Genomic DNA, 72089 nt, shown 5'->3' on the forward strand with positions numbered 1-72089 from the left:
ATTTTTTTATAGCTGGTACTGCTTCCCTGTCTCTTACCCCAGTTTATATCAAGGAAATGCATTTATTTAAGTTTATCTTGTGCTGCACTTAGTAAAGCTAGTCAAATGTTTAATTCACAAAAGAAGCATGACCACTATCGTGTGAAATCTATGTTAAGTGAACAATAGAAAAAATAAATAAATAAATAAATAAATAAATAATAATAATAATAACAATAATAAATCCAATAATTATTTAACTTAATCAAATATACCTGATGCACTTGCGTACAGCCTAGAAATGCTGTGAGTAATGTAAAACACACTACGCATAATCCTGATATACAGTATGTTAAATGACACCCTAAGTATTTGTTTTTCTGTATTTTTATATATATGAGGAGAGGAGAAATGTACATTGCTTATACAGTTTTTGTAGACATCTCATAGTCTTCTACACATTTAGACTTTTGCCACAAAATTGACAAGAGGAACTATTTTCAGAGACAAATTTATGTAAAGCCTTGCATCGACTAAAATCCTAAGCAAGCAGCCTTCCAGGTCAATTGTACACTCTGAGCAGTAGAAATAAAAGAAGACAAGAAAATGCACAAGCATTTTTCATACTCGCCACACAATCAGTAAAGGGGCAACTAATTTCCATAATGACCTCATTCATTCTTTTTGCTTTACCTGATTTTGCCCACGCCCAAAGTTTGGCTACAAGCAGACATGTTACCATCTTTTAAATAGATTTTGTTTTGTTAAATTAAGCTATCTATTGTCATGCCTAGCTATTCCAACACCACCAATGGCTACTCACTGTAGTGAATTCCTCATGATTTGTACAGTATAATGAAAACCTGCCTGATTCACAGAAAAGTCTTCAAAGATTACTTTTAGCAAAAAAAAAACAATATTTCAGGCTCACAAATGACATCTGTTACAGTAATGATCAAAAAAGACGTTATAATCAGATATAAAATAATGCCTAGATTGTAAAATGCTCTTCTACCAGTCTATTGGTAACTTTTTAATCATTTAACCTTATTACAGTAATTTACTTAGTCACGAAGATTAATTTGAACTAAAATGAACATTTTTTTTTAAAGCATGTACTACAAGTTCTTTCCTGTTTTCTCATGCTGAAATTAAATCCCAAGCAGATAGAGAGCAGATATTGTAGTCATGCAGGAAATTATAAAAAAAAAAAAAAAACTACATATCTGTACCACAGGGCACTTTAACATCATTTTGTACAGCTTGTTTCTATAAGGTGCACAGCAAGCACAGTCCTTTTTAAAACCAGGCAAGGGTGTGTCTGAGGCAGAGCAGAACATGGCTAAGGCATGACTTGGGCAGAACAGGCCATAACTTTGGGTGAAATGAAAAAAGGTCTCCATTAACAAGGCAGGATTCTGGACAAACACTGCACTACTCAAGACTAACAGAAGACTAACGCGCCATTTCAAATGTTACAAAATGTATCTAACCAGTCATCACTGACTGAATTCTGGTAGCCAAGCATAAAGCAGAAGGTGGAATTTATTGGAAAGGATGTATAAACATCTAATCAGATCAGTGTCCGTGTAATCATATACAGTAAATTGGAATCTCAATTCCAAATGATTTCAAACAGATTGATGAAATATTCTAAGCATATGCTAACTGTAGCTTGTGTTTCCAATACAATACTCAAAGAATTAAGAATTGGTTTTGCAGTTAAACATAAAGAAATTTAAGTGATTATGTTGTTATGACAATGATTTAGATTCAAAAAGTATTTTCTCCTCTCATGAGCATTTAATCAAAAGTTATAATCTGATCTTTTTTTTTTTAGGGTTCATATTTTAAGCTAGTTTTTTTCCTCTTGTTTTTTTAGTCCAGTCCTTGTACCTGACTAGTACAGAGGATTTTTTGTTCGTTTGTTTGTTAAGCCACAAAGTGACCTATGAATCATTCAGGCATAAAAAAAAATCATCTAACTCAAGGCATGAAACAGGTACAGATAATGACAGATGATCAGGCCAGTGATTAGTATACTGAAGATGCTGAATGCTGAGTGGTTGGAACAGCCAAGAGGGGAAATGAGGTTGCTGCTGGGGTACTTACATAAACAACCAAATTTAAAATGTATCTTTAAGCAGCCTGAGACAGTAAGTTGTAAGCTATGTAGTAACACTTTTTGTGCTTATAAGTAGGTTTAAAGACTATCTTCTTATAACATTTTAACTATGTTCAGCAGTTGTCAGAATGTCAACCAAGACACATGAAATAAGAAATAGCAGTTTCCCTGTGTGACATGTGTTAGTGTAGATTTTTTTATTCCCTCTCTATTTGAATGACACACCCGTTTCTTTCGACCTCATTTAATTTACACGTAATTTGCATCTGTAATTTGTCTTTTGATTTGGCATATCTCTTTTACTCTACTAAATGCTTTATTAGCATAGAAGTATGTAAAATAACCTACACTTCCTTTTTTCTTGCCATTTAGTAGTTTTTTTCACCCCTTTCTAGACTGTAGTGGGTGTCAGGAATGCAAATGCAAATAAGCTGTGGCAGAAGGAGCTTTACTCTTCATGAATGATCAAAATATGCACATCAGTACACAGAAAACTAGCATTCATATATCATATATCAATGAATTTGCAGTGCAACATTTAAAATAGCTTAATGACGTTCAGTGAGATTAATCCATTTTTATTTAGTCTTTACAAAAATACAGCACATAAGCAACAAAAAAACATGTTAGATAATGAATTAGATAAGAGCATTATGTAAAAAATATTCAATGTGCTGCTTGTTACTATAGAGTTCAACAATATGTTTGGGAAAAATGTATTTGATACAGTTACCAATGACATATATCCCCCATCAGAATTATAGTTTTAAAAGTATTTGGTATTTATCTGATCCCTTCACTCTGCTCAACAGGATTCTGAGAAAAATTTTAGTGCGCTTAATTTTCTGTCTATGAATCATTTACAAAAACTATTCATGAACTTTCTGCAGACTCATTCCTTTGCCATGTTTCAGTCCAAATGCCAGATTAAATTATATGACAAATATATTGTGTTTAGTCTCTAATGTGACTGGTACTGTGACAATGAGATTCACTTTCCATTATTATAGGTGGATCACTCAGCAGTAAATCATCTTCACCCAGTGTGGAGCTAAGTTCAGAGTTCACAAAGTTTGGGATGTTGAAATGAGCAAGAAAAGCTTCTTCGTTATCTTCCATCATGTCCAGCTGTGCATTCAGACCAACAGGGCCACCAGTTTTCACCCGGCCACTCAGTTCACCGCTGTTTGGTTGGGTTTGAGCTCTGCGGCTTTGGCTGAAGGCCCGTTCTCCTGCCTGCTCTTCTTCATTAATGTAGCAGTTAAAGAGAAAGCGAGACTCCTCCAGTAAGGGTCGAGGTAAACCAGCTCTGGTGTTTTCTGACTCCCTAGGACGCCCTAGTTCTTCAACACAGCTAGTCAGATGAACGCAATCTTCACAAGGTTCAGCACTCCTGTGTAAGCAATGATATTGAGATTAAGTATTTCACATATTGGTATAAAATATATAATATATATACAAAATATGAACACAATTACATAAATTGGCATTATACTATATGTCATAAATCTACATAAAATAGCCCAAAACAATGAATTGAGAAATATAGGCATTCTTAGAAAACCAGTTGGCATGCTGTATATAATTATACTGCATCTAATAAATTAATTTCATTTGGCAGATTATTTTCCCCAAAGGTGACAAAAGTCAAAATATTGTGCCACAAAAGTATTGTCTATTTTAGAAATAGCATTAGATACTAGAAGTAGGTTAAAATACTTTAATCACTTGATTGATTTTGTGTGTAAAAAATCTTTGGATATTAGACGTTTATAAAATCAAACCTGCCCATTTCATACCAACACCCGTGCCACATACAAATTTATTCTGGTGTCTGTTGTGACCATTAACTCTTTGCTGGTAGTTCTTGACCTTTATCTGCATGATTTTTTGCATCGGGCTTATACGGGCTTTGTATCAACTATACAGATGTTCCTAATAAAGTGTATGGTTAGTGTGCGCACATGAATAAATAATATTAACAATAAAAATAAATAAATAAATAAATAATAATAATAATAATAATAATAATAATAATAATAATGAAAGAGTGAAAGTAATTTATATGGCACACAATATAAATTATTTCTTCATACACCCCAGCATTAACAAGATACCAACCTTCACTATAATATGACTTTCGTCAAATTCATACAGTATATCACATTTTCACATGTAATGGCAGACTGCTGTTTCACAAAACACAGACCCAGACATCTAAACTATATCTTACATTTCTTCGATTAAGAAATATTGCTCATCTAACAGTGCTGTTCGACAGTCCTATTAAATTCTTAAATCAGAGGTGTGGACTCATCTTTCATAACAGCTTGACTCATATACAGACAGTAGTAATTAGGTTTTTATTAATATGTTCTTGTTAAACATTACCTTCATATTGTACCTACTGTTCCTAGACAGGGTATGATAACGTAAAGCCAAAAAAGACTTATAGATTTATATATGTGCTGTTATCTAAACAGTCTTTGAGCTTTTAAAAAAAATCAGGACAAAAAAAGAGAAAAATGCTGAATACTGCTACAACAACAGTAATAACAGGAATAAAGTGTTAAAATATGTTTATTAATGTATTAAAATCTTTCCTTTTTCTGATGTCGTAGGCCAGTTTAATCATATGTAAAGGTTTAAACACCTCATGATATATCCACAAAGCTTGAGCAATTTAGGAGAAATGTCTAATTTACAACATTTAAATTTTGTATTTCACGCTTTGCTATAATGTCACATCAGGGTTAAAACACATTATCCTATCAGATAGTGGTGAAAAAAAAATCATTAGTCAATGAATAAGTGCATATATGATTAGCTTCACCTTTATTCTTCATGTAACTGCTAAATTAGTAATTAATTTAATATATTCATTATTGATTATTTCTTAAACTACTTAATGGAAATGTGTATAATCTTGTAAATAAATTTTCTCGGATATAAATAAATCCATTTTTACATTTTAATAAACAATTTATTTTACTGCATGAAGCAGATTTTTGGTTTTAAGTTACCACTGTTTGCCTTACTGGTTTAAAGGTTTAAACTGCATCTGTGCACTCTCATACATTACAGATGTAAAATAAGCACTTCTCTAGAGCAAGTCTGCAAGTGCTTTAAGGTGATTTTAGTTTGTTTTCTCATAAAAGAGCATGTCCTTCCATTTTCAGCATATGAAAAAGGAAGGACATGGTCCTTTATGAGAACTTGCTAGGAATCATTAAAATTAAGTCTTGCTGAAGAGCCATTTCTTCCTGAAATTACCAGCCTATTATTTCTTTAACAAACTCTGTGTAAAGATCTATATGATGATTGATTAATTTCATGTTAATCACACAATGTGATTACATTGAATATTCCCAAATCATTGTATGAGTTGAACATAAATAAATAATGGTAAAAATTGGTTTGCGTATATTAAACTCATTAAACAGAATTTAGTATATTTAATTACAATCAGTAATTAATTATAGTATACAGTATAGTATAGTATATTTAATCAAATACAGCCTTTGGACTATACATTTGTCATTTGGACCATATGGCATTTTGGTTACTCATAGGACTGACATTTTCAATCAGCAATTGATAAAGTCTGGAAATGTTTTTATGTACTCTACAGTAACTGTAATGGTCCAAATACCAGTGCCTTGCACTTATATTCTAATCCAGCTGCAGACCCTGTTTCCTTTCCTTCAGCGCCAATGTCTGCCAACTGAGAAAAAAAAAAAAAAGATGTCTTAATGGAACTATTGATAGTAGACCATAAAAGGTAGTTGGGTTTATTAAGTGAGATATATTTTATCTTTAAGCCACTTTTAATGTGTTTTACTAAATATTCTCAATATTATTCTTAGTGTCTGCCCCAGTGAACTATTAAATGATATGTTTTTGATAGAGTGCACTCTGGTTACAGGAATAAATACGATGAATGCTGTACATAAACACACAAACCTATGATAATAATCATGTAGAAACTATGTAGAAATCTTTTAGCTTGAGAAATCAGGCACAGTATTTCATCAGGATAGTCTGGTTTTGTGACAGGTTAGAACTGTGCCTTAGCCACTTTGAAACTTTTTAATAGTGTTCTGTCTGCTTTGGGAACCAATTAATATTGTGCTCAAATATAATATTTATTGAACAAGCTAAAGCCTAAAGCCCTAAACAGACTGAGAAGTACTGGGGTCAAAGACATCACATTGGCTTGGTTTTCTGATTAAAGTATGTTTCTATCTATTGTGACCTTGGAGAGCAGCATCTTTAACTCAGCCTCAGTGATGATCTTTTTTTTTTTCCCCTTCTCTATAATCTTGGACAAATGTAGTTTGTTCAGTGAAATTGGTATAATGTGTTATTGCTACAAAATTTTAAGAAATTGAAATTCATGAGAGTTAAAAGCATAGCACTAAGCTGGCAGTGTGAGGCTGTGATGGAAGAAGGGTTTATTTCAGATTCCCAGAGAAAAAGAAAACAGCAATTTACTTTTATTTTCTTATTATAGCTTTTTATCTTGAAATGTAATTTGATCTGCTATTTCCTATTTGTATACAGTCCCACAATTTTAACATTTTCTCACACCAACACTAATCCTTTGTAATATTATTTTTTCTTCTTAGAAATTGCAACCTTTTATAAAAATACATCAACTATGCTGTAAACCTGATTTAGGCTGTTTGCTGTATATACAGTACCGCTTTTAGTACCAATGCAAGTTTGGACACAGAAATTTTTATTCAGTGTTTTTTCTTTATTTCTCCTGGGGTTTTTTTACATTGTCTTCAGTATTAATGTATGATGTTAAAAATAATAAAAGCAAAAAAAAGGTGTGTCCAAACTTTTGATTGATGGTGTGTAATATTTTAAGAAAGTTCATGTAAATAAGGGAGATGATATTCTCATTGTGATAAATGAAGGCATGTTGTACAGTATGTCTACGATGTTTAAACAGACGTTTAAATAGACTTGTTCTTGAACGTTTGCTCACACATCAATAAACCATAGCATTAACACCACATAACATTAAAAATGATTACCAATTATAAACCAGGGTCATAGGCACCCAGGGAACATCTATGCCTGTGGGTGCAAAGGCCAACCCATCTATTCCAATCCCACAGAAAAGCCAGTGCAGCACAAATTGCTGAAAAATATTAAAGCTGGCCAGGACAGAATAAAAACAAGGGACATGGCAGACCAAGAGTTCAAGGTTGTTAAATAGGACCAAAAAATTCCCTAGATCTTAATCCAATCGAGCACTTAAAGGAGCTTCTGCTAATGTCCTGATACCAAATGCGCCAGAAGACACATTTAGAGTCCTTGTGGATGCATTAAAGGGGTCAGAGCTGCCCAGATAACACAAGGGGAACCCACACAATATTAGGCATAATGTTTTAAGTTTGTAATGTTATGGCTAATCAGTGTATATGGCCAAAGCATCAACTAACATATTATGTACTACTGTTGAAGCTGTACTGTTTTTTTTTTTTTTTTTTGGTCTTTGCTTAATCTGTACAGTTATAGAATCTTGCGTACCTACAAACAGCCACAAACTGCCAAAATCTAATTCTTTGTGTGTCAACATACTTGGCAAATGAAACCTGATTCTGATTCTGTTTTAGAAAATAAACACATTGTAAACAGTTAGACTCGATACGCAACTTTGTGGTATAAAAATAAATGTATCATACAAACTTTTTTAATTCATATGAAACATATTTTGTGATTCTGTCAACAAAAATCACAGACATGCATTGAATTCATGCATATTTTTAATCATAATTAACATCTTTGCTAGAAGCTTGTAGTGCAGACATCATTAGTTGTTGGATAGGCTTTCTGCATCACCGCAGGGTGATTTCCTGCTTTTCTTGTATCTGGTCTTCATCAGTGTGTGAAGGATAGGTTGCTTTTATTCATTAAAAATAAATAAAATGTCTGAATGCATTCAGTGTTTTTTGCATCATTTTCTACTGCTTGATGCAACACTGAGTGTTAGGGCTGTATAAAGGGAACATCTTATTAGTGTAGATACAGAAGTGAAGAGTCAGTTGTGTGCCAGACCCTGAGATTACACTCCCACATTTCACAATGATGAGTGAAGGGTGCAGAAGACTCAGTCTGTGTGAGTCTTGTTCGACAAAAATAATTACACACTAGAACACTTTGATGTTCAGTGCCACTGGACTTCAGCCTTATAGAAAATGTATAAGATTACTTTGAACAGCAAATGAAACAATAAAATAGGCATCATCAACTCTAGATTAATTGCCCCAGAGTAAGCAAGTTTTTCTTTAATTAGGGATGCACTTATACAATTACTGTATTTTTTTCAGAGCAAAATATGAACAGGGATACTTATACTGAAATGAAATTAAATGTATACTACATATAAGTTATCAATTATAGAGCAACATAGTATATTTTATTTATCTTTTTATATGTTGGTTCCTACTAACAATAAACTCCACATGCTGAGTTGCATGAGTTTTATGTTCAATATAATGAAGTACAATATTGTGTTTGTACCGTATTCTTAATAGCAAGCGCAAGTGCACCTGACCTAAACATGCATGACAGTATATGGAAACCTCATTAATAAAAATAAGCACAAAATGTCCTGAATTGCAAAGTGACTCCTGGTAATGTTTAGAACCCTGGCAACTTTACTGTCCTGTGATTGCACAAATTTAAGGCACACTGGACTCAATTTAGCTAATACAGTACTTTCCCTGTACAAGGTAAAGATACTCAGTCATAAGCATAACACCATGAGCTGTTTTACGATGTTCCTTATAATGTGGAAGGATAATGCAGGTCGTCATTTTGATATTGTCAGGAAGCATCGGTTATAATCTGCTTTGCTTTACTTGTTATCAATAATTATAAATGTTTTTACATGTGCTAATATAAATAAATGGAAATTAACATATGCCTAATTGTCAGACATGCTAGTCTTTGGTTTATTCCTCCAAACACTATTCTAGGCCTTTTAGGTGCTTCTAGCGTAGCTCTATTCTTCAAACATTGCCTACTGTACTTGTTCATTCACTGTGATCATTCTTTGGTTCAAAAGAGTTTCTAGAAACACCAATTAGCCTAATCCGAATGTCACTGGGCTATAAAAAGCATAGGGAGAACACGCAAACTTAACGCATCCCTGACCAACATACCCGCATAAGTATCTAAATGCAGTGTAGTAGTGTATGCTGTAGATTTCCCTCCACTATAGAGCCAAATATGTTGAAGAAGGACAGTGCTCCTGTGTGCAGAGTGAGGTCCATAAAGACATTAGTTGCCATGATGGTGCGTAAAAACACATCTGTGCAGGGTCCTGGCCTCAATCAAACTGAACTCTGTACAATCCCCACTTGCCTAACATTATGGGCTTCTATAACCATATTAATACAATGGAGTGTTGAAGGACAAACAATTTATTACATTTAATGGAATTAATATGTAAAAATAGGTAATATGCAAAGTATGTTTTTTTAAATAAAACTTGAACATATTCAATTAAACTATTTAAAATTATGCACCAGGTGTTTAAAAAGTCCCCATAAATATGTCTTTAAAAACTTTTACTATACATACTTTATATAGAGTTAAAGACTTATAGGTATATAGACTTTTTCCCCAGATATATCATAAGACAAAAGAGCTTTTAATTAAAGGAGAACATATTGAAATATAACTCATAGCTGGATAATAATTTCCCAAGGTATGCAGACTTTTGGAGCACCCTGTTATATAACATGCCCTTGAATTCTATAATCCTGCTTATCCATGTTCTAGTAATACTTCTTTTATGCATTCCAAACGTATTAAAGGATTGCATGCATATTATCCCAAAGAAAAGGATGAGTCATCACTTGAGTCAGCAATTAAATAAAATTAATGAGCAAAAATATATAATTTTAAACACTATTGTCCTCTTATATATGAAAACCTTAATTTGCTTGCTTTGCTTTCTGTCACAAGACTTCACATTTTATGTTGGTTTGATGTAGGTTCTTTGTTTGCATATGTACAGTATCATCAGTTATAAATGTCAAATCTTTAAAGCTCTGCAGCTGGTTGATAAGGCAGGGATAGTGGTTTTACTGCAGATTGACTTCTATTCGGGTGTGATCTGAACATTTAATTCTTTCATTTTCTTTGCTGTACAGCTGAGATTTTTTTAATCGCATTAATGAAAACTAACAGCTAATAGACGGCTAATAAGAAGCTCAAACCCTACGACTACTGTACCAGGTTGCCACTGCTGGGACCTTAAGCAAGGCCCTTAACCATTAACTGCTCAGATGTATAATGAGATTTTTTTTTAAAGTCGCTGTGCCAAATGCCTAAATGTACTGTAAATGTAAGAGGCAGTTCACAAACACATATACAGTGCCGTGAAGTTTATGTCCAGAAGAGATGAGGAAAAAGGTAATTGACTTGTATCAATCTGGGAAGGGTTATAAAGCCATTTCAAAGGCTATGGGGCTCTTTTGGAGTGAACCATGGTGAGAGCCATTACCCACAAACAATGAGCAGAATGACCACTCATCCTGGAGCTCATAAAAAAGACAACTTCCCATAATCGCATGAATTCTGCACTCTACCTCAACTCAAGCAAATTTTGGTTATACAGTACAACACATGTACTGTATAACCAAATATGTACTGTGTACAACACTTTTTCACAACATTATACATGAAGACACATGACCACGAGCAGATAATGAAGCAAGTATAGGGGACACAAAGCAAACAATTATGAATAAGATGGTTATTAACATAAATGGGTAACTACCTCTCTTAACTGTGATTAGTGTTCAATGCATTTTAATGAGGCACGTTCCTGGGATTGAATTGGTTTAAGCATTTACTAGTGCTGGAGGTGCGACTTACTCTGGATGCGGAGCTCCTGTCTTGGTTAGAAGAGTAAGCACGAAGAACATGAAAATGACAAACACTGCAAGACCCACCCAGAAGCCAATTACAATGGAATCTGTAACATAAAACTGAATTTAAGCATCTTTGATGGAAATGTTAAGAAGTGATCAATTTCAGTTTATTGTTATTAGAGCTGTTCAATGTTTACTATGGATGTTGGATCTGATTGCATGAATGTGCAGGTCTATTGTTTTATACAGCTCTGAGATTGTGGCCACACACACAAACACACACACACACATAACACATTGAAACCACGAGAATGCTACTATTTAAATCACGAAACTGTAACAGAAGGTGTCTGATCTTAGATTTGAAAATCAGAATTAAGGCTAAAACTCCGTTCACAGTTAAAAGAAGGCATGACTTACATTTGTGCGCCCTGAGTCCCTCAAAGGAAACCGGCTCCTCTTCATCGTAGTATTCGTATCTCCATTCATAATCAGTGTGCAAAACGCCAGCAGTAGCGTTTGGGTGCTGTAGTACAGGCATCTCTCTAACTGTGTAATAACGGGGCAGGACTGAAGGAATCTAGTTCTAGTACGGGCGCAAATCCGTCATAAAATAGGACGCGTAGTGTTTGGTTTCTGACAGTGTGTTCATCTGCCTTTACAACGGGGATGCGAATAACAAAGAATACACACGCAGTTTTCCAGCATATGATAAACCAAATCTGCTGTGTAAATCCATCCCCTAAAATCCCGAAGCGGATCCGCGCGGGTGAGAGGAATCCCGCGGCTCGGTGCTGTGCTCGCTCTGCCCCGACGCAGCTCTGCTCAACACCGCTACAATCGTCGTGAAGGACTCGCGCGCGAATCGATTCTTTCTGAACGAATCTTTCGAGAAACGAGATTTGGGAAGCGCGAAGGAATCGAATGTTCTGGCTTCATGAAACATCATATGTCCAAAAGTATGCGGACACCAGACCATCATACCTACAGCACTCCTTCTTCCCCAACTGTTGCCACAACAATAGGATTCCTTTGTGTGCTTTAGATTTAACATCCCTTCCCTAAAGGTAAGCATCCCTACCCTTTTCCAGGATTAGCTACAATACCCATGTGCACAAAAGCAAGCTCCATGAAGACATGGGTTTGTTAAGGTCAGTATAAAAGAACTGTACAGAAGTGTCCTGTATGGAGTCTTCACCTCAACCCCACTGGACATCTCCAAGAAATGGGAAACCGAGATTGTACCAGACCTCGGTGCCCAACCTCACTGATGCTATTGTGGCTGAACGGGAAAAGCATCCACATTCACACATTCAGAATTCTAGTGGAAAGTCTGCCCTGAACAGGGAAGGTTTTATACCAGCAAAGGTGGGGCTAAATCTGGATTTGGGTGTTCAGTCAAGCTCATATGAATGTACGGAGTCCCTATGGTGACATTTGGAAATATACATATGAAGCATGGGAATGGGATACTATTTAGTGGCCATGATTTAATAGCATGTGGGAATGAATTCATATACAGTAACATGTGCCAGTGACATACTATGACATGTATGGCCACAACTTAACAGGGCAAGTGGCTTCATAGTGTTATTCTGTGTGCCAGTGATAATAAAGGTAATCGGTCATTTATACTAATGGTTATATGTCAACATGCTAGGTGTTGTGTCCATTAAAATTATTAAAAAGTTGTTTTAGTGTCTTGACATTATATTATATACTGTAAATTTATATGCAAGATTCATTATTTCACTTAAACTGATGTTAGTGGTTTGTCTTCATTAGTGGCGCATTGCAAAAGTGACTTGTTACAGAAACCTGCTCCTTTTGGTTGTTGTCAATGATTACATTTTTTACTTTTCAATATAGTAATACAGTAAGTAGCAAATGTGCATAATGATATCCTCCCACACCTTAGTAAGTCATGGCCACAGAATAATATTTATTGGCCCTGCACGTCACTAATATGATAGTCAGGTTTTTGCATAATTTGGGCCATATAATGGATTCTAAAAAGCTTGCAGATTGCAAAGCATTCAATCAAAATGTTTGTGAATAGGAGATATTTTTGCAACTTCAATGCAACATTTTCGAAACTCTGTAACCATGAAAGTTAGTTAGCGTATTGAATGGCACTGTCTTTGAAGCCTATGGTGTGACAAAAGGGTGCAAAATGCCTTAGAAGTTCATAAAATTATATCACAACACTGCAGAATTCTGGAATCTGACTGATTAGTACAGTAGGTGTTGATTTTTTTTTATTATTTTGTTTTATCACAGTTCTATGTTAAATCAGTAATACTAATAAATTATCATACAACTTATATGCCAAATGATCCACACAATATAATTCTAATAATATATGTATTTTTAAAAGGGATATGTTACAAAGAAGGCAAACAGTTGTTGTTATATAGTGAAATTTTCTGTAAGATTTTTTGAACATTTATAAAAAAAAAATGTCTCCAGTATCAGTATTTTGTCTGTAAGTTAGTGAATAAGTTACTGAAGAGCCTACAAAATTTTGGCTTCCTTGTTTCTCTGTCACATTATGAAACTGACAAACTTTTCGTTTGCCTGTTATTTGTCTTATGAACTTCAGTCCATTCATCTAGTAATCTCTGTAATCCAACTAGGGACTTTGAAGGCCAATAGTTATTACCATTATATTTATTCACAATTTACGACCCTTCTTGGACAACCGGTCACAATTCACATGTGTGTTCACACAACCTTGTCCAGTTTTGTAATGCCAATAAATTTAATCTGCATGTCTTTGGATAGGGGAGGAAACCGGAGGAAACTGGAGGTGCAAATCTATCATCAACCATCACGCCACCACCGAACTTCACTAGAAAGAAAAATATATAGACTGTTAAGGGAATGACTATAGCCTCTCCACTTTCACTTTGTATAAGAGCATTGAATATCTTCCTATAACAGCACACGCCATTTTATTTCTTTTACATTTAAAAAAGTCATTGTTTTCATTGTCCATTTCACATGTCCAATATCACTAGTTCATCTTTTGCCAGTCATGAAATTTACGAATATAATAGAAAAATTTTAAGACAAAAAAAATAAGTCAGCTATGAAAGGTCAATTACTCCTTTGAAATTTATACCTCAATGAATCCTTTGATTATTGTCAAACTAGAATAAATAATACACCATCAATAAAATCTGCATAGTCATGTGCATGGCTAGGTGGTGTCACCCTCATTTTGCTATTGCCACATCCCTCCTTCCACCTCCTGCTGGAAAAGACTAATCAGAGTCAGTGTGCTAAAGCTTGGTGTGTGACACAGTATCTCATGAGTTATGTGTGAGATTGCCTCGTGACTTAGTCAGATCTGTATTCATTACTAAAGAACAAACAGCAGGCTAAACAGATCACCCTAATTGGCAATTCACAACACAGATCAGCAACATGATTTATTAAGCCAGAAGGGAGGACAAATCTTGTAAGTTATAATTAGTATTTCAAATCTTATGCTTATGCTATTTTAAAATAAATGCTTTTCTTATCCAGAAAAAAAAAATATTAGCTATCTCTGTAGGCATAATTGAACTGCCCTCACAGTGCTCACTTTCAAGTATAATATTGTCTCTTAGGCTTTAAATGTATAGCCAGGGAGGGTGAACATGCACACCTTTATGGCTTCTTTATGCAGCTACTTGAAAGCGGATAACAGGAAGCTATTTCCTGATATGATGTCTTGGCTCTCTGGTTAAGCAGGAGTGTTTCTGAGAAAGTGGCAAAAGCAATTTTTATTCTATTGGACTCACTTGTCCATATTAAAATGCAAGCATGGATTTATTTGGGGCATTTTTATTCATCAGTGTTTTCAGTTTCAAAAAGCCAAAGTGCAAATTGTATAATTTTAATATTTGGACATACTTTTGTTGTGACAAATCATAGAAGGACTTTTATAAAGAAAAAGTAGTTAAAAAGTACAACTACGTAGGTCAGCTTTGATGATGATGGATAGAACAAGCAATTAGAATAATCTGGTAGTTCTAAGTTATATTTTGTACTTTACACCACCAAAAATACATTACAGACCCATTAAGACGCCACAAGATATTTGAAGGTGTTTTGTAGTATATAGCATCAAGACGTTAGCAGCAGAACCATTAAGTCCTGTAAGTTGTGAGTTAGGATCAAAATTGTTTGTCAAGCACATCTCTCAGGTCTTCATCTCTCATGGTACTCAAACTATTCCTGAACAAATTTTACAATGTGACAGGATGCGTTATCCCGCTGAAGGGAGCTACTGGAGTTCTTGATCTGCAACAATGTACTGTACTGAAGATAGATAATACATGTTAAAGTAACATCTACTGTATATGATTACTATGGCAAAAGGTTCCCAGCAGAGCATTTGTTTGGATTTAAAAATGCAAATTATGATGTTTCACAAAAGAAATTGTGGGTGTAAAATGTATTTTTCTCCCTGTCCTGAGATTATCATGGACAATACAAAAGTTGACAAACTTAGTACCACATTTATGAGGCAAGATATCTAAAGTAAGTACATAAAGTTAAAGAAAACATAAAAAAAAAATTAAAAAGGTATTAATAATGTTGCCCCGACGTTTGTCCAAATTTGCACCTTTTGTCGTCCATTTGTCATTGAATAGGTTAGATCTCTTGAGAAAGGTGTTCTGCCGAATTCTGAGTTTTGTTCTCACCTGAATGTGTTCTAGCTACAGCAGAGAAGATTAAAAAGAAGCACCTCAGGGAGAGGATTAACAGACAACTAGGGAACATCACTATGATTTTTTTTCTCATATTGTGATGGATATAAATATTATTGATAAACAGGAAGACAGAGACTTTGTCCTTGAGGTCAAATAAAGGTTTGGTATCAGTGCTATTTTACTTAATTATCACTGATAAAGCATCCAAATGCCAGAAATATGAAATTTTTGTGCTATACATGCATGGTTGTCTCAATGCAAAATGCAGTGTATTGTAAAATGAAACCAGTCATGAATGCAAATTGAAGGTTTCTTTGACCTAATTAGAGCTGTTAGTTCTCGCTCTTTTTTTTCTTCCTTTTTTTACATTGAAAGGCTATTGTGTGTCCAAAAGAAATTCATACCATAAAAAAGATTTGAAAAAAAATGTCACTGCAGGATTAATATTGATTTATTGAAACATGTTAAAATAATTGATTTTTATTAATTTGTTCTATATTGATGTGTAATAATTGTATTTTACATGAGTGTACTCTATATTTGCTTAATGCTGTTAGTTCATTTCCTTTCCAATTTACAAGCTTGGTGAAGAAAATGCCAAGAAATGATAAAATAAAGTATAGGCATTAATATATTCTACCAAATATAAATAAATTATAGTAAATCTATAATTTCTATCTCTGCAGGATTTCTATAATTTGTATTCAAATTTTTGGATTGATATTTGGATATTTAATTTATTGTATACCCTATATGTCTAAAAGGACACCTTTGATCATCACATTCATAAGGCCTTTTGCTGAGCATCCCATCTCAAACCAGTGTTGGTAATATAGAGTTGGTCTCTTATTGGTTACTGTAAAAGCTTGTAGTTGAGATCTTCTGCAACTAATTTCAACTATATTTTAGGGTTGCTCTAAGAATTTGTGCCCAAGAGCCAAGAGGGGTCTACTATAGGTCTATATGGTGGCTTAAGAATGTTACAATTCAACATTTCAGTAAATTAGTGTAGGTTTATTTACTCTGTATCGTCTGTGGGAAAATATTCTTCTCTGCATCTCCAGGATCAGGGCTTGTTTTGACTGCTTGCATAGTGCGCTGTGTTCACCTGTGTACCTCTTCCACACTGTTCTGTATACCTCCACAAATTTGCCTACTGCTGCATGCATTTTTTTTATCTAGACTAAAGAGTAAATCAAACATCGCACAGAGACTAAATTGGGCTGTAAATAATGACTATCCCCAAAAGCAAATAGGTTGATGAAAGTTTTTTTTCATCTTATAACTTGAAGGGATGAATGCTTCTAAATCTAAAATGTCCATGTACTGAAGGTAAGAATATGTTGTTTTCCTTTACCAAAGTCAACATAATATTATTTGAACGATACATACAAGTTTTAGTGTCTGCAATCTGTGACAGTAATAATATGTCTTTCAAAAGAAAGTCTTTTAGGAGTTGTTGTTTTTTTTTTGGTTGCTTTTAATAGATACAGGCAGTGATGTTACGTTGTACTCTTGCTGTTTCTCTCTACTGTAATTAAATCAATATGCTTCCATGGAAACCACTTTTCATCATCTGAGCTGTTGGTTAGCATGAACAGTGAGACACGTGTTTGACACTTAACTGTGTGTGTGTGTGTGTGTGTGTGTGTGTGTGTGTGTGTGTGTGTGTGTGCACGTATATGTGTGTATGCGCGTATGTGTGTGAAAAGCCATCGGCAATTAGGATATATGAAAATTCTTCAAATGAACATCTGCAAATGAACATAGGCACAGCAGGCACAATCACAATATAGTAATTGCAAATATTTGGCATTGCACATTTATATGCTATTTCATTAAATAGAAGGTAAAGTACAATTTTATAAAACTATGTTTTTATCTTTTTAATTCATCCTGGGTTTGATCTGGAAGGAAACTTTGGGTTACCAGAAAGGTGCCTATATAAATAAAATGCATTATTATTATTATTATTATTATTATTATTATTATTATTATTATTATTATTATTATTGTTGTTGTTGTTGTTATTTTCTTTTTTAATTGTTGATAGAAAACTCCTAAAATAGTTAGAATATTAAAGGCCTGAAAGTTTCAGACAAAACCAAGTCTTTCAGCTAAAGTGTGCTGCTATTTTTGTGACAAATTGGACAAAAGTACAGAGGTTGTTTTTAAACGTGTCTAGAATTTCATATAAAATCAGAAAGAATGGTTGCTGTGCTCAAGTCACCAGTTCAAAACAAGATAAAACATGACTTTCTTACTCACTCACTCATCTTCTATACCGCTTTATCCTGTATTCAGGGTCGTGGTGACCTGGAGCCTATCCCAGAAGGCTTAGGGCACAGGACAGAGAGCCAATCCATCGCAGGACACACACACATGCACACTCTCACACACTCATTCACACACTACGGGCAATTTGGGAATGCCAATTAGCCTAATCTATATGTCTTTGGACTGTGGGAGGAAACCGGAGTACCCAGTGGAAACCCACCAAGCACAGGGGGAACATGCAGACTCCATGCACACAGAGACAGGAATTGAGCCTGGCCAGGAATCGAACCCAGTCCATAAAGTTACTTAATCCTAGAATACATACAGTATTCTAATAAATCCTTTGAGGTGAATTAATTAAAACTCACCAATGTGCGAAGGCAAGAGTGGTAAATCTATCCTGGGGGCAGGATGTGAAATATTTAAAATCAAAAGAAATTAAAAAAAATTATTTTTACCACAACCTTGTAATTTAAGTTTCCTAGTCTGGATATTTTGTTTTTTACTCTTAGGGGACATTAACATAACACATGAACCAACACTTTTTGTAAGAAAATAAGAACCCCACAAATTGTGGGGTTGAGGCAGGGTACCCCCTGGACAGAGGGCCAAGCCATCACAGAGCATGCAAGTACACATTCACTCACACACTCACTCACATAGTACAGGCAATTTGGAAATGCTAATTAGCCAAATCTTCATGTCTGAAAGAAAACCGGCGTACTTAGAGGAAACCCATGAAGTACAGGAAGAACATGCAAACTCCACACACACCTGAGGGGCGAGACCACAATTGTAAATCAAATCATTCCTTCATCAATGTAAATCAATCTCTCTATACCCAACTGTATTTCATTTACATAGAAAAACAAAATGAGAGTCTGGTGTTTACGAAATTAAACATTTGATGCTCCAATGTTCTGTAACCATTTTTATTTTAGAAAATATATTACTATTAGTTGCAGTTAATTTCAGAATTGGAAAAAACGACAAATAGAAGTAAAATTGCTAAATTCTTTTTTTATTATATGTACCCTATATTTTATTTCATGGAGTTTCAACAACTGGAACTCTACTTTAAGTTGTATCTCTGGTATTTGGTTAAAAAACAAGGCTCATGAGGATACATAATGATGCCTATGTGGCCTGCGTACAATATCGGTGAATTATGCATGAGTAACAGTAAGTGTTCAGCACATTTCTATGGCCGTTGTAGCCAATGTACTGTATATTTCACTAATGCACCACATGCTACAGTCTATATGTCATGAAGGTTACACAGATCAAAATGAACAGCAAAAGGAAAAAAGGAAAAGAGAAACCAGTGCGTTATTGGAAGAAAATGTCAATCTGCTTGCACATCTGAAATGGCATCCTGCAGTGCTTTAAAATCCAGCCCTATAAAGAATAAAAAAAAAAAAAGATATATTTTTTTCACACTGTAGCAATGGTCCATTGTTTCCTTGTGTTTCCCTTTTTTATGTCAGCATACATACAAAAATGTCATAGTTTAACCCACCTTTGTTTAGCCGGTGTGTGTAACAATCCCAGTTATGTTTGTTGGCAGAATCGTTGTACTATAAGTGCCAGTCCTACTGCATAGTATCTACACACTGTTGATACCTGATAGTCAAGAAAAGTATGTTAATTCTAGCATTAGGCATTAAGCATTAAGGTGGTTAAATCTCAAACTGCCCGTTAAAAAATTAAAAGTATGTATCCTTTCCTATATAAAACCAGTTTGACAAATATGTTTATATAGTGGATGCATAAGCATTACTCTCCTGAAAATGATGCGGGTTAGTTGGAATTACTGTTACATAGAGCTAGGCAAAACATCTCATAATACCGAAGTAGAAGCAAACCAATATACTGTAGGTAGCAAATTATTTTACAAATATAAAATTAAAGGTAAAAGAACGGTCGCTGTTAATCCCCTAAACTAGTTCTCGTTCAACATCGTTCAACTAAAAATGTGCAAATAAATGTATGTTCTCAGTATGAAATAGGATCCTGGAATGCCCCAAAGAGAACATGCCTAAACACATAGCATCATGCAGCCAAAGAGCAGGGTTAGTTACCAATACAAACATGGAAAATTTCAGCTGAAACTGTTACCGTCTGTTAACATTGTTTGACATTTTTTATAATTATTATACATTTTCTACAGAGTTTACAGTACAAATTACAAGCATATTTTTAAATCACTATGTACTATCATAGTCAGTGTACTATAATTTCATCTATATATGCATCTATTTAATTACCTCATCATTTATTTGGCTCATTCCACTAGAGACTCCTTCTTCTTTTACCACAGGTTTAATGCCTCTATTGGGAGTTTCATACATATCATAATCTATAGTGGATGTATAATCTGTAAAGTAAAACCTTAGTAATGTTAACAGGAAAGAAATTATTTATAAAATCCATTAAATTTTATTTAATTATTAGATTGATTATATCTTGGCATACCAACAGATTCATAGAGAAAGGTGTAATCTGCATAGTCATCAGTTGGCGTCACAGAGTCATATTCATAAGCACTACTATCTGTAGAACCTGTAAAAATGGGAGAAACAAACACTTAGAAGGAAATCATGTAGAAATGTACAGTATGTAGAGATGGTGGCACAGTGCCTTAGTGGTTAGGGGCTGTCGCACTTGATGTGTGCATGGAGTTTGCATGTTCTCTCCACGCTTTGTTTTCCTGCCACAGTCCTAAGACATGCAGATTAGGCTAATTGGTGTCCCAATACGCTCATAGTGTGTGAATGAGTGTGTATGTGTGTCCACCCTGTGATGGATTGGTACCCTGTCTCATGGCCTCCTGAGATCGGCATGGGTATGAAGGAAGAGTGAGTTTGTAGAGAACGGAGAGGAGAGCAGAATGTGTGTGTGTGTGTGTGTGTGTGTGTGTGTGTGTGTGTGTGTGTGTGTGTGTGTAATAGTTTGGAGTAATGACATTATTTCATTAAAAAGTCAAATCTTTAATTTTCTGAGCAGACTGCTTAAGGATAAACGAAGCTTGGTTATTTTATGTTGTCCTGATGTGAACTGATTTGGGGGGAAAATTTATAAAAAAGTCATGGCATAAATGGAGAAAAAAAAAAAAAAACCCTGGCAGAAGACACTTAATAAAATTGCAGTATTTATCCAAATCCAACCAACTGAAACACTGTGATGAACCCGTATAATATCTTGTAATATCAGTCATTGGATTTTCCGTTACTGAACCTGACAACTCACTGTTTTGCTCAACTACAGAATGGGTATCAACATGATCTTGATACATTCTACAGTCTTACCTTAATGCAGCTCATATTTACAGCCCATATCTAGAGAAAGTGCTTTTTTTCCTGGCAGCTATGAATGAGTGAAAAGAGCCATTTTGCACGCCCGCCACGCTGCTTTTTTAGTAATTTCCCTAGTTCTGATATAATCAGTGTGAAATAACTCACTTGTGCAATTTGATGAGTTGCTACATTCATTGTTCTTGGACTGGTTTTGAGACAGTGGGTAAATACCTGCACACAGCCCCCTTTTTTTGCACACATATTTGGTTAGCAGCTAAAACACATTTAGACAGCAAGATGAGCAGTGTAAATTTGTTAGATGATTGTCTGTACTTGTTCTGGTGTGAATGTGTGTGCAGGTTTGTGTGCATGTAGGTGTGCTTGCACATGCTTAGACAAGATTTTGTTATGGTAGCTATTCATTTCGGCATGACAAGGGAATAGATCTTTTACGAAGAGCAATTAAAGCAAAATGAGATATGTAAAAATAGTATGTACCTCGATGGCAATGTGTTTAACATGCATAGCAAATATGAGACTTTTTTTTATTATTATTATTATTTCTTTTTTTTTTTTTTTGAGGCAAGCAGACTCTGTTAGAATGTAATATTTGGAATGAACACAAAAAAATATAAACTGTCAACCTGAATTCCCCTCATATTTATTTGAGCATATTAGTAGCTGTATAAAAAAAAACAGCGGATCTCATTGTGGCTGAATTCTGAGTAATCAGCAAAGTAAAAACCACACAAAAGTAGTTTCAGATATTTTTGACATTAATATAGAAACAATTCTAGTTTCTTATGTCTTTATTGGTAAACAGAATACTAAACTGAACATAAACAAATGGTTATTAAAAAAGTTTATTTTATTAATTATAATATTTATTTTAATTAAGGTTATTAAAGTCAATTTTTTCAGCTTTCATCAGTCGCAGATTTATTCCCTTACAGTCTTTGACCACCTGCTTAATTACATAATTTAATTTAAGTTATTTGAATTTTAATTTCCATTTTAATTTTAAACTTAAATAACTCTCTTCTAGAACAATTTTTGCTGTAATGCATTTTTAAAGGAACTTTTTAGCCTGAAGGAACAAGAGTGTTAATTGTTATGTCAGCAACTTCCCTTAATTTATTATATAAATTTAGGAAGTCAACCATTGAAGCTAAAAAAAATTAATAAAAAACGGACAGAATTTTTTTTTTAAGAGGAATAATACTTACCCAAACATTGAGGCAGCAACAAAGCCCCTGTCACCCACAGACAAATCAGTCCTGTGTGCATGCTGAAGACGTATTTGAATGCAAAGGTCTGTGTGTGTGTGTGTGTGTGTGTGTGTGTGTGTGTGTGTGTGTGTGTGTGTGTGTGTGTGTGTGTGTGTGTGTGTGTGTGTGTGTGTGTGCGCAGTGAGAAACATGAACAGACACTATGAGATGTGTTTATGTACCGTGTTAAAGGGTGGAGAGGACGGGGTTGGACTAATACAGACTGACTAGTTCTCTTATTGGTTCTTTGGCCTTTATAAACCTACAGGAAGTTGACAAATTTAAGGGGAAAAAACATGATCTTAAGTGATCAGTCAGAAGAATTGTATTGATTTGCAGGGACTTTTTTCTCCAAGTGAATTTAAATCATGCCAGCTTGTATTAATTTTTTTTTTTTTTTTGATTGTTGGTTGATTAACTTGGTTAGTTCAAATAGCTCTTTGCTTGGAATGTTAGTTCCCTTATCTGCATGACAATCCTAGAGACAGATCCAAATATGCACTGGCTTCGTTCATGTTGAAAGGTTCTTAACCAAGTTCCAGTAATTTAAAATCCTTTTAATTGTTTTCTTTGCTTGATGCAGCCCAATAATTTGATGCATTGAATTGCAATGATGTTTCAGAATATGCTGCTTTGTACTTCTTCAGGAAGCAGGTCTCCAAATAAATAAGAAGGCAATGTTATTATAAGATCAATAATAAATACAGTGGGGGAAAATAAGTACAGATTTTCTAAGTTTGCTCACTTACAAAAAAATGAAGGGTCTATAATTTTTATCATAGGTTTATGGTAAAGGATTGAGACAGAATATCAACCAAAATCCAGAAAAAGCACATAATACAAATGTTATGAATTAAGTTGCATTTCAATGAGAAAAATAAGTATTTGATTCTCTACCAACCAACAATAATTCTGCCTCTTACAGACGGCAGAAGGTGCTTCTAACAACAATGTGGTACGTGTATAAAAGCACAAAAATCTCTACCTTCCATTCAAACCTCACCACCATCGGCAAGACCAAAGAGCTTTCTGAAACAAGTCAGAAACAAGATTTTAGACCTGCACAAGGCTGGAATGGGCTACAAGACCATCAGCTAGAAGCTTGGTGAGAAGGAGACAACTACTGGTGCGATTATTTACAAATGGAAGAAATACAAAGTAACCATTAATGGCCCTATATGTAAGATTTCACCTTATGGACTAAAAATACTCATGAGAAAAATGAGGGACCAGCCCAGGACTACACAGGAGCAGCTTGTGAATGATCTCAAGGCAGTTGGGAGCACAGTCACCAAACAAACCATTGGTAACACAATACGCCTGCATAGATTGAAATCCTTCAGCGCAGCAAGACTTCCCCTCCTCAAGAAGACACATGTACAGACCCGTCTGAGGTTTGCTGATAAACAGAGAAAGATTGGGATAAACTGCTGTGGTCAGATGAAACTAAAATTGAGCTCTTAGTCACTAACTCGACTCGCTGTTTTCAGAGAAAGAAAAATGCTGACTATGACAGTAATAACACCACAGTCCCTACAGTCAAGCACGGAGGTGGAAACATTATGCTTTGGGGCTGTTTCTCTGCTAAAGGTACAGATTGACTTTGCTGCACTGAGGGGCCAATGGATGAGGCCATGTGTTGTAAAATTTTGGATGAGAACCTCCTGAAGATGGGTTGTGGATGGGTCTTTCAGCATGAAAATGACCCCAAACATACTGCCAAAGCAACTAAGGAGTGGCTCAAGAATAAGCACTTTAAGGTCATGGAGTGGTCTAGCCAGTCTTCAGAACATAATCCAATAGAAAATTCAAAAGAGAGAGCTGTAACTTCGAGTTGCCAAGCAACAGGCAAGAAACCTTAAACATTTAGAGAAACTCCGTAAAGAATAGTGGATCAAAATGCATCCCAAGATGTGTGCAAATCTGGTAAACGACTACAAGAAACATCTTCCCACTGTGCTTTCCAGCAAGGGTTTCTCTACCAAGTACTTAGTCATGTTTTGCTTGGGGATTAAATACTTATTTCCCTCGTGGAAATACAATTTAATTCATAACATTTGTATCATGTGTCTTTTCTGGATTTTTGGTTGATATTCTGTCTCAATCCTTTACCATAAACCTATGATAAAATTATAGACCCTTCATTTCTTTGTAAGTGGGCAAACTTGAAAAATCTGTAGGGGATCAAATACTTATTTTCCCCACTGTATAAGGTGTTTGTTTTGTAGTTGTACAAGAAAAATTTCCTTAGAGTCTTTTATTATTGCTTAGCTAAGAGGGAAAAACCATGAATATCAGAATCAAATTTTCAGATTTTGATCTTTGGTTTTATTAGTAGCTATTGTCTATCTATAATTTTTTTTTAACCAAACAAAACTATGTATTAAAAGCTAGCCACATTCATTAAATAAAATGCTTTTATATATGAAACATTATTTGTATAATTCACTATGATTGATATAAATGTACAGGAAAAAAATCTCACAGCATGCCTTTTAATGTACATTGTTTGGGATCAATGGAATTAGCTCTAGAATATACTATTTACAAATTAATTACAAATTAAATAACAAAATATCCATTTAATGTTTAGTAACAGTTCCCCCTACAATAATTTATTAATTGTCATGTTATGTGTTAACAGGCATTAATATTAGACATGGTATTTACAAAACACAAAGTGAAATTTTAAGGTATGGCAATAGAGATTTGTAAAGGGGGAATTGCTTCATGTTTCGTTCTTAGAGAATAAAACTTAGAAAATCTGAATCTTAGCTCATTTTCCCAAAGACATGTAAAGAAAACAAGTAGAACAAATTGAAGTTTTGTGTTCAACAATAATGCAGGCTGACAAAAGGAACTAAAGCGGTGTGATTTGGTGGTTTGTCAGAGGAAGTAAAATTCATTGTTAGGCAAGGCAAGGCAAGTTTATTTGTATAGCACATTTCATACACAATGGTAATTTAAAGAGCTTTACATATTGTTGTTACAACAAAGATTTTATCTTCTTCTGTTTTATCTTTATTATTCATATTACCTATTCATGATTATTCTATCAGAAGAGAAAAACAAAAAGTGCCCCACTGTCTTGAACCACACAGTCTGACCTTTTGTTTCAGTCACTAATCTTAATGCATTTTAAAGATTTTTTAATAGAAACTTTCTTTAATTTGTGCCAATCATTAATAAGAACAGTGAGCTATTCATCTGCTTTAATTTGGTGAGTTGCAAAGCCAAAATGCACTGAGGTACTGCTGTGCCACAGACACAGTGTAGTCCATGAACATTAATGAGCCATAATACCCAAAGCAAATACAATATCTCAGCAGTTTCATAAAAACAAGTTCAAAGTCACAGAAAGCTTTAGGTCCTACGAAGTTCTTCTAGGGAATAAGCTCTATTCCTATGCAAGTAAGGACATATTTATAAAATGGTGGAACAGGGATTTTTTGCCAAATAATGCATCGTATTTACAATACACTTACATTTACAATTACATTTACGATATTGGCTCTAAAATACAGAAAAAAAAAATTAAATCCATGCATTTACATATCATAGCACGCCTACAAAATGTTTGTTAACCTTAAAAAAATCATTACATATTTTTTTATGAAAAAACGTCTACAGTTCAGAAATTTCCTTCCTCCTACAGGGATAATGTTTATATAAATGATTATTTTTGTTCAGTATGTTTGTTAATTTTTATAAAGGATTTTAACAGTGTTGTATTGCACTGGTCTCTGAATTAAAAAAATAAAATAAAATAAAAAACAGCTGGCACCATCACTAGTCTTCACTGAAAGGGCAAAAATAAATCCAACCTGACATGAAGCCTTTGAAGAACCTTTATGGTCTAGCAAGTTCATTAAGTGCAATTATTCATGCAAATGTTATGTTACTCAGTAGCATGTGCTGTAAACAGGGAATATTTCTGAATACAGGGTAGTTTATGTCAAAAGAAAAGAATTTATTTGATTGGGTCCAGTTTTGGTTTCATACTTCATACATTTCAATATCAGGGTTTGTTTTTGTGTATGGGATTTGAATATGCCCTTCGTGTTAATGGAAACAAAATGAGTCATGTTATTATCTATAGTAGTGTACAAAAGTCTGGAGCTATTTCTTCATATTAAATTTAATTAAATGATGCAGATTAAATGAAAGAAAAAAAAAACAAATGTTTTACTGTGACAAACTCTGAAAATTGCATAAGGACATGCAGCAGACAACCTTTGTCTGTTCTCACCACTCCGCATTCAGGATCACCAGTATATAAATCAAGTATTTTCGCACAATCCTATATCAGTGGCTTTATGACAAGGCGTGGAAGAAATGATGCACCCGTGATGTCTAGTGCCTACACATCTATAAGGGCAGTGTTATAATCGATGATGATGATGGTTCACCATTAGACTTTCAGGCTTTAATAAGGTGTCTTACAGTTCCTAACCCAGTTTTAGTACTTTCAATAATTCCTTCAGAGCCTCACGTGGAGGCCCCAGCTGCAGCACCCTTCGGAGCCTCACGTGGAGGCCCCAGCTGCAGCACCCTTCGGAGCCTCACGTGGAGGCCCCAGCTGCAGCACCCTTCGGAGCCTCACGTGGAGGCCCCAGCTGCAGCACCCTTCGGAGCCTCACGTGGAGGCCCCCACCTTTGTCCAGTAGCCCTTATTCAAGGCTCGCCGCCTTCGGAGCGACACCCCAGCACAGCGTCCAGCACCCGGCTTCGATGTCGGGCACCCACCGCTGCACAGCGGAGGAAAAGCCAGTACTGCATCGGCCGCCCGGATTGGGGGACAACACAGCACTGTCTTCAGGGGCTCTACTTCTCAGAGCAATACAGTGCTGCCCCCTCCGCCCGGCCTACAACAGCGATCCGGTGCTGCCTCCGCCACACAGTCGACTACGGGAGCTAGCCCGTCGGGGTCGGGTGAAAGGACACGGGACACCAGGGCAGTGCCATGGGACCACCAATAGGTGCGGTTTAAGGGGGGGGGGGGGTACTGTAAGGGCCCTCCACTAGAGGTCACTGTTTTTATTTTGTGTGGGAAACTGGGTCGAGCATTTTTGGTACCACCACTGTCATTTATGTGGGCATTTTGGTTTGTTCTGTTTTGTTATCTGTTTAGTTTGTACTTTGATTTTAGTTGTGTTGACTTGAGCTCTCTTATTGGCAATGTTTCTGTGTATGTTTTGTGTGTCTGTGTTAGTGGAGCTGATTCAGTCCTGTCCTCCTGTGTTCTTGTGTTTAGCTAGAGCAGGTAAGTAGTTAGGTGTGTGTGTGGCTAGGAGCATGATTAGCTAAATTCTATGTTGAGTTACAGTAACTAGCATGCTTCTAGCCATAGCCCCTCTGTGTCTCTAGCTGTCCTGTGTTGCCTACCTCCCTAGTTGCCCAGTGTGGCTAGCCTTTGAGTGTCCCCGTGCCTAGCCTTTGAGTGTCCCCGTGCCTAGCCTTTGAGTGTCCCCGTGCCACTGGGTGTCCCTTGTCTGTGTTTCTGTGCCCCTATTCCCTAGTGTGTTTAAGCTATTAGGTAAGTGTAGCTTAGTGCATGTTGGGGCTAAAGACATGCTTAGCTAGGTGTATGTGTAGCTGACTGCCATGGTTAAGCTTAGCTTAACCATGTTTAGCTAAAAGCCATGCCTAGCTGATTGCCAGGTCTTTAGCCCTCGTCCCGTCCCTCTCTTGGTCTCTCGTCTTTAGTCTTTACGTGTCTCCCGTTCTCTCTAGTGTCTCCCGTTCTCTCTAGTGTCTCCCGTTCTCTCTAGTGTCCGGTTTCAGCTCCACGCCTCGTTTGTGTCCTGTTATGTGTTTGTCCCCCTGCCTGTGTCTCGCCACAGGACGTGTTTGGTGTCTCCCCCTGCCTGTGTCTCGCCACAGGGCGTGTTTGGTGTCTCCCCCTGCCTGTGTCTCGCCACAGGACGTGTTTGGTGTCTCGCCACAGGACGTGTTTGGTGTCTCGCCACAGGACGTGTTTGGTGTCTCGCCACAGGACGTGTTTGGTGTCTCGCCACAGGACGTGTTTGGTGTCTCGCCACAGGACGTGTTTGGTGTCTCGCCACAGGGCGTGTTTTGTGTCTCGCCACAGGGCGTGTTTTGTGTCTCGCCACAGGGCGTGTTTTGTGTCTCCCCCTGCCTGTGTCTCGCCACAGGGCGTGTTTTGTGTCTCGCCACAGGGCGTGTTTTGTGTCTCGCCACAGGGCGGGTGTTTTGTTCCCCTGTCTGTGTCTTGCCAGAGAGCCCCTGTTAGCACAAAGTTAAGTATGGTTTAAGTTTGTTTGTTCCTTTGTTTGTATCTTTATACTTTGTGTTTACCCTTTATTAAAAGACTCTTTTTGGTTACACCACCCCTCTGCCTCTATGCCTGCTCCTTCCGCCCACGGCGTTCAACACCTGCCACAACACCCCGTTCATGACACTGTTAAAAATTGACTTATAACAAATTCTTTTTCAACATTTCAATTTGCAATGATGGCACTTTACAACATAAAAATACAAAACATAAATTAAGGTAAATTATTACCACATTTTTATAATTAAATCCCAATTATAAAGAGAAAAAAACACAAAATATTTTATCTAATACTACTTATTCTGAACAATACCAGCATCAAATTATGGGGCCTTGTAGTCATATCCTGTACATATCTTTGCAAAAGACAAAATAACCTCCTGAGGGAGATTCCTGCTTCGGGTCTGTGTGTGTATGGAGTTTGCATGTTCTCCCTGTGCTTGGTGGGTTTCCTCTCACAGTCCAAAGACTGTTGTAGATTAGGCTAATTGCCATTGCCAAATGGCCCATAGTGTGAGAGTATGTGTGCATGTGTCCTGCAATGGACTGGCACCCCGTCCAGGATGTATGTACCCTGACTCATGCCCCAAGTCCCCTGGAATAGGCTTCAGGCCTCCCGTGACCTTGTACAGAATGAGTGATTAAAGCAGCGGACCAAAAAAGTTCCCAGCAGGAATGCTAATGTTGTCATATAGTTGTAATTAGGCTGCAATGTTGTCCCACCAAAACAGAAAATCAGACCAACACTGTTGTAAGAGTTACTATAAATAAGAAAAACTTGGGATACCAATGAAATGATGACCCAAATGCAATTTTGCAAATACAACCTATAACAACTAAATTTAAACATTCACTTACAGCTGGTACACAAAGCCATAAATGTTTAAGTGTTCTAGCAGTAACTTATTGTTTGATTCTCTTTATGAAGTGCATCATGGCTTCAAAACCCACCAAACTATGAATAGCAGCAGCAAGTATCAATGAGCAAGACACACTGCAGCTACACTGGAATAGGATCCCTTATAGCTTTACTAGCTACAGTACTGCATGGTAATAAGGTGTTCCCACAACCTCCAAACTCAACATCTGGTTTTACAGAACTGATCACAGTCTTTATGCAGCTCAGACTTGTACATCTTAAAAATGCTCATTGGTTGATTGTAGCTGTCTAGCAGTCAGTGGTATAAATTTCATTAAAAGATAAAACATATATACAGTCCCTGACAAAAGTCTTGTCGCTTATCCATTTTGTAGAAACACCTGCTATTAACCTGACTTTGAACTAATCAATTGGTTTCAGAAATAGCTTATATGAAAGCTAAAACCCTACCAAATTATGTTTCATGCACTAAAATAAATTTGTTTCAATGAAAAAAGATTTATCATTAAAGGAATACAGAAAGGTCAAATTTTGGCAAGACAAAAGTTTTGTCGCCTACATAAAGTAATGTGAAAGTTTAACAAATAATTTACTTTAAATACAAAAATGTGTTACATATCATCAGCGAATTTAATTTAATATCTTGTATGATGTCCATGAGCTTGAAGGAGTGCATCCATGCAGTTCGGCAAAGATTCATATAATTTATTGATGAAGTCATCAGGAATAGCTAAGAAAGCAGTCTTGCATGCCTCTCAGAGTTCATCAACATTCTTTGGTTTTGTCTTCCATGCTTCCTCTTTCATCCTCCTCCAGACATGCTCAATGATGTTCATGTCTGGTGACTGGGCTGGCTAATCCTGGAGCGTCTTGATCTTCTTCGCCTTGAGGAACTCTGATATGGAAATGGAAGTATGTGATGGAGCACCATCCTGCTGCAGAATTTGGACTGTTTTATGGTTGGGAATATAGCAGGTAGCTAAGATTTCTTGATATTTTAGTCTATGGATGTTGCCTTAGACCCTGCAAATCTCTCACACACCCACATACTGGATGTAACCCCAGACCATGATTTTTCCACCACCAAACATCACTGTTTTCTGGGTGAATATCGGATCCTTCCGGGGTCCAGTAGGTCTCCTGCAATATTCTGCAACTGTGAAGTAATTCAACAGAAGATGTATCTGAAACAAATCCACATACTTCCACTTTTCCACCGTCCATCCTTTTGGCAGGCTGTGGGCCTTGGCAAATGCCACAGGTTTTTTTATTGTCTTTTGTTTATTGCTGGCTTCTGGGAACTGATTGGACCATGGAGGACGTTTCGAGACAGAATTCTACAAACAGTTCTGGTTGACAGGGGGACTTCAGGTGACCAGGTCATGTGGAGCTTTGCTGCAGTGGAAAATGGGCTGGCCTTGGATTTTCAAGCCAAGAAATGGTCCCTGAAGCAGTTGTCTTGCGGGGTCTGCATGATCTGGACTTGTCAAAAACGTCTCCAGTCTCTTCATATATTTTTCTTATTGTCTGTACTTGATCCTGAGACACATTGAAGGTGTCTGCCACATCAGCAGTGGATCTGGTCTTCAGCCTCCTGATACTCAACATTTTATCGTTGAGAAATGATGTTGATATTATATTTATAGTCTCAGGGTGACTCTTAGGCATGTTCTCAGAGGTCTAGTTGCAGTTGATGTGAAGGTCTAGTGTACTGGGCTCTTTTTATACACACCTGAAACTTAACTGATCCATTATTAGTCACAGGTGACAAGACTTATGTCTTAATTTGAACCCAAGCAACAAGACTTTTGTCAGGGACTATATATATATATATATATATATATATATATATATATATATATATATATATATATATATATATATATAATTATTATTATTATTATTTTTTTTTATCCCAACGGCTTTTGTAATAATGTTTCGCTGTAAAACTAAACTGTTGAAAAGTATTATAATATTCACAGCTTGGGACTTATACTTATGTCATCATTTGCAAGGTAAATATTTGGTAAATCATTTCCCATGCCAACATAAGAATTTACCCATTGTTCACAGAAATGTAATCATATTTGTTAATAATTTGTTATTTCAGTACTATGTTATAACACTACACAACGTTTAAGATGGTTAATTTTAGGCATTTTGATAACAAAAAAAGGTTCGTTTTTAAATTGTTCATCTGTATTGTAAGTTTTATCTACATTTCGGATAAATGCAGGAAGGATTTGCTGAAAATGTTTTTCCCGCGTCGAACGGGGCTAGTGGGTGCAATAAGTAAGATTATCGCGCCCTCTGGTGGACAGACCTAGCAATAAGTTGCCTACCGGATGCCAATGCTCTTAAGCATTTGGTATCCAGAGCTCCCTTAAACTATGAAACCTTTTTAGCAGCTTCCTGTTCCTGAAGTTTCCACTAACAGGCCACATCAGTCCAAACACAATTCGACGAAATGTATTGGTCCGATTGTTGTATTTTGTAGATTAAATCAAATTAATTTAAAGAGACAAAGCAGTTAACTGTACTATAAGAAGTTAATATTTCATATTAAAGGCCAGCACGGTGGCTTAGTGGTAAGGACTGCCATGTTGCACCTCCATGGTCTGTGTGCATGGAGTTTGCATGTTTGGTGGGTTTCCCCATGCTTGGTGGATTTCCTCTGGGTACTCTGGTTTCTTCCCATAGTCCAAAGGCGTGGAGATTAGGCATTCCCAAATTGCCCATAGTGTATGAATGCATGTGTGAATGTTGACTGGATAATAATAATAATAATAATAATAATAATAATTATAATAATAAATACAATAGTAATCACCACTGGTCTCCACATTCCTTAGTTGGACTACAGAGATTCCAATATGGATGAATGAATTTCTTATTAAACATTTGGTAATGGTAAAAAGTAACCCCACACGTCATTTAAACTGGTCTGTTGTATAAATAAAACACACACACACACACACACACACACACACACACACACACACACACACACACACACACACACACACACACAATACTGGCCTGCATGTTACACGTACACGATCATAATGAATACTCTTACTTGATGTTATGTGTCTAGTAAGTAACGTACAAAATGCATTTTCTAAATTTGGTAAAAAAAATAAATAATAAATTTAAAAAGCATATACTGTATTACTAAAAATACTTATGATTCAATGTATAAATGTTTTAAAAGGTACTTATTTATGTACACTGACTGAACACTTAGTATTCAGTACTATTAGTTCACCTGTAATAATTTATGCAGTCATCTAATCTGCTGTGTGGCAGCAGTGCAATACATAATATTATGTGGATAACAGACTGCAGCTTCAGATAATGTTGACATTTACCATCAGTTCATGGGGTAAATGAGCTCCACGATTGTAATGGTAGCATGATTGTTGGTTTAAGTATTTCTTTAATTGCCGATCTCCTGAGATTTTAACACAAAACATTCTCTGTTCACAGATAATGGTGCAATGTAGAAAAATATATTGTAATTGGCAGTTCTGCAGATAGAAATGCTTCGTTGATGAAAGAGGTCAACAGAGAATAGGCAAAAGTTACAGAAAGCTTACTATAATTAAGGTTAACCACTATGTATAACTGTGGTTAGGCAAAAAGCATCGAATGCACAGCACATCAAATAGGTAGATGGCTACAACTACAAAAGGCCATGTCACTTGTCACACTTCTGTCAGCCAAGAATAAAAAGCTGAGGCTGCAGTGTGTACAATCGTGCATTAAACAAATGCTACACAGTTCAGCTATATATATATATATATATATATATATATATATAAGACCTGCATAATATCATACACATCACACATAATGTCAAGTAATAACCTCCCCAAGATCTTTGAAGGTTTGCTGTGGTGTCTGGCAGCAAAAAGTTACCAGCAGAGTCCTGTAATATGTAAAGTGTGGCCTTCATGGATAAGATTTCTTTTTTCAACACGCCCCACAAATGTTGAATCAGATCAAAAACTGTGGAATTTTTAAGGCAACACCTTGAAATCTTTGTGTTTTCATCAAACCATTCCTAAGGTGCGGCATGCCACTGAAAAACCAAAAATTTGTCACATACACAGTCATACACAGTACGATATGCAGTGAAATGATCTTAAAAAGGAAAAGATTATCAATAAATAAATTATGGAAAAAAATAAGAAATCAAATATAGAAAAACTTTAGCTACAAAACATATAGCTATAGAAAATAAGATCGAAATATAAAATGTAAAAAAAAAAAAACGTATCTATACAAATACAGAAAACTTAAGTTGTTTTATGCACTTTAATGAAGTTTCTTAATTATTGTTCAGCAACAGTGTTTAGGTAGGTTGTACATGTCAAAGTAACATTAGCATGAACACCAGGACCCAAGGTTTCCCAGCAAAACATTGACCTAGAGCATTGCACTGCCTCTGACAGCTTGTCTTCTTTCCATAATGCATCCTGGTGCCATCTCCACCCCAGGCCCTTTAACAAGAACTCCTTTGGTCATCCACCGAATGAAGAAGAAAATGTAGTTCCTCTTTGTTCAATGTAGTGCATAGACCAGGCCACCTCAAGGTAATTAATTAAAATTTCACTGTATTTACTTTTTTTTAACGTTTAATTAATTCATTTATTAATTAAATAATATTCTGAAGGTTATGAGTTCATTTTGTTTCAATTAGAAGTGAATCTTAAGTTCCCAAATTGTGACTCAGTAATTATGTGTTATTAATTGCATAGAATGTACAGTGTGAAGTAACATTATATGTAGATGTTTGTCCATTTTATAAAACAGAGCCAGAGTTGAACTAGAATGTGTTTAGGTGAAGAAAATATGAAGGAATTGTATGTATGTAGATGTTTGTCAATTTTATATATTGTTCTTGTTCTTTCACTCCTGTCTACTTTGCTAGGCCTTATTCAGACAATGACACCATTGGCCAGCTGTATTCAAAACCACACTTTATGCAGCTCTAATTAGCAGCTTAAGTTTCTCTAGACATTTTTTTACCATGTGCCTGAGTTTATACCATGTAATTTCAGACTGACACCACACACTGCTGTTAACCTTTAAAACCGTTCCGTGCTGTTTTATTAAATTATAGTCTTGTGCAAAGACATTTTAGTTAATCTGTTCAGTGAATATTTTACACGTACAAGCTAGATCTGTTAAAATACTTAAGCTATATTTACATTTCATACGTTTAGTTGATTCAATTTTTTTTTACCAATCTGCAAATAAAGATTCATTTGTCATGATGGAATCTTATTCAATGGCATCGATGTTTTTTTTATTTACTTTGAAACATTAACATGCAACAGGATATTTTTTAACACAAAAAAGGATATTTATAAGAAATGTTATATTATGAATGTAAAATAGTAAAATTTCTAATAAAGAAATTTATAAAAGAGATGACCCAGTCCAGTGACCAGAATTGGCTGGTTTTCAGTTTAACAGCTAAAGGTAAAAGTTATAAATTATATAAATGCCTACCTTGCTAAATTGACATTTAATAATAAACATTATGATCTGTACTATGTCTTTGACATAGATCTATGTTATTAGAAAAAACATATCTTTAAAGATTCCCTAACTTGTTCCTTGGGGTTTTTTTTAAAATGTGTCCAGTCCATGGACCTCTTAAACTGACACTTTAGGAATCTAAGAAAGCCTATAAGAAGTCTTTTTTAGTACAGCTAGCAAAGAATGCTAAAGAATCTTCTTTACTGTGAATGCAGAACATTGTTTCTATTGCTAACAATGGGGGAAAAAAGCAGACATTTACTCAGTATAAAAAGGTGCTTATGGAGTTAGAATGGTTTTTAATTGCACAAGTGGTCTGTCTCAAGTATATCAGAGATTCACCAATCCTGAGCATAAAAATATAAGTGCAAGACCTACAATTATGTATTCACACATAACCACATGTATCCAGCTTTGCTATACCTGAAGCACATAGCTAAGGAGACTTAAGGGGACACACCATCAATTTTATAAAACGTTATAAAAGCAAGCAGATAAACTGAAATGATAACGTTGTCTGAGGTACATAGCTGCATTTCCGAGGTATTTCCAGCAATCTATATCTGCTTGGCATCTCAGCAACAGTGTGACATCAACCAAAATAATCAGAGAATCAGTCCTAATTATAAGAATGACTATTATACCCCTACACCAATACTTACTATCATAGTAAAAACAATCTATAGGCGTAACCCTCTTAGGATTTATTCTAGTATATTTAACTGGAAAAATAAAACAGGGCCGGAGTTGAACTAGAATGTGTTTGGGTGAAAGAAATATGAAGGAATTGTATGCATCTCCTGAGACCACAGGTCTGATAAATCAATCGTTCATTCAGTAATTAAATTAAATTCAATTTAGCCTTTTCAGAAATCAAGATAAATTGTTACAACTTGTAGATTATCTGGCGGAAATATTACAGAAAGGATTTTAAATATAAGAAAACATTAAGCACTATATCATAATGTCCAAAAAAGTGATTAGCCAATTTATGTAATATTTCTTATTATAAAAGTATTGCAAATCAAATACAGGATTATTTAACCACTTTTAGATACTTTAGATGTGTATGTTAATAAAGCAAGACTGTCAAGCCTAAAATTCATAAAGCATATCTATAAATAGGTTAAATAATCATATATAGTATTTGGTTTACAACTTAGTAATAATAAGAAATATAAAATAAACCTGTGTTTAAGATACAGTACTTTAACAAAAAAAATGTTGTTGTTTAGTTTAAACAGGAAACAATAATAAACTCATCATTATAAAGGTACTCATTACATATATAGAAATAACGTCCTCATCCTGTCTGCAGCCCGTGTAATTTTAAATAAGTTAAATCTTCTCATCTGTGGTACAGTTTGTTTACAACCAAATTGAATAATGTGTCTTAATGTCTGGCAGATGTGTGGGAAATTAGCTTCTTTCCATAACTGAGTGGATACATTGTGGTGATTCTCCAGATGTTACATAATCAAACATGTTAGACACAGAAATTACTGGCATCTTTGCAGCATTACCATTGCATATAGAATGGAAATTTGATTAGTTCTGGATCTATTACAGAGACATAAATGCAGGACAAGCCTTAAAAACATACTGTGCTTTGTTACATTTTTAAATGCTAAATACGCCATAGTGCATCAGATTCAAATAATGTAATTTGAGCTTTTTGTCCAGGTAAGCATTATACAAATCAATCACTTTCTGGGAAAAAAAAACCTTTCTAGAATGTTTTACTGAGAAAAATGTGTTTTACATAAAAACGTACAAAAAAAATAACACTGTCATCAGGCCTAAATGACAGAACAGATTTAAATCATACCTACAGAATTGTGCAAACATGTTAATAAGCTACGAACTGTAAAACATACCCTTTGGTCTGTTACAGTATCACACTTTACATCCCCACGAAGTCTTGACGCCTGTTTATTTCAGGCTTGTATGCAATATTGCATAGTTTTGTTTTCCTTTTTAAGCAAATTAGGCCTAATGTAAAGGCCTCTGTGCCAATGCACATCTCTCCTATTATCGGTTCAGGCAACTTGAAGGTGAAATTTTATTAATGGAAAACACGAATGTCTGACATGCAAATAGCATGTGCCCTTGGAAATAGCATGTGCCCTTGGAAAGTACACTAAGGCATCATTTTCATATTTTTTATCTTCGTACCAACATTTTAGGTAACTGACGGTAAGCTAGCTCCTGTTAGATTGTCTGCTCCTTGCCTTAGGGGATGAAAAAGACAGCTTTGACAGTTTCACTTCCGTTTTACAGCATTCAATAGTGCAAATTTGAGATTGAGATTGTTATCCATTTCCTTTGAGCTTTCAAGCCTCCACAAACTCTAAATCTCAAATATCGTGGCAGTTCTGTCTCTTCCTTCTTCCAAAACTTCTTCCAGCAGCTGGCACCAGATTTTATCCATATTCCTGATTAGAGATCTATACATGGCTTTTATAAGTATGAGTCCATCTACTGAGAAAAAAAGTTCAATTAGCATGTACGTAGAAATGCCTAGCAAACCACATAAAATTCAAGTTCAGCTTTCCGCTGCACATATTCAAAAAGCCTCTTCACCATGTCCGCCACTGCTTTTGGCTGCATCTGCTTTATTCTGCATACCTACTCACGTCCTTTATGGATATAATCGACCATGTGTGCTGGGGATTATTGGGAAAACATTAGAGAAGCAGCAAAGACTCACGCAGCCACAGCTTTGAAGACTTCCATCCTCAATGAACCAGAGCTGTTCCAGTGTATTAAGCAGAAAAATATAATATTCACATTGTGGCAGGTTGGTGATGCCTGTGTTTTTTTTCAGTAGCTCCACTGTCTTGAAAGTTTTGCTCTTCCATATTAAAATCCTTTATAAAGAGCTCCATGGCAGCAGTGTTAGAGCTGACACCCCAAAATACCCTGACATACTATATTGGTTTTCAGTGCAGAAAAAACATTACTGAACACCAGTGAATTTCTGTCTGCCTGATCCTTGCATTATGGACTGATACACTCACCAGCCACTTCAATAGAAACACTTCCACCCCTACTAATTTTTGGAATCGTGTGATCTCAGTGACGTTACCAGGGTTCTTGCCAGACTAGCTGGTTTGTCTATTTCAGAAACTTTTGATTTTTCATCGACAACAGTTCTTGCAATTAACAGGAATTTGAGCCCAGTTTAAGCGCATGTTTTTGAAAAGCATGGTCTGGTCTTCAACTATCCATTATTGGTCTTGTGTGTATTAGCTCATATACCTTAAAGTTTATTAATCTGTGCATTTTTAAATGGTTTTCTGCTCACCACAGTTGTAAACATGACATGCAGACCATTCTTCTTAGACCAACCTCATTAACAATGTATTTACGCCCAACAACCTGTGCTTACTAGATGTTGCAAAATTCCAAAACATTAGAAGTTTATGATATACTCAAACCAGCCCTTTGGCACTAAAAACTATGCCACAAGTCACTGAGATCTTCTTTTTTCCCTATTCTAAAATGCGATTTTACTCAATTTTAATACATTTTATGCGTTGCACTGTTGTCACATGATAGGCTAAGCATGTCTTCACGTATCCCTAAGAAAGTGGCCGAAGACTGCAGACAGAATTTCACAACAGCTACAACATGCACTTTCTGTAAAATAAGCAGTGACTGAATTATGGCAAATTTCTTGTTTCTGGCTTTGGACAACCTTCTACATAGTATCAGTTGTATAAAACAAGACCCAAGTCTGCATGTGCAATTTAAACATTTACACGCATGCTAACTGTCATGTAATGTTATTTAGTAAGAAATCAGTTGTGAAAATCATTTGAGGAAATTCATAAAATGCAGGCACAGTTTGGCATCAAACCAAACCATTTCTGTTAAATAAATAAGGTCTCTCAGTTATTTCGGTTTATGTGCCATGAGTATTACGTCTTTAGATCGTCCAGGTGATATCGCCAAAGATTTTGTCACTTAAAACCCATTGTAGAAGGTAGCAGAAAACAGGGTGAATGTGTCTTTAAACATTCTTTACCATTTAGACCACAAAGCTTTTGATAATGTTGAAATTGTATAGAGGGACAAATTAGAGGCATTTCTGTCCAAATGAAATATTAGTCAGTCTCATAGTCCAATATTTGTTCATCCATTAAGTCCATTAACTGCATCAATAGCATCATTGCATCGCCTTATCCACATCTTTACATCATGCTCTTCCTGAATTGATTTTGTTGTGGGCTCTTCAGCTTGTCACTGGGGCAGGAGGACTCCTCCAGCTGCCTGCACAGCACTTTGATGTCCTTCACCTCTTCCAGCACATCTCTGGCTTGCCCCCAAGCACTTGCCGCCTCCTCCAGCAGGCGTTCTGCCTCTTTGCCTGGGGCAGAACCTGCACCTCTACCCTGGGTGTGACTCCGCACCTCACGGAGCAACTCCTGAGTTCTCTCCAGTTTTACCAAGATGAGCTCCTGTAGCTGGCAGATGGATTGCGTGGGGGCTGAGGCTGAGCAATGTGGGATTGGTCTTTTGGTTTCTGAGTGAGAGAGGATCTCATCCATGGAGGCACAGCGGTTCTTGTCTGGGGCTCGGAACTTATTTACAGCCTTGGGTGTTTGGGCTTGACTCTCACACCAGTTCCAAGAACTCTCGCTTTTACGTGGGAGGCTCTGAGATTTAACCGTAGCCTCAGAATCAGGCAGAAGTTTACAGGTGTCTATTCTGGAGTTTGCAGATTTGTTCTGGTCCTTCGTTTCAGGAGATGGCGTATCTTCTTCCTGAATAAGGTCAAGGGTCAGCATTCCATCTGAAGTAGATTTCGAGGCCTGAAAAAAACAATTACAACAATATAAAGAAACGAGGAAGTGTGTTGCACATAACAGCTCTTAGATATTTAAGAAATGAGTGTAGTTCTGGTGTTAGGACATGGACAACTCACCACTGCTAAAAGGTGCCCGCGGGTGGGAAGTCGGCGTGTGTGTGGGATTTTAGCTCGATCTCGCGTGGGATGAACCAAACCGCTTTCACCTTCCACTGCAACCTGGAATGTTAGCCAAAGGGACATGTAAAGTTTAGAATAGATTGGTCACATGCATAGGCATTTTGTAAAAAAAAATCTGATCTGTTTGACCTCTAACAATATTTAGCCCCATTATAAATGGTATCTCAAAAACATTTAATAATGACAGTTTATTTTTGCACATACAGTATAAATAAATTCAGACACATTTTAAATTAAAGTGAGTAACCTATTTAAAACAGGGGCCAAACTCTGAGACTCTTTTGAACACACTGCTCTTCCACATCATAATCTGAAGCCCAGTTTACAATTTCATGACTGCAATACGGTACATATGCCAAAGAGCAGTACAAGAGGAGGCGTTACGCTAAGCACATACAGCCTTTGCGCTAATGTAAATTCAGCCATGTGTGAAACTGCAGTCGGAGGTTTAACTCCTAGATTACAGGGACAATCTGTTCACAGCAGACCTGGCTTCGTGTGCTGACTCCATCCTCTCCATCCTTCCCTCTCCTGAAGAGTGTATGAGAAGTAGCAAGTCGGCTCTAGTGGAAAGTTTTTCATGCCAGTCAGTGGGTGATCTTCATGAAACTTGACTATGAAAGTTCCCTCAAACTCTCTCAACTCGATTTTGTTTCAATAGGAGCACTGTGTCATAGATGTTTTGCGGCTCAGCAGATCATACAATAGGAGAGGTCACTGCTACTTAATCTAGGAAATGGACAGTTAAGCTAGGCAAAAAATGCAGTTCCAAAATGTCATTTTGAGCCAAATGTTAAACATAGAATTGATATATTTAGCGTTTTTCATCTTTGAGCTTATTTCACTCACTAATTGCAGAATGCGAATGACTTCACTTGAAAATACGGGACGAGAGAACAACAGTGTGTGGTTGTATTCTTAAGTGTTTTCCATACATGTTTAGAAAATGAAAATCGGAAAGAGCAGAGATACAGGTATATAGTGGGCGTGCATGTTTGTGCTTGCAGGTTAAATTCACCTCATCCAGAACGCGGTTCTTTCCCCTGGTGATGGCTATGTTTAAGGCGTTGATCCATGATTCTTTTTCTTCAGGACTGACAGCCAGGAAGACCAAATTTGGAACCTAGTGGACATGCAAACATAACACTGTAATCTACACCTGAAACATGATGCATCTTCATTTAACCCTTTTAGTTTACATCCAGCACCATCATTAAAGATGTTTGTTTATTTAAACCTATCTCATAAAAGCTCCCATTATGTGCAAGTTAAGTAAGATCAATGCATTATTCATTTACAGGTCATAATCAAGATCAGGTTAGGTAATATATAATTAAATTAACTTCATTCATTCAATGGAACTCAAGTATGCAGTAGCGATACCCTTTCCTTAAAAAAACACAGAGATTTCCGATACAGTATGCCCTTTTGTTTTTCACAGCAATAATGTAATGGCAAAAATACCTCGCTGACTGGCATAACAAATGTTTTATCTGTCTTTTAGCACACTTTCCTTAGCGGTCACTCACATCTGACTGCACTTTTAGAGAGCAGTGTTTTAGATTCAAGAGTCGAGAGATTTTATTTGATATTTGTACACATGCCAACAGAACAGGTGCACTGGAATTTTTTTCTGCAGAAGCTCTCGTGAGTCAGTGATAAAAAAAAAAGAAGGAAAAATGAACATATAATACAGGAAATAAAAAGTAGAAGAAGTCAGCAGACTATACACACTATAAACATTATACATCACTATAATGTCGACCTTTTGTATATTTTAAATGTGATCTCCACACATTGAATTAATGCACTTCTTAAATTTTTTTAATTGCACTTTTTCTTGTTCTTATACTGTACATACTAAGTCAGTATGGTGGCTTAGTGGTTAGCACTGTCGCCTTGCACCTTCAGGGTCTGGGTTCGCTTACCTCCTTTGGGTATGTGTGCGTGGAATTTGCATGTTCTCCCTGTGCTAGGTGGGTTTCCTCCTACAGTCCAAAGCCATGCAGATTAGGCTCACACACTCATTTAAATTGTGTGAATGAGTGTGTCTGTGTGTATGTGTGTGTGTGTGTATATCTATCTGCCCAGCAATGTGTTGAAAACCCCATTCAGGAAGTGCCCTACATCATGCCCTAAGCTTCTGCAGATTTGTCTGTTGCACATTCATGATCCAAATCTCCACCAGTTCTTAAAAGTGTCCTATTGGGTTGAGATCTGGTAACTATGAGTACAGGGAAGTCACTGTCATGTTCAAGAAAGCTAATTGAGATGATTTTAGCTTTGTAACATGGCACATTATACTGATGGACATGGTGAACAATATTCAGGAAGGCCATGGCATTTAAATGATGCTTAATCGGCACTAAGGGGCCCAAAATGTGCATTGAAATATCTTCAACACCACTATACCACACAGAACCGCTGATATGGATCCAACCGTTGGATGGATCCAATCTTTCATGTTTATCCCAAAATCTGGGTGAAAATGGCTTGTTTTGCTGATGCTTGCTGAAGTCACTACTGAAGTAAATCACCTTCTTTCTCCATTCTGATGGTCAGGTTGAACTTCAGCAAACTGTGTTGTTAGTCTTTTGGCTGCTCGCCTCGAGGGGTCGCCACTATGTACCATCCGATCCGTACAACAACTTAGCAAAGGTTTCACACAGGGGTTTAATTTTGGGGGTTAAACAAAACCCCCACAGCCACATACAATTTTTAAGTCAGTTGCGAGAGTATTTTTAAATGCAAAAACATCAACTTAGTGCAAACAGGAAACAACTGACATGTACTCGACCAATTTAGCACTAGGCTGGCATCATGCTGCAGTTTATGCTTCCACCCACAAATAGAGCCTATAGAGTCATGCAGTTCAGTTTCCATTCTACACACACATACACAACAAAAAGCAGCAAGAGGCCACAATATCATGGTGCAAAACTCCAAGTGTTCTAAATGTACAGTAAGTCTCCTGAGTATGCAGCAGTCTACACAAATTCGACTGTTTCAGCTATACATATCTCAGTGCTGTCAACTTCTATACCAGAGCCTCAGTGTTGTGCTTTACAGCATATTTATTTTATTGCTGTCTAAGTAGTTCTGTAACACCAAAGGAACTGGCCTTAACCTTTGAGTCTATAACAAATGTACACAGCTGGTCAGTACTGTCTTATGATCTTCACGTAGCGCAGAAGGAGATCATCAGTGGTGTCGGTCATTTCCTCCACAGCTTGTGCCTTGTAATCAGTTGTGTTTTTTATAAAGCAGTAGGCAACATTAACCTTGTGATGGTGTGTGCTGCTGATTTGTTCTCCTCAGGCCTTACAGTAGGATTAAGCACCTGCCTCAGTGCTTTATTTCAATAAATCTGCCTTAATACTAAACATGTGACCAGTTAAAATCAGAAAATATAACTGCTGATGTGCAAAGGGGATAGAATTTTTATGGTATCACTGATGTGTTTTGGTCTTAATGTCAGTGTTCTCGTCACATGAACAGGATGACTGAGGACTTGCAAAAGACGATGAGCAGTCTCACTGTAAGCTAATTACACAGTACAAGATGCTGACAAATAATGAGTATCACTTCTTGTTTTTAGGGCTTTTTCTTTGAAAAAAAAAAAAAAAAACCCAGTGTGAGTTGCAGTGTGTCATTATTTCCCCAGTACTGTATATCTAAATGTTGTAGTTTGCACGAAAAAAAAAATTCTCTTTAAATTTTTTATTTTTAGTTCATTCTGATCACAGTATCCCATTGGCCAAGAGACTGCATTACTTACTATGTTGCCTGGTTGGCGGGCGCACAACAGCGTAAACTTGCTGTGATTTTTCTTGGTCCGACTCTTGGCCTTCCGAAGCTCCTCAGACCTCTCGTAGTCTGTTAGGTCCACCACCTCCTGAATTTTCTTCTCGTCCTTCACCTAAGTAGGTCAATAGATTTAGATATTAAGACCATCCCATGAAAGCAAGACCAAAAATGATCAAAAAGTTAATTTAGAGTCTTAAAAATCATTAATTTACAGCACCTCAGATTATGAACACAGAGCGTAAGTAGCATTGTTGGAATTGAAAGGTGTGTCCAAACTTTTGACTGGGAGTGTTAAATGTTCCAGTGCTGTTATTTTCTATTATCGTCACTCATGGGAGGCCCTTTTATTCAATCAGATTACTCGGTTGGAACAAAATGTTATATAATTAAAACATTTTTAGATATATATTTTTTTTATTCAAGCTTATATTGTACAATCAAGACAATAATTATTATTATAAGGCCATGGGATTAAAAGGTGTGTCCACTTTTTTGACTCTGTATGTGTGTGTATACTGTATATACTATATATTTATTTATTTATATACAGCTGTGGCCAAAAGTTTGAGAATGACACAAATATTAATTTGTCTGCTTCTTTAAATGATTTTTGAATCTGCTGCTTCAGTGATTAGGATCATTTTGTCAGATATTACTATGGTATACCGAAGTAAAATTTCAAGCATAAGTTTATATATGGAAAGAGTCAATATATGCAGTATTGACCTTTGCATTTGCCCTGGCATGCTGTCAATCAACTTCTGGGCCACATCCAGACTGATGGCAGCCTATTTTTGCATAACCGATGCTTGAAGTTTGTTACAATTTGTGGGAAAAGGAACATAAAGACATTATTCTTGGATGGTTGGGAGAAGCCGATCCCGAAGGATGTTTTTGTACCCATCTTTATTCATGGCTGTGTTCTTAGGCAAAATTGTAAGTAAGCCTACTCCCTTGGCTGAGACGCAACCCCAAACATAAATAGTCTCAGAATGCATTACTGTTGGCATGACACAGGACTGATGGTAGCGCTCACTTTTAATTCTTCAGACAACCTTTTTTCCTGGATGCCCCAAACAATTGGAAAAGGGATTTACCATCGGAGGGATTCACCACTCAGCAGTCTAATCTGTGTCCCTTTTGCAGAATATCAGTCTGTCCCTGATGTTTTTCCTGAAAAGACATGGCTTCATTGCTGCCCCTCTTAAAAAGTATGAAGATGAGCACTACCGTCAGTCCAGTGTTTTGTTGTGTTTTTTTATTTCCAGCCATCTATAGTTGTTTTGGAGCTCAAAATACCCAGTACTGTGAATGATGACCTGAAGTATGCCTTAAACACTTGAATGTCAGTGCAACATCCGACAGAAATATGCGACAAGTAGAGACACCTTCTTCGCTCAATGTTGGATTGTGGCATCATTTGTTTTTCCCTTTTCCTTTTCTCCAGAGCGTCAGTATTACATACCCTGAATGTGGTTTTACCAAAAATAAAAGTACAGACATCACTGTCCCTAGTTTCAAAGCACATCTATGGGGCAAACTGACCCATACACATTGACATTTCATACAAATTTAAATAACTCTTTTGATTGTGTAAAGTTGCTTTGCGACAATGACAATTGCTAAAAGCGCTATACAAATAAAATTGAATTGAATTGAATCTATAAAAATAAGGCAAATTGTATTAAATAACATTTTGTGTCTTTACAAGATCAAGACTCTTCCCCTAGGGAAAACTAATTGTATTATTTTACCTGCTTAATACCCGTATAATTACATTGATTTACGATACATGGACCTGATTTAATGATTATGTCTTCAGCAACAGCTAAGGCAATATTTAACCCACTTGGCTTCCAGCATGGCAGCTTAAGTCCCTGGCAACAGTCAAAGTGCAAATGACACTGCTTAGAAATCTAACTTGCCAAAGGGCAATCTAAGGACAAAGCTGCATTTGCAATATTTATACAGCTTGAATTTTGGTCTGGCCATTGAGACAGGGACGATTATCGGTCAGCTTAAACACACAAAGCTGCTCGTGCCAGTCAGTCAAATGCTGAAACTGGACTCCGCTTGTCTTCAAAGCCTCTGTTTAAATTATAAGGAAACCGACACTTATTAGCTATACATTATAAGTGCAGAGTGTAAACTAAGTCTTTTAGACTTGTGTGAGAGTTGTGCTATTTTAGACAGATTTTATTTTCAGAATCACCTAACCTATTGGTGTCAGGGCATGAGAATAAATAATGATGCTCAGTGTTATGCCATGCATTGTATTATTGATTTGAAGGACATCCTACACAATCACTGTTAAAAGAAAATAAGAGTTATTGCAGGCTCTGGCAGCAGAAATGAACAGCAATATGTTTAGCCACATTACCAAATATCAGCAACCTATCAATGTCTTTAAAAAACGGACATTATTTACACTTACATTTAGCCATGTGGCAATTGTTCGTATTCAGAGTTACTTCCAAATGTTACCTGCCACTTTACCACCCTGAAATAAACAAGTTTTCTCACACTCTCCACTGTGAAGCTACTCATTTCATATTCCTAGAATAATTCTCCAAACCCACACACTAGCACTCAACCCACTCATCTACAAATCTCTCATCTCTCATCTCCAAGATATCATTCTAAGCCATGTCCACTGCACCAATCCTTTCCATGTCAATGCTACACACTAAACTTTAAAAAAGATCAGCCATAACATTAAGATCACTCACAGCAGAAGTGAATAACATTGGTTATCACCTATTTACACCTGCCAAGGGGTGGGATATATTAGGCAGCACATGAACAGTCAGGAGGAAGGAAGAAATGGGCAAACTTAGGATCTGAGAAACAACAAAGCTAGTTTAGAGCATCTCCAAAACAGCAGGTCTTCTGCAGTGGTTAGTATCCACCAAAAGTAGTCGAAGGAAGCACAACTGAAACGAGTGACAGAAACAGAAGCATCCAAGGATTATTAATCTATATGGAAAGCAAAGGCTAGCCTGTTTGGTCCAGTCCCACAGAAGAACTACTGCAGCACAATTTTCTGAAAAGGTTATTTCTGGCTCTGACAGAAATGTGTCAGAACCCACAGCACATTGCACCTTGCTGTTTATAGGGCTGGGTAGCCAGTGGTCAAATTGTAAATACATTTTAAGGCTGATGGTGTGGTCAAGTATTATTTTTTTTTTTGCGCAAAACTACAATTAACCATACAAAATAATGGCAAAATATGTCAAATTTGTATAGGTTTAGGCATATGTATAACTTAAGAACAGTTTTATTAACGAAATATAAGCTTAATTAAATCAACTTAGACCGCCCTAACCCGAAGATCGCGAGTTCGATTCCCGGATGATGCTGTAACCTCATGCAGCCAGAGGTCTAGAGAGCTGATTGGCTGAGCTCTCTCATGGCACTTCAGCCAATCAGGGGTGAGCTTGCGCTAACGGAAGGAGCGGATAGAGCTGTTCTCCGAGTGTGCGTAAGCAAGCAGCTGAAAACATGCGGTCAGCTGACGTCACGTGGTTCAGAGAAACACATGATAGTCTTCGAGCCTCCCAACTGAGTGGTAGTAGTAGCCTTAATGTGGGAGCGCCCCTAGTGACAGGGAGGAATTGGACACGATTCGGAGAAAAAAATCTGGGGAAAATTTAAAAAATTTAAAAGCAGTCTGTCATTTCGAAAACTCCCGTATTAGATTGAATCCTTCGTTTTCATTTAGTCTCCGTTAGAGTATTTGTGCGTATGTGTGTACATCACTTCCCTAGCAATAAATGTCCTGCCATAAATGTGGATGTTACTTTAAGAGATAACACCTACCAAAAAGTGTTGCAGACCAAATATCCCCTGATGGGATGTGGCCTTTCTCAGCAAGGCAATGCACCCTGGCACATCACTGTGACAATGAGTTCAGGGTGTTGACCTGGCCTCCAAATTCCACGTTTTGTGAAGTTGATGCTTCAACACTATCATTCCAGGTTTTAATAAGGTGCTGATGGGTTTTTCAACCAATTCCAGCTATTTCAAATCTCCTTTGTTGTTTACCTTCCTAGCTGCAGGCCAATAATTTGATCATCTTTTAAATGGTGATCTTTTTTTGGTGAGGTTCTGTAGACAATCAACACCAATCAGAATTTAAAATCAGTTGAGGATTCCTTCATATTATTGTTATTCATTCATTCAAGGGACTATGGATTTTAATGAAGTGGGAATTTAACATCGATATGGCTAATTACCTTGTAACGTCAGCATGTTATGACAGTAGCCTAGCAGCTAGCAGCAGCTTAGCAATTATCCCAGTAACATCATATCCAGCTGCTAAGTGTGCTAAATGTGAATGAACCAAGTAGTGTACAGACATTAAAGACATGCACAATCATACAGTAGGTATCCGGGGCTTTGCTTAAGAACATGAGAGGTGGTCAGCATACAAACATTGCTTCCTTTTTAGGTTACAGGCTTATAACTTCCGGGCACAAACAACACTGCATTTCAAAACCTGTTTCTAATTTGATACTGGCCACTTCCTTTTGCCCCTCACGTCATCTTCTGTGAAACTCTAACTGTGGGTTATTTCTGCAAACGAATCAACAAACTGCAAGAAACATCATAAACAGCTTCAATAGTTTTGTAGTTTGACACAAATATGTGACACTGTGTACTGGAATTATAAACTGACTAACACGAAAGGAAAAATGGGACTGTACTGTATCACATCCTTCTACTGAGAACTAAATAAAAAAACAGCAGATAAAAAACAGGAACTGAAAATGTGGAAATAGACCCGAAGCAGAAGAGAGAGATCAGGAGAGAATTTCAGCCTACAAACCTTAAAGAAGTCGTTCTTATATGGAAGAAGAACAGAAAGCCTCTACATCCTTTTTTTATGTCTGTTGCATTTTATCAAGAGTTTAATAAATACTCATTTGATGATTATGAACTAGCACTGGCATTTTTAACGAAGATGAATTTAAAACAATTAAAACACAACTATATTACCTATAAATAAAAGGATTAATTAAACGGTTTATGGAGTTTTCCTAATCATCTCTATCTACTCCTAAAGTTTCCACTAAGAGTTTTACTAATTACAGTATATGAGTTATACTATTTTAACTATTTATACTATTTAAATCTATTTAGTTTAAGTCACATGTCAGATAGGCTGATAACTATAATACCTTAACAATACAGATAACAGCTTTTATTATGACAGGCTATGAGTCCACCAATAAAACTGCATCCTCTGGCTACTTCACAGTCAACACTTTTAAAAACACTGGTCTAGGGACCGCAAAACACTTACAATACAGTTTACACTTTTAATGAAATAGACAATACTGAGTCATTCCGGACACCGTGGTAGATTCTAAGCGATATATAAGTACATCCTGTGGAGGTAGAGAGACAGTGAGACCCGAGAGTTTCACAGAACTTGAAACCTGGTGCCAGATTGTTTTTTCTTTAATGGATTTTTTTTTTTGCCTATTAGGCTAATAAATAAAGTTTTCAATCTTTCAAAACTGTGATCTTATAATGTACTCAGCAAAGTGAGCTCACCAAAAACACACTGATGTCTACCAGTTTGTATGAGAGTTATTTGCTTGCAGCATTGTTGTGGATGGCTCATTTTAACCAGCAAAGCAGCGAGCTAAGAAAATTTTCAAAATCAAATCAGTTTAGATGCTACTAAGCTTCTTAGTCAAAAATCAGAGTAGTGGAAAAAGCCTGAATAGAATAAAAGCTTGCACCCACACCAGCACTCTCTGGATCATAATATTACATCATGATTCTAATGCTCTGTGTGTGTGTGTGTGTGTGTGTGTGTGTGTGTGTGTGTGTGTGTGTGTGTGTGTGTGTGTGTGTGTGTGTGTAAATTTTTATGAAAGGAGAGACTCTGGAGGAGAATTTAGATGGAGAGTGTGGGACTGAAGAGTGGGTGGGCTTCTTCTGTAGCCAAGTGTGGCAGACATTAGCAAGATCACTTGGTGGCTTTAAGCACAAACTTTGAAACAGCTGCTTTATCATGCACTACCAGTTGAAATTCAGACACTAAATTACAATATTACAAATAATATACACTATTATATGCATTATGTTTTTCCATGACAATTGTAAGGAGTAAAATAAATACACATTTTATAAATGCGATTTCTTAAACAAAATGTTTTTTTATGAACAGTAAACATGCGTAAAATGAAAGTATGTACATCCTGTGCATGTTTGAACAACACCAAAAAAAACCAAAAAAGAAGTAACTTTGAGAATGGCATGCAGGCCTGCATTTAAACACAAACAGTCAGCGGGGAGAAACACTGATGAGTCAGACAAAATGGAAAGACCAAAGAGTGTCTCCCATGTCTGTGTCCACTCCCCACAGACAGCTGTCCCACTCAGAGGACACCACTCTAAGGAGGACATCTGATCCCCTGCACAGATGAAGAGACAACTCAGTGCTGGGTCATGTTTGTTCCCAGACCCCGCTCAAATGCAATAGAGGACACTGTCTCGATTTACAATGACCTACTGACTCGCAAGCATTCTATCAGATGTAATGAATCTTAATAGAATTTGTTAGTCTAACAGATTGACCACAAGATCTTTCACCTGCAGTGTCACTTAGTAAATCTTAACACCAGGTCCAATGTGAATCTCTGGTATGCTTGCTTCCAAATGTCTCTTAAAGAGCAATTTATCAACTATCGCTTTTGGGGGTCCTCATGAAAATCTTTCCCATTTGTCCATTCATTAATAAAAATGACACCAAAGTAACAGAAGCTGCTTGATTAATGGCATCTGTCTAGACAGCTGCGGAAAGCAGTCACCAGCATGATGAAACATCAGCGTGTTAAGCTTTAAAAGGGTCATTCCTCCCTGTATCCACAGGCCATATGCTGGCTCGGCATTGTTTGATCCGATGCTGAGCGCAGCAAACAGCTTTCAGCGTGAGCATGACTCAAGCTTGTTCCATCTCCACTTCCCTTAGTGAGAAAAAGCTAGATGAATAATGACCTATTTATATTGGGCATGCTTAGAGCCCGTTAAAGCTTTCAAGGGAAAGAAACATTATAGAAAACATCAACATTTACTGAGATGGAAAATTTTATATATATATATATATATATATATATATATATATATATATATATATATACACTGATAGCAACTTTGTTACCTGTTATGCTATGGTCTGACCCTACTAGTAAGTTTACAATTGGATCAAAGTATTTAAAGTCTGTTAAATCCTTCAGCCAGACTAACTGCCTCCTGCCTTCCATCACATCCATTCACTTTATTTCTCACATGAGTCCTACTGCTACAGTGACCTACTGCTCACTGGCAATAATACAATATTGCTTTAACATGCTAAAGAATACAACGGCATTATATAAAATCTTTTTAATATGTTCAACTGTTTAAGGTTAATACTGAACAAATAAAATCTATATCTATATCATCATAATCACAATATTAGCAGTTCCTGACCATCTATGATGAATGGAATAAGTAAACGTAAACTAAATCACATAGGGAGAAAATGTACAAAAGTTGTTTTGTTTTTTTTACACACTCACTGACACTATGGGGCATGTGGAAACACCTGTTAGCCTAATCTCCATGTCTCCGGACTGTAGGAAGACACCTGAGTACCCAGAGTAAACCCACCAAGAATAGGAGGAAGAAGCAAACTCCACACACACAGACCTGTGGTGGGAATTGAACCCTTGACCCAGGAGGTGTGAGGCCACAATGCTAACCTCTACACCTCTGTGACACCAAACTGTAGGACTTACACAGGGAAATACTCTTATAATTCTCCTAAAGAGGTCTTTAACATAAGCTATGTAAGATAGCTGAAATGAATAAATATAGAATCTACTCACTTTTTGCTGCAACTTTAATAATATTTACCATCATAAAAATCTGGTCTCAACACTACTTTAGTATTACACATAATTTTCTACATTCTGATTCTTTACCCAAATACTAGGAATTGAAATAAAGCAGAGGTGGCAAGTAAGGAAGTATAAATACTACGTACTTTTTGTGTACGTGTATTTTCCATTTTACTTCTGCTTACTACACTTTTTGATGAAAACCCTTTTCTATAACAAGCCTGTAATGTTTTTGTGCAACCTTTAACTTTATTGTATTCTCTATGCTTGCAGTATGTCCATTTCGCATTGCATAGACTTCTTGCATTATAGAGGATAGCAATGGTAGCAACTAGCTACTTTACTGAAGTATTGAAAGGTGCCATCAATGCTGCTTTGATTAGTTTAATCAATGTCAAATCATGATTTTACCATGACTTGTTGCTATTGAGGCACTACAGCACTGTCTAGCCAAACCAACAAGTCAGGCCTACAAGCTTACATAAACTTGTAATTCATCTAAACACAGCCAATACATTTTTCATTTATTTAGTTATTATTTATTTATACTTTCATTCCGGTATACATCTTAGATTTCTCCAGAAAACAAATCTCTTCTAGATTTGCACATTTATGTTACTTCAATTGTGTTTGTACTGAAAGTACATTTTAGAGCACATCCTTAAAACTTATGCTTGACAGAAAAAAATGAAGTGGTACTTCTGCCTGTAATGGGGGTACATTTTAGGCAAGTACTTTTTTGTTTGTGTACTTCTTCCACTTCTGAAATAAAGTGACAATAATTTGGCTTAATTGTTGCAATAATCCATACAAGATCAACAACAACACATGGACAGCTTTCTACACCTTTTTACAATCAGGTAAAGTAATTTGTTATTTTTCAAACAGCAGATTGCATATTTCACTACAAGGCGGCTCATTAATATAGGGTCATGAGGTTGGCTGGATAACTCTGCTCAGCTCATTATATTTTCCCATAGACAATGTTGTCTTTCACATCAGGGGAGGACAGTTGCTTGCTTGCACAGCAAACCAAAACAGGTGCACTAAGAAAATATACAGGGAATGAAAAGACTGCTAAGGAAACCAATTTTGTAACATACAATTGACAGCAGTTTCGGAACAACCCCCAGACCAGGTGTACGGCAGATGACTGCTGACCACTAGGAGTCTGTGTTTGTGCAGGATGGCAACAAGGATTATGAGAAAAATTACACTAAATCCACTGCCACCCTTCATTTAAACCTATGTAAATTAGAATACTTAACTGGGAATATACAATTACTATCAGCAAAGCTACTAGACATCATCTGATGACTTCATATCTACTGGTTCAACAATGTATTGGCTACTTGCTCATCTTTATACCAAATATGACCACTTAATATTTTTAAATCGGACAATTTAGTTTTACATTGTTTAACAAAATAACACCCTTAGCAACAGAATTGTCAGGCAAAGTGATTTACAATGTAAATTATGTCTTTGTATATTCAATAATTTCACATGCATTAAAAAATTTCCATATGTTCTATTTGTGAAATGTAAGTATACTCAGCGTTTTATATACACACCATGTACAGGAAATCCCCCCAGAATTACTGCAAACATGAAGACAATGTGTAAACCTTATTCTAGTAGTTTTATGAAGTGTAATGAAACAACTGTGCACAATGGACCAACATTTAAATATCATTAAGAAGTTATTGTTTTTTCTTAAGGCTTACAGGAATTCATCACATGCACAGCACAATGAAAATTATATTTTTCAATATAGTGCTTTATTCCTCTTTTATCACAACATTATCCAGTGATTAGTTTACTTTAATTATTTAGAGTGACATACTTTTTTTTCCTTTACAGATATATTTAATGTTATGAAACAACCACAAAACAAGTAATTTACGGTTAGCCCTTATCACAACAGCCATAAACAGTTATTTTTTTTCCTCTCTTATTAAGTTATAAGAAAAAAAATGCAGCTTGTCAAATTACCAAAAATCTGCAGAAGCCCTCTTTTCCTGTGCCTGAAAACAGACAGCTTTACTTTGTCAGGTACTAGCACTGACACATAAGAATCCTTTGGAAAAACTTGACCATAATGACAATTGCCTATCTTTTTATATAGCGCATTTTCATGCTAGTTCAAGTGTATATTACTATACAAAATGGCATCAATAGATCAAGCACATTGGTCTAAACATTTGCTGTTTATATCAGGCCCTAAAATGGATTTAGAACAAACTATAAAAAATCAAAGAGAACCAAAAGTAACACCACTTAGCTGAGAGAAATCAATTAATTGAAGCAGAACATCATCTCTGCGTGTATCAATTTAGAAACATTAAGAACTGTTCAGTATACTTATATTCAGTATATACATGTGTATCACAATTTCTAAATGTGCTGTAATTTATACATTTAAAATAAATTTTTGCAGATGGATTTAGATTGTTGACTTTTTTTATTAAGCTAATCCAAGTTCTAACCAATTGGAATCAAGGACTCAGCAGTGTTGTGGTATAAATGAATATTATCCTGATATTACAATATAATAACATTGAGATTACCTTTTTCATTTTCCATAAAAAAAAAAATTGCCATTACAGATTTAGTTATAACTGGGAAAACCGGTCTCAAGCATTGGTTAGAAGCAAGTGTAAGACCTCCAACAGGCATAGTGGAGGTCAGTGGATGTCTAACGATTGAGGCTATGACCAAATGTATGTGCACTGATCCTACTTCTACACCACTAACCTTTTATACTGAGCATGAGACAATGTTGTGTCTGCAGAATCATTTAGTAATTTATTGGTAATACTGACTTTAAAAAAAAAAGGTTTTGTAAAGATGTTCGAAAGTGTTCTAGAAACTGACCTCTTTGTCAGAGATGTACAGCTTGTCTCCTTTCAGCACCACATATCTGTTTTTCCAGATCTCCCTGAAAAGGCCTTTGCCACAGTACTTGCGAATCCATCCCACTTTGTCGGGTTGAGCAGGCTGCTGGCTGGAGTCCTGCAAAGCCTTTAAACACACACACACACACAAAACACTGAGCAATTAGGCTACAGCCCTGAGTGCTGCTCCTGGAGGTAGCCTATTTCACAAATCTGCATGGGTGAAGTGGCACACACACACACACACACACAACACTACCATTGCCTTTGTCATGGAGATCGTCCCATTCTTTGTGCAACACCAACTGCGAGCTTGAGTCAGTGCTGAACTTTCCACTCAGTGTAAGGACACAATGGCTCTTTACTTTGTGTAGTCCACAAATTCACGCATGGAACAACATTAAAAACGTGCAAGTGAGAGAACAGGGTGAAAAAATAAACGCAGATGGAAAATCAGTTCTGCAATAACAAATGGGTATTAGTGATGGAGTCCAGCAGCCCACACGTACAACAAAAACAGCTACAATGGCGTATTATCAAGCAGACCGAGCATCAGCATGGGCTTTTTCAAAAATGTATCCAAATGTATAATAACAAAGTGTTACAGCACAAAGACGCGTGTAAGTCAAAGCGACAGTGACACCAGCACGCACTCTTTTCAGGCTCGTACCCGCTTGTTCTTCTTCATCACGAGATCGCTCGGGTTAATCCTGTTTCTTCACTCTGTTCTGTATATATATATATTTTTTGCTTTTCACCGAAATAAGTCCGATCTGAAAGCGAAATGGGAGACGAGCTGCGAAACTAACTACAGGGTCGTGTCTCTTCACTCCGCCTCGTTTCTCCCAGTCTCTGCGCCTTCCGCTCGCTCCGCCGTTTCGCACATTCCCAACAATAGAAATCAGCCTTCTGGTAGCACACAGTCAGAGCGGTGCTGCCATCGCTCTCCTGCATCCGCCCGTTAGAAGTGTGCTCTCACACTTGTATGGGTTTGGAGAAGTTGCCGCTGTGGTGCTTTAGCTTGGTGCTCCACAGCGCCCCCTGTGGTTATTACAGCGCCACGAGTACTCTGCTGGAAGGGAAGTGCACTCCAAATACGCTACACACGCACGCACACACACACGCAAGACACTGTTTTTTTATGACCAAATTTATGCATCTAAATGTGTTTCCATGATGACTACTACTACTTGTTTCCTTCTTTTCAGACTGCAATATATCCATATTTAAACATATGTAGAAGTGAAACTTCTAAATAAATGTCAGATTTTTAGAGCCTGGATTGCTGGTCAATATGAGGGACAGACAGCTCGCTTCAAATCTTAAAAAAAAAAAAACATTTTTACTATTATAAAAATGACATTCACATTAAAGAAAACTGGAAAGCATTAACACAACCTGGTCAACCTCAGCCGTCTGAAAGTCTTCTCCTTCTAGACGTCACTGTTTGAAGACCTGCATGTTGTTCTTACCAAGTAATGGTTCCTTTGCTGCAATTCGCCCATGAAGGTCTGTTTCTTTTGAACAGTAGATGTTGAAATGTGTCTGCTGCTCGAACTCTGTAAAGCATTCCACCAATTTACAGCAGCTCTAATCTGAGGTACTGTAAATCAGTGGTTTAAATGGCTGATCAACGTATCCTCTGCAGCAGCGGTAGATTCTGGACTTTCTTTCCTGTGACAGTGCTCATGAGATCGAGTTTCATTATTGTTTTTGATGGTTTTGACAACTGCCTTTGGGGCCTATTATTTCTTGAAGTATTGATGGACTGTCTTTTCTCTCTACTTAACCAAGTGTTTCTTGCCATAATATGGATTTCTACAGTAGTTGTAGTAGCCCTAATAGATCTATTCACTCTGTACCCAACATTCCTGTAGACATCACTGTTTAAAGATCTGTTGAGAACAACCCTTGTTTAAAAACTTGAGAAAAGGCAAAACCTTCCTGATTAGCCAAAGAAAAGCAATAAATTATTCTCATCAGCTTGCTAATTATGAATGTGCAACCAAGAAGAAGCCAAGGATTAAGAACATCAAATTTTGTGTCCATTTGCGTCTTACAGGTCTGTGTACAATTAAAAGTTTGATGGTCCATATATCTTAGTTACCTTTTAATACTTAACCATTCCTGATTGAAACAAAGACAAAGTGATCAAAAGTCAATTAGATTTTTATTAATGTTTTTATTGTTTCAACCATATACAGTAGGGGTATAGTGCATAGTGAAATAAAACAACATGGACCATGGCACTACATAAAACAATGCAGGACTACACAAGGCTACACATATCTAAAAATTATACTAAGATAACCCTGAACTACAAAGTGCACAAGTGTGTAAACAGTGCAAGACAATGCAAAAGGCAATGGACAAGACAATAGGCACACTTAAAGTCAATGCAAAGTTCGAATGCGAGGCAAAGCAGCCAGGGGTAGCTCAGTGTTTAAGGTGTTGTACTATGGCTCAGAAGGTCATAGGTACACACCTCAGCACAACCAAACTATCAGTGTTGTACCATCTGTATAAGAGTGTCTGCCAGATGGCATAAATGTAAAGTATGAAAACAAAATATGTAATAATAAATGTGATGAGTGTAAACATGAATAACTGTTTGGCTGCCATAACACAGATCAATAAAGTACAGCATTTTAGCAGACAAATCAAGAATGAGACTAGTTTGTGGCTACTGTACTGTGCTTTTGTTTTGTATCTCACTCATGCTTCACAGCCTCTGATTAGCCCCATTGAAATCTGAACAGATTAAATTTCTTCCCCAATCAATTTGTTCTTAAACTTCCAGAAATCACTGAGCTACAGCCAGTCCTTTTTCCGTAGTGAGACTGGGTCAGTTGCAGTATTTTTCAGAGCTCAGTCCACTGTAATATTTAAGTCTGCATCAAGACTGTTGTTCAACTCCATTAACATAAATTGGATAGTGGTTTGTTGTACCATAGTGAACTTGCCAATTCTGTAATGAATCTGGATTGACCCTAAAAAAAACATTAACACATGACAGGAATATTTGTCAAACATGTCTACACCTATACATGTAAATGGTGGATGCATGCATTATATGAAGTTTGGCTAAAATTTAACCTAAAAAAAATATTTTTTATGAAGTTATTCATATAGGCTATAAAAAAGGCAATAAGGTTGTCTTTGGTTGTTTGCATCTGTCATAGATATCATCGTAGTCTTCTTTGTGAACTCAGGAGTGAGTGGCAGTCTGTATTAAAATTAGCATTTTCAAAACAAAATAGATATTCACTTTTTTTAGTTATCTGATTTACACATGTATAAATAAAATGAAATTAAAAAAATTAAGCTGGAGCTATAGACTATTTTAGTTCTTCAGTAAGTGCCTAAATTGTTTATAGTTCAGCAGGGACAAGTTTAGTCAATTCTTCTGAATGTTTCATATTTTAATTATGTAATTTAGTTTTCTGGAATTATAGGCTGCTCCCCCCTTATGCAACAGCCATTCAACTCTAACTAATTAATCAGATGTAACTCTTCCTCTTAAACTGGAAAGCTATTCAGACACTCATTTAACTTTTTCTTTACTCTCTGGTCCAACACATTTTAAACCAAGAAATGGATTTAGACCAGGTGATTGTGGAGGCCAGGTCATCTGGTGCAGCACTCCATCACTCTCCTTCATTGACAAATAGCTCTTAGATAATCGAGAGCTGTATTTGGGGTTCTAGAGCTGTTAGAAAAGCAAATGATAGTCCCATCAAGTGCAAAAAGAAGAGAAACGTCTTGGCATGTTGCTGCAAAATGCTGTAGTAACCAACTATGTCACCAACAGTGTCACTAGCGAAGCACCACCACACCTCCTCCTCCATGCTTCACAGTCGGAACCACACATTCAGGAACCGTCTGTTCAGCCTCTTTACATCTAACAAAGATGCAAAATGTTGAAAAGAATAAAAATAAAGAAAAAACCAATGAAGTAGAAGGTGAGAATAGGACTCCACTCATGATCACACCAGAGACCCTGGAGATGTAAGATAGCGATGCTGCCTGCGTTTACTACCATGTTGCAGATGTGCTTTGATGTGTGAAGCTGATTTTTTTTCTTAATTCAGTTAATTAGTCTATTTAAGAGCATGTGTACATACAGTTCATTATTATGCTTGTTGGAGAGCTGGTGATTTCTTTTTACCATTTGTATCTTTTCCGCCATTAGCTTGATTTTCAACCTTTTTTTTAAGCCATATTTGAAGCCTATATATTTTTTATATAACTGGCAATAACAACATTCAGCATAGGACTAAGCATAAATGTCATTTATTACTGGTCAAGGTATATATTTTTATTTGGTATTTGTAAACATCAAGCACTATGACACAAATGCAATCACAGAATGGCATCAGACAAATGAAACTAATCCAGTACCACTGACCCAATTTTAGCAGGCCTGTTGCACAACCATGGTGGAAAAGTGCTTGAGCCTCTCCCGAGCCAGTCAATAACAAAAAAAAAAAAAAAGGAAGAGGCTTGGCATCATTTTAGATCACTGAGGGTACAAGGATAACCACTGCATAAACAGAAGCATAAATTATTAATGACTATGATTTATGTTTCATATCCGGAACAATCTAGCAATTCACTATATGTAGGTCTTTTAGGTGTGTATACTCTAAATAGTTCAGATACTGATATCCTCTAAGAAATTGCTCACTGGCATATCTCACTTTGTTGTGAGGGAAAGGTCACATCTATAAATAGCAGCCAGTCTTCTGAGAGACCTGTTAGTGAAATGGTGCTCTGCTGGTTGGCAATCACACTGTGATTGTGTCCAAGCTATATTAAGTTGACTCTTCACCATAATTGCCCAATCAGAGTCAGAGAATTCAGAGAGTTTAACACCAGACACAAGACAGAGTGATTGGATGAGACTCTCCCACTCTGGATATTGCCCAAGTAGCTAATATCCTACAGCCCTAAGTATATCCTAAATGCATTTACAATGTTATTACATTACTGGTTAATGTATCCTTAACACAGAGAGGCAAAGACAACAACATTAGTCCAGTTTCTCTTTGTAAAAATTACAGCTATACAATACTGAGGTATTATCCTGTGTAAAAACATTTATCTACTATAGATGTTCAAGTCAAACGGGGACTTTGTGATGAAATTTCCCATAAATGAAGTCATAAAACCGATTAGCATTTACAGAAGATTTGAGCACACAGTATGGTGAGGAGACTCTTAGCTGCAGTAAAAAACGTTTTAATGGTGCAAACATTTTAAAGAAGGCAGGACATCTATAAAATACAATCCTAAGCGCTAGTGAGCGCTAGAGGAGGACACTAGGATAAGTGCATTAGTATAGGAGGGAATTATATAGAGAAATTAAGTGAGTGTTTAATCTTATAACTCCTTTCTGTTATTCTGCACCATCACAAGTCCTGGTTTGACTTTCACTTAATACATAATACTCAAAAAAAGCACTACAGTAATTATTCAAGCAATTGGGGCTAAAGCCCTGGTCTGTTTTTTGTGAGATGCAATAGGCTAGGGTACGGTAATATACTACAGTCCATAATGTGTACTGCATTCAATAGAATCTACCTTTAAATATTCAGTGACAGGACTAAATCATAATGGCTGGACATTGTTGAACATTATTGAAAAACTGGGTAGATCTTAAAGCAGGCATTTAAAGAAAAGATTTTTTAACAGAATATAGTCATTTTACCTAAAAAATAAAAAATAAAAACAGACACCACAGTTAGTTATCAAGCTACTTTTGTAGTACATATGGTTACATTTATGTATCATGTTAAAAGGCATTTTGTCTATATAGCAACACCATATACAATTAGCTTAAGGAAGAAGTTACAGTATAAGATGCCTTATATCTACATATACTTTTATGCATGTTTTTTAGATGTTACTGATATGTAAAGAACCCTTATCAGTGTTTGATGTTTGTATTTAATCACTAGTGACACTGAAGGATTGAGAACTAGTCCATCACGAACAAAAGTAATAGTCTGAGCTGAAGTTCATTGCTATATATATCCTTTACTTAATTTATCTTTAAACTGAGGATCCATTCTTACGCAAATTTTCTTTAAGCAAATTTCTACTTAGCCAAAAAATTGCATGTTTTAAAAGTCAGATATAGCTTTCCATTTACTGGAAAACACCTTTTTGCTATATATTTGTGCTTGTGTAGGGAAAAATCTGACTGTTTGCATTTTTACAATAAATACCAGACCTAATGAACCCAGACATATACAGTCGATGAAAAATATAGAGATAATTCTCTTTTGTATTATTGTATATTCTTATTCCTTATAGTACTTACAGACATATTCTTCATCCAGATAGAGCATCATCAGTAACATGGAGCATTTTATATAGCAGAACAAAAGCACAAGCAGTTTTCTCCCAAAGGCTAAATTAATTTAATAACTAATGCTGTATCATGTTGGGGCTTGAAATTCTATTAAAAGAGATCTCTGCAATTTTGGTGTAATCATTTTTCAAATCTTGTCAGAAATGCATGTGTCTTAAACTGCTGTTCTTTCAACAAGATTAAAGTAAAAGAATTTACACTTTGCTACATTATTTAACATTATAGGATAACAGGCAAAATATAAGATTTGCTCCCTAAGGTAGAATTATAGTATGCGATTATTATGTTGCCGCTACACTCCTCTGACATCCAGGCTTTGTCCTTTGACATTGCAGACAGGTGCTTTTAAAAAGAGAAAGTGTTAAAGTAGAAGAGTACTGACTAAAGACGCAGTTAGCGTAAGTTTAAAAACCTGGAAATGTTGACATAGCAAAGCTACGGTTTAGTGAAATTTGCAGGACATGCTAATTTACAATGTAAAATCTTCTTTTTAAGTTGGAAAATGCCCCTTCACACATGCACATAAACAGAGACAAAAGTATTGGCCAATCTTTTACTGCCATGTTTAGTATTAGCTGGATGAAATATTTCACAAGTATTAAATCTAGATTTATAATTTTTTGCAGGTGTGGTAACTGTCTAAAAATAGGGATATATATCATTATTTTGCATTATTATACCTTCCACATCTCTTTACTATTCCTATGGAGTAAATAAAGTATCTATCTATCTATCGAATGCTTAATGACATCAATATTAATCAGAGTCAGTGTCAGATTTGTGTGGGTCTAAAAAAAAATCCCACACATCTAAAAGCAATGTGTCAATATGAGAGTAACATCAGAAATGTTGCTGTCTCTCCTTTGTTGTTACCTTACACTAGCAAATGAAAGATTCAGTGAAACCCCATCTCACATGGAATATTGGGTCCTCTAGCAAGTATCTGAATAACCAGACTGCAGGTAGTTCACCCTGAGTCATCATACTGCACTGTCGCTAAAATACACAGGGGCATTTAAACACCTGAGCCACTATAAAGTGTATATGAGTACAACAACTGAGTGAAAGTTAACCATTGATCCACTTGCTTATTACCAGTAGAAAAAAAACAACAACAATTGGTTGTGTTTGGCAAGAATGTGTTGTATGTATCAAACATACAGTATAAGGAGCTTTCTTGGATTTCATATTAAAAGATAGAGTGTGTGTGTGTGTGTGTGTGTGTGTGTGTGTGTGTGTGTGTGTGTGTTTATATTGCTAATCTGTTGGTAAATGGGGTCAAACGCAGATCTGCAGGAAAAGACCTACTTTGTCTAGATTATATAAGTGAATTAAAGGATTAGGGTGGACGTAATGGACAGTATCCAGTGGTACAACCAGTACAGACATTAGATAACATGACTGTTTTCAGACAGATTTTAGATATCAGGCTACTTAAATAGCAAGATAAATCCTAATACGTTGTATAATCTACTTTGATATGTGAACATTACATTATAATAAATTATTCTAATTTTTGTTTTGGAAATCATTAAAATAGCTCACCTGCTCAGCAAAAAAAGCCAAATGTCCTTCACTGATAAACCCCTTAAAATGTCATTGGTATTGCCATCATAACAGTGTTTTAATTTGAGTTTTTCACACCTATATTTTTCCCACTATTTCCCCCAAAAGGCTAGCACATGGTGATTTAATGTTTAGTTTCCTTCTTCATGTTTAATCAACTATTCCTTTCCTGCATTAAACATGTCTTTACAACACTGTCTCTAAAACAGTGACATTCTTTTATGCTTTAGGTTGTGAAACATAGGCAGAGGTTGACAATTTTGTGCTAAATCAGAAAATAAAAGCTGTGATTTTTTTTTTTTTTTTTTTAAGAATTAATAATCTATTAGAACCCATCAGAATAGACTATACTTTATTGAGGATTTATTAGGTCAGATTTGACATGAAGAGACAGTTGTCTCTCTTAGATGACCACACATCCCTCCTAAGGAGCTAAATAATGGCCTAAACTATATACACCATCTTTTCAATGAAAGAGTAGTTTTTACTTATAGGCTACAAAAGTGGGGAAACTCCAAAAGGTAAATAATGTCAGACGGCTCAGATTTCAGATTTTGCATTCATTTGCAAGTGGACATCAGTGCTAGCTTGTGATAGTAGTGTACTTCACTGCCATAGTGCTTGTTGCTATATGTCCCTCTGTGCCAGCCACTAGTATTACTATACCTTTATATAAATGATACTTGGACAATGTCGAGTTAAAATCATCATTATTATATCCTGTAACATTGTAAATATTGTAACAGTGTAAATAAAATAAATAATTGGCTGTATTGATTGCTAAATAGGGGGCCTTTGTATATTATGACATAACAAACTATGATAATAGTTAATATAATATTAAGAGTTTAGAAGAAGGAAATTTTAAATCGGTTCGGAAAAAGTCATTAATTAAACTGAGTCTTATGTCATGTGTTAAACCATGTGTACCATGTGTTTTGTTCCTAATGCTAGTTAAGTGTTTTACGAGATTTAATTCAAGATGGTAAACCTTAATGTTAATGGAATATGGAGTTAGAGTTTTAAATGGTCTCTGCATGCAGCATGTTTCTCCTGGGGTCTTCAGTTTTCTTCTACTGTGCAAAAACTGCCTCAGGTGTAAGTGTGAGAATGCATGTGCGTAGTGCTATGCGATGGATTACTGAACATGCATAAATGCATTCTTATGTATTTCCATATGAAGAAGCAATAAGTCGCACTGGCCAAACATTTAACCTTAAAGGAATGAAAAAATAAACATAACTTTCTGAACTTGAGTGAGTGGTGCTTTAAAAAAAAAAAAAAAAAAGCTTGAAAATAAAAGAATTCAATTGGACCTGCAAGATACGGTACATATCTACTGTAGGATTAAATTCTTGGGCGACTAATTAAATGTCTAATTTTTTTTTCTAAAACAGGAAAAAATTTAGATAATGTAAATCCATACAAATGTCTGACCCGACTGAACAGTTTGATATCAGTAGTAGTTGATTGTGGCAAATATCATTCAGTAAAGCACAACATTTCACTAGGTACCCTATAACATTACACTATGTACAGTACACTATGTATAACTACACTGTAATAATGTTGCTGTAAATGGCTAAATCATAAATAATGTCATTTAGACTCTTAATAAATAAATAAATCTCCTGTCGTATCAAAAGAGTAGAAAAAATATATGCATGAGAAATGTTGTTGTAATGCAGTAAAGTGCTTAGAACACATCAAACTAGATCTAGATCTTGCACAAAACAAAACCTGAATACAGTAAATCTTCTCAAAAGACACAATTTTTTTTTATCTGTACCAATCATTTTTATTGTATGACTTTAAAGTGTTTTTAGTAAATATGTGTGCTACAAAGACAGTATTTTAATTCCTTGTTGTTTATGTGAATATACTTAGATGTTTGCAATCGGATTTATGACACCACTGACAAGTAAGCCTACTTTTGCTTGAACACTGACTCTACATTTGGCCCGGTGAGATGCACTTGGGTCTTGTAATGCTAGCCATGAAACTCTACTCTGTTGAGCCATCAATTATGGAGTGCGCAAAGAACAGGAATGTTCATTGACACTCTCTTGTCTCTTGTCTTTCTAAATAAAAACCCTGGAACTATTTCAGTTGTGCACTGACAAAATGCTGGTTTTCTCTTAAGATCAAAGTGTGGAGATCAAAGTGAGATTTCCAAGTGTTTTTGTAATATACATTGAGAAGTAACATTGGAAGCCTACAACACTTCTCGACACATGTATTTACAAGGTGTGTCAAGATGTAAATTTGCTGTATGGCACTCCTCTGAACCACTAAATTAGAAATTATGAAGACTTGTATATTTTCCTTGCTTGCTGATGGTCCTTGCTAGGTAGCTATATACTTTACTCAACTTTAACCAGGAAATAATTAGAAAAGTTTTTCCCTCTTTAATTTATTCAGAAAAAATCTTCCATGTCTACATTTGAGAATCCATGAGTATGATTTTAACCATTTTTCCAGCTTATTATACTGTGCAATATATTAAGTTCTTTGCATTGTGTTTTAGCAATAAAGGGCAAGTTGTAGTCAGAGTTACACTAAGATCTGAGTGCTCCTAATCAATTATTAAAGCATCTTTTATTGGTTTGGTCATTATTCATAAGGCGTAAATATGCTATGTTTACCCTCCCAACCTGTTGTAGAGGTTTGCTTTAGAAGTGCCTAATCAAGTCAATGCAGACTTTTATGTATATTGATCTGCTTTTTAATATCCACAGAAAAGACTGGTTTCATCTAGGGTCATTTACACACATTTTGTGTTTTGTTATATAGGACATTACACTTCTAAATCCAGCATGCTAGTATGATCAGGTACCCACAAACATTAGGTGCATGCTAGCATACAGGATGCTAGCATGCACCTAATGTTTGTGGGTACCTGATCATCACACCCATATGCGGGGGGTAAATTAATTCCTGATTTATTTCTGTTTGCTGTTATAATAGTGTTTAAAAGTTTTCTTTAAAAAAAAAGGCTTTAGAATGTGGCTGAGGGAATTTAGCCACCAAAGCCACCATCCATTCAGCCACCAAAGCTTTGGTAAGGTCAGGAACTGTATACCCTCGGTAAGGTTAATGATCAAATTTATTTCAGATCATCCTTGACTCATTTTCTTTATTATAGTTAAATATAGATATAGATGTTCTCCTCATGCTTGGTTGGTTTCCTTTGGGTATGTTTTCTTCCCACAATCCAAAGACATGCAGATGAGGCTAATTGACATTTTCTATCTACCCATATTGTGTGAAAGTGAATATAATGGATTAGCACCCCATCACCCCACACTTTTTTACAGTACTTAAAAGTGGCCTGTCACTTAGAGAGCCATAAGAGAGTAATTGTATCAGCATTGAGGTATACAGCTTTGGATACATCTATACACATTTACATTTAGCAGATGCCCTTATCCAGAGCGACTTACATTTTTATCTAATTATACATGTAAGCAGTTGAGGGGCCCAACAGTGGCAACTTGGTCATGGGTTTTGAACCTGGGACCTTCTAAACCGTAGTCCAATGTCCTTAACCACTGAGCTACCCCTGACCCCTACACATGTTGTTCCACCAGTTCCAGACAGAGTGGCATTATATTGACTGGTTCAGACACATCATATATGTTTGCATGTCTGAGCTCTCTTTCATTGGTTGATTTGCATTTGTTTTCTGAAGGACTGTGCAGTGGGTTAGACAATGGAAACTGCCAAAAGCCACACTATGTTAGATAACAAAATCAAAGGTTTTGGGATCAATAATTTATCTTGCTCTCTCACTGCTATTAAATGACAAAGAGCCACACGACAATGGTATAATAATGTATTATATTTTCATTACACAATACTGTTTTACAGTATTAAACTCACTTTGATACAATGTTTTAAGCTTGGGTAAGTAACAAAGCTTTACTTGGAGTGCTACAGTGAAAATGTGTGAAGCTTCCCAAACTGTCAGAAAAACAAATGACAAATATATCTCATTACATTCTGCTCAAGTAAAGCATGTACACTTTTTATGGCTGCCTACAAGAATAATTTAGCTCAAAGGAGCATAAGTGTGGAACATGAAAGTGCATCCACATTAAATATAAAGCACAATGACCAACAAACATTCTTCTTCATGGTCCATTAGAACAGGAAGAAGACATTTTGGCTCTAATGAATGAAAATGATCATGGCTTTGTACAAATGGTTATGGATGCATTGTGTAATATAGTGGTAATAATTTCTCTAATGCAATAGTAAAGGCTAGCAGTGAGAAGACTGCAAGAGCTACTGCTGAGCCCCTGAGCAAGACTTTAACCCCAAACTGCGGATCTATATGCTTTCATTGCAATTGCAAGTCACTTAGGGTCAACCAACTGATAATGAAGGGCAAAATAATGTAAGTGAATTAATGTTCTTTAATGTTAATGCCAGTAAACCCAATTCGCTATGTGATACGTTCCTGGATATGATGTTATTTAAACATTTGCATACGACTGAAAAGGGCAATTTGCACACTAAAAATAGAAAGCTTACACAACTATTCATTTATTCATTATGAGTCACAGATCTAGGGAACACTGGATGTGAGTTGGGAACACACCCTAGTCAGCATGCACACACACTCATTCACACCTAGAGACAATTTAGTGTAGCCAATCCGCCCACCAACATGTCAAGAGAGTAAAGACGAAACTCACACAAACACAGAGAGAATATGACAAACTCTGGAGAGGAACCCAAGTTCGAGCTGGGGACCCTGATGCTGTGAGATGGAAACACTACACATGCACCAACATGCCACCCACACCCAAATATTTTATACTAAAAATGAACAGTCTTGTTAAAGTAAAGTTTTAGTAATTAACTACATTTGACAAAAAGATCTAAACCGCACACATTTTTAAATTGAAAAATATATTTATGTTGATATGTGGTCAAAATGGAGAGAAAGCTGCGAAACCATGATTAGTCATCAAAGCTTTCTCTCTTATGGCAAGTTTTTTATTTGATGAACTGGTTGTATGTGTCTCAAAGCGTAGGCTGTCTCTATACAATCCCAGTGATTCTGTGAGTAGCACTGATTAGAGTGTGCCTACATGCAGCATGCAGTAGTGTAATACAGAGCAGTGATTACTGCACCCCACCAACTAAGCTGCCATACAAGCTCAATGGTAATTATACCCCAGCCATGATACCCCTGCCCATCCTCTTTCGGTGAGCATGAGCTTCAGCTCCCATTATCTCAGTCTGTCTCTGCAAAGCAGCTGTGGACTAAAATGTAGTCACACTGAATGATGTAAACCTCATTTGGCATTAGACAGAGGAGCAATATTTGATTCTATCCAGGTAAAGACCATTTGCTTGTTTACAGCTTTTAAATACAGGCATTGTTACCAGTTCCAACACTATGGTTCTAATTTACTGAAGGATTTCCAGATCTGAAAACCACATAACCCTGACAAAACAAGCTGGTTTATTAAAATGGTCTATTTCTGAGTAAAACTGCGCATTTCTACACCATTGTTGTTATTGTTCTCTCAATGACTATCATGTGCCTCTAGAAAGTATTCACCCTCCAGGCGTTATTTCTCTTTTTGCTCTTTTTCAACATCATATTTTAGCATATCTGAACAGTGCCTGTCTACTGAAATAAAAGTAAATTAACTATGTAGATGTCCTTAGAAATATTTTGGGGAAAATGAAAAACTGCTTCACTGAAAAGTATTCACAAATTCAGAGTTACTTGCATTTTGATAGACTCTCTAACTGTGCCCAATTACAGTAGATGGCTGGACACTGTTGGTGGACAGCATTTTCATGCCATGCCACAGATTTTCAGGGTGAATTTAATTCTGGGTTTTAATGCAGATCTTCTTTTTATTTTCAAACCATTACTTTTGCCATAATTTTTAACAGAACTTTTATTGCTGTAGAACTTTTATTCCACTTTATCATGTATTTCACATTGATCCTAAAAAGATTTAAAGCTTTGCTAAAGTTTTATTAACCCTTTTTATGTTTTTTCCCCTAAGAACTTCATAGTACATAGTTTACTGCCATTTATTATCCCTTGGTCTTACATCACAAGCAGGACTGTTATTTTTGCTGTGAGACTATCCAGAGTCACACATATTCATTCTGCATTCTTAAACCTGGATACAGGTGGGTTTAAAATCAAGCACAAATTCTTGTCTACAGTCTCTTACATTACATTTTATTAGATTACAAACTGTTTTTTTGATGGGGTTCTTGCTATTAATCTGCAGAATTCTGCATCAGATTTATTATTTTCTGTTTAAATGTCCTTGTAAGTATGGGTCAGTTTATGAACTAATGGAATGATTTATTTATAACAACAAACAATCAATCATCAAACATTGCTCTACTAATTCAAATAGAGAGCTATTAACCTAAATCAAATTCTCTGTTAGACGTAATTTGATAACTCCATAACAGCCGAGTCACCTGAGTGGGTCAGTGGTTACTGAGTATGATGTTTCAGTTCCTGTTATTAGCAACATAGAGACGCTCGGAAACATGGTTTCTGGGTTCTTTTCCGAGCAAAGTTCCCCTCGAATGCTCACAAAGGATTAACGGTTATTACCCAGGATTATGTACTGCAAGAATAACCCACAATAGGCAATAAATGTAGACTTCATAAAGTCTTCCTGACTACTGAAGCATATACAAATATAAAAGAAAACTATGCCATATACTTTCTCTAATAGTTTATTCTGTACTACAACGGAAAATTAGCTGGATTGCTTGGTTTAACAAAAAAAATCACAGAGTAAACAATATGATCCTCATGATCCATCAGGCAGTTCACCACAAGCAACTGGGAACTGGTCTGTACTCCTGTAATAAAGATGGCACCAATCCAATAGCTAGTATCAGTATCAGGCCAATGTCAACAAAAGGTGAATTAGATATCAGAGAAAACATCAGACATCAGGTCCAGTGACAAACAGCAAAGATTGAAAATAAACAATTTTAATGAAGAGAATCAATATTAGATATTAGGTTCTAGTGTCTGTATTAGAAAAGAAGAGTGACATTGTGCCATATTTGTATCAAGGGTTGTAAGCGCATGTCGTCTAATAGTGTACAGGTTAAACGAATCTCTCATGAAGAATGCACAAAGGATTTCTTTGTTAATATTAAAATTAACCATTTAAGATTCTAATTTATCAGAGCCTTTAGCAAATTATCAAGTTTTTTAGATTAATTACCTATACATATATAATACATGCATTATTAGTTGCATTGAAGGGTTCATAACCTAGTATTTGATATGCCATTCTCTCTTATGCTTTATAGTTGGCGGATAAGTAGCCTGCAATCAAGAAACCACAGACCTCTAATCAATACAGTCCAGTGCACATGAAAACAGAGAGCAAGTGTCCCTAGTGGAAAAGTCAGTACAGACAGCTCATTGATTGGGGATGATCCATACTACAGTCTTAAATGAACCCAGACATGATGTAGTCTATGTAAGTGCTATATTCACTATAAAATACAATGTTATTCCACTGATGCAGTATCAGACAGAGTTTGTGCTAAACAATATGAGCATCTCTATAAAGTCAAACCAGGACTGGTGATAAAATATCTTGTAAATGAAGTTATAATACCTACTGACAAGACATTAAGCTCTGTATGGTGATGAGAGTTTTATGTAGCCACAGTAAACAAAAATGAATGGTTAAAATGTTTTAAAGATTGCCATATGTCTATAAGAATGACAATCCTATTGGATGCGATATTGGAGATGGCTCGGAGCCCACTGCAGTCGTTACCGTGACGTTCACTGATTGGAATGCCTGATCCTTGAAAATCGACAGATAACTTGTCACCAGTTTGCAGAAGAGACACATCTGTCTGTGGAAACTGCACACACAATTCACAAACACCACTTGCACATGAAAGGAACTTGGCTGGGAGCTATTGTCACGTCCCCTGTACAGTCCTGACCTCGCTTCAATCCATTTCCATATTTGACATACTAAAAAAACTCTCTACCTTGCTAAAATCCCAGCACTTGTGAAATGTGCAGTGTTTACACACACAAAAAAACTCTCCTGGTCATTTCAGTTATTGTCTTATTTGTAGGAAACAATTAATTTGGTACGATAACCACATAAACCAAACCATGATAATATTTTCTGAACTATTTTGTGTCACTTATCAGGAAATTGTTCTATTAGTGGAAACGATGAGAATTGTTGTCACTGAGAAGTAGAAACCACTGACAAACGGAACAAGTCTTTATCAGAGTAAGAACTTCCCTCAGGACACCACATCCTCTTACAAGGCCATGGTCAGAACTCAAACTTAGATTCTTCAGTATGTATACAGTGTACAAACATACGCGCGCGTGCACACACACACACGCACATACGCACACACACACACAACAGTTTTTATTGTAAATTTCAACATCAACACCATCCAAGTCCATATGCAGTCTGTGTGTGTGTGTGGTGTGTGTGTGTGTGTGTGGGTGGGTACTGATTTAGACTGGACAAAAACTTACAAAACATTTTTGTCTGGTTAAAAGAAAGCTTTTGTCTTGTAATCTTTGGCTTACTTTGCTTCCATCTAGGGGTGAAAGTGATTCACACCACTATTTAAAAAAAATCTAATCGTAATCGCCACGGAACTCCTGTGCCAGCTAAACATGGATGCAGTTTTATTAAAACAGCCTCAGTAAAAAAACTATTTTGTAATTAATCTTTCATATACAGTGTTTGCACAAATGCCAGCATGAACAGTCTGACATATTTTTAGTGAAGCAAAAGTATACTGGTGTACACAGAAAAGTTACCAGACACTGATCATATACGGTAAACACGTTATACTGCAAATGTCATCACTGTGCCCATGACCGTAATCTAGATTCATTATGATGTATAATATATAAACAGTGTGAATAGAGTTATATCACTTTTGCTTTTCATTTAAATGAAGGTTGATATTTTGAACACCATATAGATAAACATTCCTTACAGGAATTTTAACAAGAACTTAAAAATAAAGATAGACCGGGAATACAACTTTCTTCCTTGCGATACTGAATGAACAATCATGTGTAAGCAAATAAAATTTGAATGCAAATCACATTGGTTGCTTGGTGACTCCAATATTTTTATAAACCACATAGTGGGTTGTTGTGTTTTCTGTTCTGTTACACCAGTGGTGAGTATGTGGCCTGCAACCCATATATTTTGTGTGATATTAATCAGGTGACTTGTGTTGTGCAGTAGTGGTACCAGTTGG

The 72089-nt window shown here is 36.2% G+C and overlaps 2 protein-coding genes across 4 annotated transcripts; both read right to left on the reverse strand.

The window, feature by feature from the left end:
* Window positions 1-2994: 2994 nt before the first annotated feature.
* Window positions 2995-11824, reverse strand: mrap2a (melanocortin 2 receptor accessory protein 2a). Its single transcript, XM_053495164.1, has 3 exons — window positions 11425-11824; window positions 11009-11108; window positions 2995-3497 (listed from the first exon to the last, which is right to left on the reverse strand). Exons 1-3 carry the CDS (start codon window positions 11543-11545, stop codon window positions 3059-3061), a joined length of 660 nt encoding a protein of 219 aa, XP_053351139.1. The 5' UTR covers window positions 11546-11824; the 3' UTR covers window positions 2995-3058.
* Window positions 11825-35461: 23637 nt separating this feature from the next.
* plekho1b (pleckstrin homology domain containing, family O member 1b) lies at window positions 35462-55918 on the reverse strand. Of its 3 annotated transcripts, none has more exons than XM_053494767.1 (7): window positions 55536-55918; window positions 54846-54992; window positions 44045-44185; window positions 41285-41389; window positions 40755-40829; window positions 40204-40305; window positions 35462-40090 (listed from the first exon to the last, which is right to left on the reverse strand). In XM_053494767.1, exons 1-7 carry the CDS (start codon window positions 55551-55553, stop codon window positions 39470-39472), a joined length of 1209 nt encoding a protein of 402 aa, XP_053350742.1. In that variant the 5' UTR covers window positions 55554-55918; the 3' UTR covers window positions 35462-39469. The 3 variants fall into 3 exon arrangements, with proteins under 3 accessions (XP_053350742.1, XP_053350743.1, XP_053350745.1); XM_053494768.1 differs by having other exon boundaries at window positions 35464-40090; window positions 55125-55910; XM_053494770.1 differs by lacking the exon at window positions 40755-40829 and having other exon boundaries at window positions 35465-40090; window positions 55536-55903.
* Window positions 55919-72089: the final 16171 nt, after the last annotated feature.

Source organism: Clarias gariepinus, chromosome 4, assembly GCF_024256425.1.
Source record: "Clarias gariepinus isolate MV-2021 ecotype Netherlands chromosome 4, CGAR_prim_01v2, whole genome shotgun sequence".
In the NCBI taxonomy this organism is placed as follows: domain Eukaryota; kingdom Metazoa; phylum Chordata; class Actinopteri; order Siluriformes; family Clariidae; genus Clarias; species Clarias gariepinus.

What these genes read in the sequence shown, in the direction of transcription:
- mrap2a (XM_053495164.1), bottom strand. Translation starts at nt 11,545, where the DNA reads ATGCCTGTACTACAGCACCCAAACGCTACTGCTGGCGTTTTGCACACT. An exon ending in GGGACTCAGGGCGCACAAAT is followed by an intron (nt 11,109 to 11,424) that starts GTAAGTCATGCC and finishes TTTATGTTACAG; the next exon opens with ATTCCATTGTAATTGGCTTC. An exon ending in ACAGGAGCTCCGCATCCAGA is followed by an intron (nt 3,498 to 11,008) that starts GTAAGTCGCACC and finishes TTGCTTACACAG; the next exon opens with GAGTGCTGAACCTTGTGAAG.
- plekho1b (XM_053494767.1), bottom strand. An exon ending in AGAACCGCGTTCTGGATGAG is followed by an intron (nt 40,830 to 41,284) that starts GTGAATTTAACC and finishes ACTTTCCACTAG; the next exon opens with AGCCGACTTGCTACTTCTCA. An exon ending in GAGTCAGCACACGAAGCCAG is followed by an intron (nt 40,306 to 40,754) that starts GTCTGCTGTGAA and finishes CTAACATTCCAG; the next exon opens with GTTGCAGTGGAAGGTGAAAG.